Source organism: Bubalus bubalis, chromosome 15, assembly GCF_019923935.1.
Source record: "Bubalus bubalis isolate 160015118507 breed Murrah chromosome 15, NDDB_SH_1, whole genome shotgun sequence".
Taxonomy (NCBI): Eukaryota; Metazoa; Chordata; class Mammalia; order Artiodactyla; family Bovidae; genus Bubalus; species Bubalus bubalis.
This window is the reverse complement of record NC_059171.1, coordinates 1,710,168-1,782,256: the sequence shown is the minus strand read 5'-3', so window position 1 is coordinate 1,782,256 and position 72,089 is coordinate 1,710,168. Positions and strand designations below refer to the sequence as shown.

The following is a 72,089-nucleotide window of genomic DNA, read 5'->3' as shown; positions in this document are numbered from 1 at the left end:
TCCCTCCCAGCATCAGAGTCTTTTCCAATGAGTCAACTCTTCACATGAGGTGGCCAAAGTACTGGAGTTTCAGCTTTAGCATCATTCCTTCCAAAGAACACCCAGGGCTGATCTCCTTTAGAATGGACTGGTTGGATCTCCTTGCAGTCCAAGGGACTCTCAAGAGTCTTCTCCAGTACCACAGTTCAAAAGCATCAATTCTTCAGCACTCAACAAGGAATAAGGAGGTAAATTTAACTGAGAATCTATGACTTTTTCCCACTGGGGCTATTTTTACCTAAACCTTTAAATATACTTAATTGTGCTCTCAAATCTAAATTTCAGTGTACTAAAAATGATCAAATAAAAGATTATTGTGCTGTTTCATGAAAAGAACAAAAGGTAAAGTCTCAAGATGCAAATAGAGTTTGTTGGCAACACCATAGTAGATAGAAGAACATCACAATATCTATCTATCAAAAGCCCTAGACACATATCCAACAACTCCAAGTACAATGCTATTTACTGGCATTCAGATCATTTAACTCACTTCAACTAATATTATTTGAGCATCCATATGGCAGGCAATTTAGCTGTTGCTAGAGATATGAAAATGAATAAATATGACCACTGCCCAATGACAGACTTTATTCATATAATTATCAGGAAATGTATAATTCATCAGACAGTTTTACAACATTCTTTGTTTCTGTTCTGCAAAACTTCCCAGAGAATGTGTACATGCCTGTATGTTTGAGGGGATGGTATATGATCCCCACACATGTGTGATTCCCAGCTCCACGAATTATGACTTGAGACATGTTGCTATGTCTCCCTGAAACTCATTTCATTTTCTCTAAGACAGAATTGTCTTGATTCCTCCTGATTTTTCAGGAAAGCACTCAAGATAATGCATGTGTGTGTTGTCTAGGCCATAGGAAACACTCAATAAATATTAGTTATGATATTTGACTCATTAAATACTTGCTTAGGTGAACAAAATGTTCTGGAATCTTGTAATTTTAGATTTCATGTATTTCAACAGTTTCTTCATAGTGTTCAAATAAATTGGTTTCTCTAGGCAATGAATCATCGACAAATCTAAAAACATAACCCAGTATTCTTTATCCCAAAATCTTTTATTTAAGTTTTCATTTAGTTATTTCACCTAAATCTTACCTCCTTACATCTTCTTTCTCTGGGGTACTTACATATTTTAAAATAAGTTAATTACAACTTAGGCTACCTAAATAACATGCCCAAGTTTTTATAAATGTTTCTAGCAGAAGCAGAAAAGATGTATGACCCTAAGTCTTAATTAACTTCTCTTTTGTACATAGTGTAGGGTTTAAGTAGCTACTTACCTACATACCAATGTAACTAACTTTATAAATATATAAGTATAGCCGATCTTTGCAAATTACGATAGCAGCAAAACTGTGTTGCAGTGTGAGTAGAATTTATATTAAGATTTCTAAATTATGGTTACCAAGGGGGAAAGGGAGAGGGATAAACTGGGAGATTGGGATTGATATATGCTCACTGCTATATATAAAAATAGATAACTAACAAGGATAGCACAGGGAACTCTACTCACTACTCTGTTATGACCAATGTAGGAAAAGAATCTTTAAAAGTAGATAAATATATACGTATAACTGATTCACTTTGCTGTACAGCAGAAACTAACATTGTGGATCAACTATGTTTTAATAAAAATATAAAAATAAAATTTGAATGAAAATAAAAAGATTCTAAAGAAAATATAAACTTTTGTTTCTGAGTTATTGTGACAAATTGAAGGACATACAACATCATTGACAATTAGTGACCTTTACTTCGTACAGGAACATCATGAAAAAATTTACCTTTTCCAGAATAATATTTCACTTTCACTGCCAGGATGGGTTAAATTACCACAACTTCCTTTAGGTGTGACCGTTCTCAGATAATATTTTAACAGTACTACATATTCTTGTAAGATGCGCATTTTAAGTGAAAAAAGTACTATGTCAACAGAGAAAAAGATTGACCTGTGAGTATTAGGTCAAAAAAAGACCAGGATACAGTTTAAGCAACACAGAAGCCAATAATGGTGGACCTGACACTGACCGGGGTTCTTGGCCTTCTGTGATTAATGGAAATTCCCCAGAGGCCAGACCAGAAACTCAGGGAAGGCTTTACGGGGCCCTGCTGCAGGAGCGGGACAGGGAACAAGCCCCTCATCCCTTGTTTCCTCTTTGCTGAGGGAGCAGGTTTGCTCCTTGTGCGGAACGAGAGCAGGACTGTGTTCAGGGCTGGGCCGGGGGCGGCTTCAGCGTTTTGCCCACGCCCCTGCTAGTGTTGTGTGCAGGACGCACGCTCAGCGCCCCGCTTTTGCTCCCGACACCCTGCTTTTGCTCCTGGCTCTTCACAAGTGGCAATAGGCATTTTTGGTCATTTTGTATCTTTTCTCCAGAATTTACCCCAACTGCACATACCTGCACATAAGCCCCATACAGTTTTGGGGCTTCCCAGGTGGCAGCAGCTATGAAATTAAAAGACATTTGCTCCTTGGAAGAAAAGTTATGACCAACCTAGACAGCATATTAAAAGGCAGAGACATTACTTTATCAACAAAGGTCCATCTAGTCAAGGCTATGGTTTTTCCAGTGGTCATGTATGGATGTAAGAGTTGGACTGTGAAGAAAGCTGAGCGCCGAAGAATTGATGCTTTTGAACTGTGGTGTTGGAGAAGACTCTTGAGAGTCCCTTGGACTGCAAGGAGATCCAACCAGTCCATCCTAAAAGAGATCAGTTCTGGGTATTCATTGGAAGGACTGATGCTGAAGCTGAAACTCCAATTCTTTGGCCACCTCATGCGAAGAGCTAACTCTTCTTTGAAAAGACTCTGATGCTGGGAAAGATTGAAGGCAGGAGGAGAACGGGATGACAGAGAATGAGATGTTTGGATGGCATCACTGCCTCAATGGACATAAGTTTGAGTAGGCTCCGGGAGTTGGTGATGGACAGGGAGGCCTGGTGTGCTGCGGTCAATGGGGTCGCAAAGAATCGGACACGACTGAGCAACTGAACTGAACTGAACTGAACTGAAGAGCTTATTCATCAATCATCCTTGCTTTTGCCTCATTCCTTTATTTAGTAAGTGTATAAATAAGAGTAGTAAGATAGAGTTGGAGAAGGGAATGGCAACCCACCCCAGTAGTCTTGCCTGGTCAATCCCATAGACAGAGGAGGCTGGCAGGCTATCGTCCAAGGGGTCACAAGAGTTGGACACGACTTAGTGGCTACAGCACCACCAGCAGTGAGCTACAGTAGCAAGTCGGTAAAAGCTTAGCTTCAAGCTCTGACAACAGGCTGAGGCTTCTATCCCAGTTGCCACCCTCTCACGCACGGTGAGAATGCGATGTGCCATAATTCCAGGGCACAGGGCCATGGCAGGAGGAAGAAAGGGAGCCACATGACCTGAGCATGTTGACTAAGAACGTGAGAAACGAGGAAAAAGACGTCCTAGTCTATAATGTGCAGCATGGCAACACAGTTAATAATCCTGCACTGTATATTTGAAAGTTGCAAAGACAGTATATTTCATAAATTCTTCTCACAGGAAAAAAAATTGCAACTGTGTATATTAAAGGAGGTTAACCAGACATTGTGGTGATCATTTTGCAATGTATCAGTCAGTTCAGTCACTCAGTCGTGTCCGACTCTTTGCGACCCCATGAACCTCAGCATATCAAATATAATTGTTGTATACTTGAAACTGATATAATGTCCTATGTCAATTATATCTCAATTTTTAAAAATTAAAATCAGAAAACAAGAGAGTCCCCAGTCCTTCAAAAAGCATGTGGCTTAATAGGAAAACTGTTATGTAATCAAAGTGATATAAACACACATATATTATATGATATAATAATAATAATGCATAACAGAAATAGTCCTTTGTATGTATTTCTATTTTACGCACATATAAAAACATCAGTCATAACACAGAGAAGTAAATGATTTTTCAGAACACAGAGAAAGAAATAAGATACCATTATTTTGAAGAGGAAAAGAAAAAAAAGATACTGATATTTTGAAATATTTAAATTCACTACGAGAGAACTGATACTCAGTTCTCTGATAGCTGATAGCTCAGACCCTGCCAAACACTTCTGGGATACATGTGTCTCTCTTTCCACCTTTGTTCCTCATTGCAACTTAAGTCCTTCCCACTAACCCAGTTTAGACCTAGATGTATGATTCTATCTCAAAGCAGATAATCTTCCATGTGAGACCAAACTCTGAGCCTTAGACCTGCCAAAAAGTTAACCTAATTTAACTTTCACTAACTTGGCCACCCATTTTAAATAAGTCCTACCAGAATCCACCAAACCACTGCCATAAACTAAGCAAAGTCCCCATAAACCTGCCTTCTCCTGCTACAGTTAGCTTACTGGAAATGCTGAGTCCATTCATTAAACAAATACCTGTAAAGTGCCTGTGATGAATTGGGTTTGGGAAGTGGTACGAAGGGGAGCAAAACAAAGTTCCTATCCTGGATAACTTTACATTCCAATGAAATAGAGTCCCAAAACAGTTCATTTCAGTCGATGATTAAAAACACAAAACATTTATAAAACACAGGGAGAGAAAGGACTACTTAGTTCAAATTGGAAGAGATGAGGAGACAGAAAGACCCGCATCAGTTGGACGGCCGTGAGGCCCAGCTTGCCCCGAGAAGCGTGGGTTTACACTTGCTGTCTGACATGGCCTCCTCATCGTCTCTCATTTCACTGTGACGCATCCTGGCTCAGGTGAAAAGTGATTTCACAAGCACTTACAGTTTAGCCAGTGTTGTAAGGAAAAATGGCGTGAAACCAAGTGAAATCAGAGCAAGATATTCCAAACAGAGTGTGCATCGTGTGTAAATTCTGGAGTGAGAAAGTGTGAAACAAGTAAATGCAAGAAAATCATCATCATCAGGATGTGGCACTTACAGGCTGGCAAGCTGTGAAGCCAGCAGGGGAAAAGGAGCTACAGGAGATGGAGCTTGAACTTGTTCCTTCAAATCATGGGGAGCCACTGAAGGGTTTAAATAGACCAAAGATGAGGGACGATACGATCCTGTTTGCACTTCAAAAAATCAGCCTGCAGGTCCAATGAGGGTTGCAGTGGCCATTTTGAAGGTATATAATGGGAAGTACCCATTAAAGCGCTGGTTTAGAAAGCAGCCCTATCCAGGTCTAAGTCACACTCTGATTAAAGCCCTGACGGGTGGAGGAGGATTGGGTTGGGAGTTTGGTATGAGCAGTTGCAAACTATTCCATGTAGAATGGATGAACCACAAGGCCCCACATATAGCACAGGGAACTATACTCAATGTCTTCCATAAATTGTGATGGAAATGAATATGAAATAGAATATTATAAATTCTTATATGTATGACTCCCTTTAAGGGTTCACTGTCTTCTCGTGTCAAAGGGGCTTGCATGGTTCATCGAAGCTATGAGCCATTCCACGTAGGGCCACCCAAGATGCATGGTCACAGCAGAGAGTTCCAACAAACCGTGATCCACTGGAGGAGGGAATGCAAACCACCCTGGGATATGTGCCGTGAGAACCTCATGACCTGTATAAAAGGACAAAAAGGTATGACACCAAAAGACGAGTCCCCCATGTCGGAAGGTGTGCGATATGCTCCTGGGGAAGAGCGGGAAAGAACTACAAGCAGCCCCAGAAAGAAGGCAGCGCCTGGGCCAAAGCAGATGCGGTGCCCGGTTGGTGGGTGTGTCTGGTGAGGAAAGCAGAGTCAGATGCTGCGAAGAACAGCATTTCACAGGAGCCTGGACTGTTAGGTCCATGAATCAAGTAAATTGGATGTGGTCATAAGAATAAACATTGACATCTTAGGAATCAGTGAACTAAAATGGGTGAGAATGGGCAAATTTAACTCAGATGACCATTTAATCTACTACTGTGGGCAAGAATCCCACAGAACAAATGGACCTAGTAGACACTGAAGAGATCAAGAAGAGATGGAAAAAGTACATGGTAGAACTATACAAAAAGATCTTTATGAACTGGATTACTGTGATGCTGCGGTCAGTCACTCAGAGCCACACACTCTGCAGTGTGAAGGCAAGTGGGCCTTAGGAAGCACTGCTCTTAATTAAGCTTGTGGATGCAATGAGATTCCAGTGGAGCCATTCACAACCCTAAAGGATGATGCCATCAGGGGGTTGGCATCCAGCATGTCAGAAAATCTGGAAGACCCAACAGTGGCCACGAGACTGAAAATCATCCCAGTTCACTAAATAATGTGCTACCCACCAGACAAGTCCACTCATCTCCCATGAGAGTAATGTCATGCTGAAAATCTGGCAGGCTAGGCTTCAGCGTAATGTGAACCAAGAACTTCCAGATGTCCAAGCTGGGTTTAGAAAAGGAAGAGGAACCAGGGATCAAATTGTCAACATTCGCTGCATCATAGAGAAAGCAAGGGAATGCCAGAAAAACATCTATCTCTGTTTCATCGACTATACTAAAGCCTTTGTGTAGATCATAACATACTGTGGAAAGCTCTTAGAGAGATGGGAATACCAGACCATCTTACCTGTCTTCTGAGAAACCTATATGAGGGTCAAGTAGCAACAGTTAGAACCCTGCATGGAACAACTGATTGGTTTAAGATCGAGAAAGGCGTATGACAGGGTTGTCTGCTGTTACCCTGTTTGTTTAACCTATACGCTGAGCACATCATGGGAAATGCCAGGCTGGATGAGTTACAAGCTGGAATCAAGACAGGCGGGAGAAACATCAACAACCTCGGATATTCGGATGATACCAATCTAATGGCACAAAGTGAAGAGGAACTTAAGAACCTCTTGATGAGGGTGAAGGAGGACAGAGAAAGAGCTGGCTTAAAACTAAATTTTAAAAAACTAAGATCATGGCATCTGACCCCATTACTTCATGGCAATTAGAGGGGGGAAAGGCGGAAGCAGTGACAGATTCCCTCTTCTTGGCCCTAAACTCACTGCAGATGGTGACTGCAGCCATGAGATCAGAAGACAATTGCTTCTCATCAGGAAAGCTATGACAAACCTAGACAATGTGTTGAAAAGCAAAGACATTACTCTGTGGACAACGGTCTGTATGGTCAAGGCTAAGTCAAGGCTTCAGTCTTCCCAGTGGTCACACATGACTGTGAGAGCTGGACCATAAAGAAGGCAGATCACCAAAGAAATGATGCCTTTGAACTGTGCTGCTGGAGAAGACTCCTGAAAGTCCCTTGGACAGCAAGATCAAACCAGTCAATCTTAAGGGATATCAACCCTGAATACTCCTTGGAAAGACTGATGCTGAAACTGAAGCTCCAGTATTTTGGTCATCTGATGTGAACATCCAACTCATTGGAAAAGACCCTGATGCTGGGAAAGATTGAGGACAGAAGAGAAGAGGGCGGCAGAGGATGACGCAGCTGGATGGCATCACTGATGAAATGAACATGAACTTGGGCAAACTTTGGGAGACGGTGAGGGACAGGGAGACCTGGCACGCTGCAGTCTGTGGGTGGCAAAGAGTCAGGCACAACTGGGCAACTGAACAGCAACATATGTATAACTGAATTTATCTGCTAAAAAGCAGAAATTAGCACAGCATTATAAATCAACTATACTTCAATAAAATAAAATTTAAAAATAAATAAATTCTGATATTACCACTTGCTTTGTTACAAGCACAAGTCTAGGGTCAGACTTCCTGGTCTAAAACCTCATTCAAATATTTACCATCTCTCTGAGCTTTAGGAAGTTCATAGGGACCTTTCTCACTGCGCCTGTTTTGTTCTCTGTTCAATAGAGAAGCAACACCTGTGCCTTCACAGTGCTTTAATTAAGGTTAAATATGTGACTGCAGATCATTTCCTTTGAACAGTGTCTGAAATATACGCAAGTGAAACTTCTGTTCACATATATTTTGCTGAAGACTTACAAAATAGATATTTGTTGAAAAATTTTATAATTTATAACTTACAAGCTTAATGATATCCTCTATAGAGGATTTAAGACACAACTTGAAAATGAAAATTAGTGCTCTTCCAGGGCCCGAGAGGACGACTGCTCTACCTATAAGGGGATGAGAATGGCAAAAATATTCTCCTAGCTGTCAGAAGTCCTTTTTTCCTTTTTGTTAGCATGATCCACTCAAAGAAAAAAAAGAATGACTAGAAAGAACCTCACTGAAACGATGTCTCACAATTACATGAAGCAGAATTATCTCTAGCCAGTTGGTAGTAGCAACAAGTGGATGATAGCATGTATCTAACTAGTGCATTATGACTTTTCAAAAAAATTTTCCAAAATGTTGAAGATTTTTAAATACTAGGTTATTCTCTTTAGGTTATCTCCTACCTCTTAGAGCAATAACATTACCAAAAAATACATCTTTACATATCAAATAGTGCTGGAGAAATCATAAATTAAATGCAAAGGCACATGTGCGCAGGACGTTGCTGGGGGCCCACACCACACTCCCTAGAGCCAGCTTAGGCCACAGTGTGGCAGGAAGAGCTTGTGTGCACTGTGGGCTTCCCTCCCTAAGCTCTCAGAGCCTCTTACTCTAAAGGCACAGCACTTAAGCACAAGGAGATACATACACATAAAGTCTCCAAGAGCGACCTTCAGGCAGTGAGACGAGAGTGTCGATGGGTGATGTCCTAGCCCCGCACTCTTTGGAAGGATAACTCTGAGGTTCATTCCACCTGGTTGCCCAAGGACCCCGCAGCAAGTCTGAGTCCAGTTGCTTAAACTACCTACCAACCAGCTGGAGATCCCACTTTTAATTGGCTTTCCCTCCTTGTCTCTCTCACTTTCCCCATTGCTTCACTGCAGCATTCTGGAATCAAATAAACTACCTGTGCCTAAACCAAATCTAAATCAAATCTGTGCCTAAATCAAACGATTTGCTTTTGGGAGACCCCTACCTATGATAAGAATCTGATTACACTGAATTTTAATCTAATCATCTCTGTAATAAAGCCCAAGGATTCTTAATAAGTTGCAAGTATAATCACATGAGTTGATCTATTGTCAGATCAGATCAGATCAGTCACTCAGTCATGTCTGACTCTTTGCGACCCCATGAATCTCAACACACCAGGCCTCCCTGTCCATCACCAACTCCCGGAGTTCACTGAGACTCACGTCCATCGAGTCAGTGATGCCATCCAGCCATCTCATCCTCTGTCGTCCCCTTCTCCTCCTACCCCCAATCCCTCCCAGCATCAGAGTCTTTTCCAATGAGTCAACTCTTTGCATGAGGTGGCCAAAGTACTGGAGTTTCAGCTTTAGCATCATTCCTTCCAAAGAAATCCCAGGACTGATCTCCTTCAGAATGGACTGGTTGGATCTCTTTGCAGTCCAAGGGACTCTCAAGAGTCTTCTCCAACACCACACTTCAAAAGCATCAATTCTTCGGTGCTCAGCCTTCTTCACAGTCCAACTCTCACATCCATACATGACCACAGGAAAAACCATAGCCTTGACTAGATGAACCTTTGTTGGCAAAGTAATGTCTCTGCTTTTCAATATGCTATCTAGGTGGGTCATAACTTTCCTTCCAAGGAGTAAGCATCTTTTAATTTCATGGCTGCAGTCACCATCTGCAGTGATTTGGGAGCCCAGAAAAATAAAGTCTGCCACTGTTTCCACTGTTTCCCCATCTATTTCCCATGAAGTGATGGGACCAGATGCCATGATCTTCGTTTTCTGAATGTTGAGCTTTAAGCCAACTTTTTCACTCTCCACTTTCACTTTCATCAAGAGGCTTTTGAGTTCCTCTTCACTTTCTGCCATAAGGGTGGTGTCATCTGCGTATCTGAGGTTATTGATATTTCTCCCGGCAATCTTGATTCCAGCTTGTGTTTCTTCCAGTCCAGCGTTTCTCATGATGTACTCTGCATAGAAGTTAAATAAACAGGGTGACAATATACAGCCTTGACGAACTCCTTTTCCTATTTGGAACCAGTCTGTTGTTCCATGTCCAGTTCTAACTGTTGCTTCCTGAGCTGCATACAGATTTCTCAAGAGGCAGGTCAGGTGGTCTGATATTCCCATCTCTTTCAGAATTTTCCACAGTTTATTGTGATCCACACAGTCAAAGGCTTTGGCATAGTCAATAAAGCAGAAATAGATGTTTTTCTGGAACTCTCTTGCTTTTTCCATGATCCAGCGGATGTTGGCAATTTGATCTCCGGTTCCTCTGCCTTTTCTAAAACCAGCTTGAACATCTGGAAGTTCATGGTTCACATATTGCTGAAGCCTGGCTTGGAGAATTTTGAGCATTACTTTACTAGCGTGTGAGATGAGTGCAATTGTGCGGTAGTTTGAGCATTCTTTGGCTTTGCCTTTCTTTGAGATTGGAATGAAAACTGACCTTTTCCAGTCCTGTGGCCACTGCTGACTTTTCCAAATTTGCTGGCATATTGAGTGCAGCACTTTCACAACATCATCTTTCAGGATTTGGAATAGCTCAACTGGAATTCCATCACCTCCAGTAGCTTTGTTCATAGTGATGCTTTCTAAGGCCCACTTGACTTCACATTCCAGGATGGCAAGAATACACAGAAGAACTGTACAAAAAAGACCTTCATGACCCAGATAATCATGATCTATTGTCAATAATTCTAATCAATTTTTATTTTCATGACTTCCTCTGTTATCACCAGAGTCAGGTCGCTGATATCAAAATAATTACATGTGCCTTACTATTTCTATCACCATAGCTCAATAGAAAGTCTTCTGTAACATCCATTCAAATATTCTCTTGTGGGAAAGGAATTAATATTCACAACACTAGGATAATTTTCAAATTTCAAAGTGAATGTATCTCAACAAGAAATTATTTATCTAATGTTAGAGATATGGCATCATATTTGCATGGCCATTATTCCAGATCTGTACAATGTACACAATATGTTGCTCAAGATTTATTCAGCAAAATAGATATATCTTTAAAGTTTTATTTCTTCCTCTGTCAGACTGACTGTTGACACTCTAGTGAATTGTTTAGAAAATGAATGCTGCATCTTCCTTTCGGCTGACAGGTTTCTGCAGTTTGCTGCTTATTAGTTTTGTTTGTTGTGACCTAAAATGCAGGATCTATTTTCCCCCGATGTTGTTGAGTATTTTTTCCTTACTGAACTAGAAGAAAATAAACAGAATGTTCTTATTTACAGGTAAGTACTGAGTTGTCCTTCAAATTTACTTTGAATTTCCATTAGCTTCTCCCTCCATGCCTCAAATCTTTAAAATGTAAAAGAATCTAATGCACAATTTGAGAATTTTTTTTTTATCTCTTTGTGTTGGTGTTGTAAAATATAGAAATTTATTTCCAGGATCAGAAAAGTCATGTCATTGAAATCTCTCAAAACTGTTGGCACTGAAATAAGAACAAGACTAATGGTGTATTCAAAGCAATTATTTTTAGAAAGAATCAAATTTTTTGTCATTCATCTCCCTACCCATCCATCTATCCATTCATCAAACTTGTATTAAACGCCTAAAATGCGGGGCATTGAGTTGGATGCCAGAAATAGCAGGCCTGAATATCTCAGGCTCTGACTTGAACAAACTCAACCTAGTTAAATAAACAAACACGTAAAAGATGACTGAATTTTACTTTGACAGGTACTATAATTGAAGTGTCTTCTTGAGGCAGAGGGAATGCAGAGGCTTGAGAAAGAATCCCATTCACTCAGGACACCTTCATGGAGGAGGTTTTACTCAGAACGAGTTTTGAAAGGTGAGCTAGAAAGACAAGAAGAGAAGGTGGGTATATTGGGCACAGGCAGTGATAGCAATAAGTAACGGGCAATTTTCACATTTACTTTGTGCTGTTTTGTTCAGATCTGTTTGGGAAATGCAAGTGCTTTGGTTTTTGTTTTTTTCTGTAGTACACGAAAGAGTAGGAAAGAATTCATGCTGGCCAAGAAAGCAAAGGGCTGGGCTTGAGGGAATTTGGATTTAACACCACAGGCAATTAAAGTCTTTCAATAATTTTAACACAATATCTGTGTCTCAGGCCCTGTGCGGGTTGGAAGGCACTGGGCACGGAGGGGGGATGAGCGCTGGGAGCAGCGTCCCGGGAGAGAAGCTGCGCCAACGGGTCGCCGGGCGCTCCGTCTCCTTCGCTCGCCCTTGGCCGCGCGGAGCGCTTCCTCCGCTCTTCCCCGGAGTAGGTCCCTGGCAGAGCGACAGGCTCATAACTGACTCTCCATAAAGGTTTTCAGAAAACAAGACCAAATATATAGTAATGAAAAGACACCCACTAAAGAATGAACGAGATAACAGAGACTTGGAAAGGTGAGTTCAGAATGAAATGCAAAGAAAGAAAGAAATATGGCGCTAAATCGTGTCTGACTTGCAACCCCATGAACCATGGCCCTCCAGGCTGCTCTGTCCATGGGATCCTCCAGGCGAGAGTACTGGAGGGGGTGCCATGCCCTTCTCCAGGGGAGCTCCCCAACCCAGGGATCAAACCCAGGTTCCCGCATTGCAGGCAGGTGCTTTATGGACTGAGCGACATGGGACGCCCCACAGAGATATCTAAAGAAATGGAATCAGATAGCTAATAAATATTTTCAATCAAAATCAACATGATTTGGTGATAAATTAAATTTGAAGAAAGCAAGTTATGATAGTTCTGAAAATACTTTTAAAGTAATAAAAGTTAAATGGGAAAAAAAGATCAGAAATTGAGAAGACCCTTGATTTACATGCTTGTTGTTTCGGAAACTGGCTTGTTGGTACTACTATTAACTGACAAAGCAGCAGGTTCCGGGGTTGCTGTTGATGTCGTATTCATGCTGTGGGACAGCAGCAGAGAGTACTTTGCGTAGGAAAGGCTGTGGGTGTGCTTGGTTTGTAATGTGATGAGTTTTAGATAGCCCTTGGGATTTTCAGGCAGGACTATCTGGTAAAACATCTAGGAACAGAGATATATAGACAGATGGAAGACAGATAGATGATCCATAGGTAGATGGTAGATAGGTGAGTGGCTAGATAAATAGAGCTGAGATATTAGAGGCAGAGAAACACACCAGTTAGAAAATAAAGGATATACAAACATGGTCGTTATTTGTGCTTTGTAGAGTTTGCAGCTGAGTGACTATGGTGATTGTCCCTCCCCCTCCTCCCAAAAAAGGATATAGATTTAGAAGAAAATCAGAGAGTATAAGAAGATCAAGCAATATAGACAATAAAAAAGTAGTAAAGTAACCAAAACTGGGAGTTCAAAACAGACGTTCTAAAAAAAGTGTTGTCAAATGTGACAAACCAAGTAAGTTTGTCCAATGTTATATTTTCAGTTTATAAATTCATATATTGTATCTGTGGATAAATTGTGAATATGTCCACACTCTCTAGACAAAAGCTAAAAGTTCTCAAAGTCAGTAACGTTAAACACAAAGTGATTGCACAGACGATAATATTTCACAATAAAGTCAGAGTTCACGTAAATGGAGATAACAACAGAGTTGGTTTTGATAGAGAAAATGGAAACCGAATGATCGACTGGCAACTGCTCACAATTCCCTTTTTTTCCTAACCAGAACACACTCAGTCTGAACTTCTGCGGGGTTTTTTTGTTGTTTGTTTTTTGTTTTTTAGTTTAACGTACGACATCTCAGAGTTGTCCCAACCACATAATGATAAATGACTTAAATTTTCAAAGTGAAGCAAAGTTCTTATTCTCAAAGCTAATAATCATCCACCAGCCCAATAATTAGAATTAATATTTGGCTGAATAATGGAGAAGAAACATAGTGACCAACAAGGCCTTTTGCATAGGAGATATATATGAGATAGATATAGAGACACACACACACACACACACACACACACACACATGCTGTGCTGTGCTTAGTTGCTCAGTTGTGTCTGACTCTTTGTGACCCCATGGACTGTAGCCTTCCAGGCTCCTCTGTCCATGAGGATTCTCCAGGCAAGAATATTGGAGTAGGTTACCATGCCCTTCTCCAGGGGATCTTTCCAACCCAGGGATCAAACCCCGATCTCCCACATTGCAGGCAGATTCTTTACCATCTGAGCCACCAGGGAAGCCCAAGAATACTGGCATGGGTAGCCTATCCCTTCTCCAGGGGATCTTCCCAATCCAAGTATTGAACTAGGGTCTCCTGCATTGCAGGTGGATCCTTTATCATCTGAACTACCAGGGAAATCCATATACATGCACACACACACACACACACACACACACATATATAAATGGAGCAGGGCAACCCACTCCAGTATTCTTGCCTAGAGAATCCCATGGACAGAGGAGCCTGGTGGGCTACAGTCCATGGGGTCGCAAAGAGTTGGACAAACTGATGTGACTTAACACACACACATGCACACACACACACACACGCACATACACACATATATTAGATAATTATATATATATTGCAATTAGATTACATAATATATACTATATATTTAAATATACAATACATATTAGAAAATATTGAATATATTATAAAATTTATATACTAAAAGATAATTATGTAAACTGAAAACTACTTTTGTGTTTCAGATATATGTTATATTCAGCAGTGTTTCCTTTAAAATAACTATATAAATAAGAAACATATCTACTTACCCATAGGAAAAAAACACAGAACCTGAGAATATCTGATTAAAATAATTTGTAAATAAAAATCGGAAATATTTCCTCGAAAAAAATCTTATCCTCATTGTAACATAAAAATACTACATACATGTTACAAGAAGCAACTATTTTTAATTACAATTATAGGAAAACAATTTTTATCAGCATATCTTTGTATTCTTATTGCCCATGACATTGAAAGCTTCTTCGATCAGCATTTGATGATGTTAATGATCATGCCAACACTACAGATCAAATAACCCATCTTTTCTGGTAACTGTCAGCATTTACTGTTCCCATCCCCCAAGAAAAGCTGCAGTTACCGCCCACTAAGCGCTCGCACGGGATGTACTCTGTGATGAACGTCCGTCTTATGTTGCCTCAGTTGGTTTCAACCACTGTATTCTTAGGGTAACTGGTTAAGTATTCAGTTAAACAGGGGTGTAGCTGGTATATAGTAAAAATGGTACATCTAGTTTTAGGCTGAAATTTAAGTTTCTGTCCTTAACTACTATGCTGAAATCAGCAAACTCAAAAAATACACAACCCATCGATTTATCTGTTTAAAAAAGACCCATAATTTTCACTTGCAGTGTAAGATGGTAGGCTGGAAATATATATTTGTGTGTTATCCATCCCTCCGACTACTCTGAAAAGATTCTGAAGTATAAAATAAATAACTTCCTACTAGAGACAATAATGACAGGTACATCAAGGAATAAAAGATATTTCAACAAACTTTTCAAAGATTAAGGGATATGTGAGCAGATTGACAGATGAAAGAGAAGAGCTAAAACTACAGGCCAGAACATGCCATAAAAATAGTGCTAAATAGCTGTGGAAGTATTCACTTGATGGTAATCTGGAAAGGATTTGGTCTCGAAGTCAACCAGTACAACAAAGAACCAAAGTGAGAAATAATATTAAAAACAGGAAGATGGATTTAAAATGCTTACGACAAATAAATTTGCCAATCAGCAACATAATTTCTCTTCTAATATCTCTGCACTGACAGCCAGACTTTCCCCTGGGGCATAACATTTGATAGCATACTCCAAAAAAAGAAAAAAGAAATAATCTGTTTGGAGAAAGCCAAAGTATGAGTCTAAAGCAAGCAGCCTCCAAAAGTCCTTGTTCTTATATTTGTGTGGCCCACATTTTATCAGACCGCTTCCAGGTCTATCAACACACATAAACCATCTAGTCTCATCCTCACTTCTAGTTAAATCCTCAGTCACCTAAGAAAATAAACCTACTTCAAAAAAGTCAAAGAAACCCACCAAGTCCTCTCAGTAATACTGTCTCAAATATGAACATATAACTAAGAATCATATAAAATATTAAATACAGAAAAGTTAAAAATTTAGGTAAAAACAGTAGAAGTGATCAACAGAGAAGACAGAAACAATTCAAAACACAGAAAGCAACTTCTAAAAACTTTAATTATGTAACTAGTGAGTTCAAAATTATGTTAATATTACATCATAAACCAACAAAACAATAACAAAATGCCATTTCTTAAAAGATAAAGAGAAAAGCTCTTAGAAAAAAAAAGTTTCTCCAAAAGAGAGTGAAATGGAAAGTACAGTAGAAGGAATCTCCTAAAATATAGAAGAAAAAGGCAGAAACATGGAAAATATAGAAAAAATATAAATAACACAGAGGACCAGTCAAAGAAACACAACACACATCAGTGAAAGAAACAGAAAGTACAGAGTGGCTGTGGTAGAAATAATTTTAAAAGTGACCTTAAAATGGTATATATGACAAGATATTGAACCTGTAGTCACAGGTTCAATACCTGTGTATTACATTACCTGGCAAAGGGGATTTTGCAGATGTAAAAAGGTAGTCAGTCAGTTGCCTTTAATCAAGAGAGCATTGTCTAGGTGGATTCAGTTTAATCAGGTGAGCCTTTTAATAGCATAGAATTTGGCTGATAAAGATAAGGAAGTAGGAGACTGGAAGCATCAGTGAGGTCATGCCGGCTTTTAAGATGGAGCGGGGCCGTGTGCCAGGGAATGCACACAGCCTGTAGGAACTGCGAGCGGACCCTGGGTGACAGTCAGCAAGGCAACAGGGACCTCAATTATTTTTAAAAACTGATTTGTACTGGCATACAGTTGCGTTCTAATGTTGTGTTAGTTTCCACTGTATGGCAAAGTGAACCAGCTGTCCAAACCCTCTTTACTGGATTTCCTTCCCGTTTAGGTCACCGCAGGGTGCTGAGCAGGCTTCCCTGAGCTGTACAGTGGACTCTGGTTAGTGAACTATTTTATACAGAGCATCACTGGTGTGTCTGTGTCCGTCTCAACCTCCCAGTTCTTCCCACTCTTCGCTCCCCACCCCGCACCCTCCCTTGGTGTTCATACATCATTCTCTGCATCTCTGGCTCTGTTTCTGTAGTCGCAAGGAACTCAATTCTGCCAACAAACTGAATGAGCAAGTAAACGGATTCTTCCATGAACCCCCAAGAAGAACACACAGCCCTACTAACACCTTAATTTCAACTTTGTGAGACTCTAACTGAAGAAGCCAGCCAAACCCACCTGAACTTCTCACCTAAAGAACTATGAAATAATAAATAGATACGAGTTTGTAACAAATTACATAGCAATAGAAAACAAATACAGGAGGAAAACGATGATGGTGATGATCATAACGATGATGATCAAAAGTAGTAGGAAGAATCCCGCAGATCTGAACAGGCCATCAGTATTTACTTCAAAGGTCCTTCCCAGTGTGCAACAAAAAGACCCACAACTGGAAGAAGCACTGCAAAACTGCAGGACCAGTTATTAGTATAAAGAGAAGATGCAAAAACATCCCAGGGGGAGGGAGGAGCAAACGCTATTTAACAGAAAAAGTAACCATTAAGGCAAAGCATTCAATATCACGGTAATCGAAGCCTATGCCCCAACCAGTAATGCTGAAGAAGCTGAAGTTGAACGGTTCTATGAAGACCTACAAGATCTTCTAAAACTAACCCAAAAAAGATGTCCTTTTCATTATAGGGGACCGGAATGCAAAAGTAGGAAGTCAAGAAACACCTGGGGTAACAGGGAAATTCGGCCTCAGAATACGGAATGAAGCAGGGCAAAGGCTAATAGAGTTCTGCCAAGAAAATGCACTGGTCACAGCAAACACCCTTTTCCAACAACATAAGAGAAGAGTCTACACGTGGACATCACCAGATGGTCAATACTGAAATCAGATTGATTATATTCTTTGCAGCCAAAGATGGAAAATCTCTATACAGTCAGCAAAAACAAAACCAGGAGCTGACTGTGGTTCAGATCATGAACTCCTTATTGCCAAATTCAGACTTAAATTGAAGAAAAGCAGGGAAAACCACTAAACCATTCAGGTATGACCTAAATCAAATGCTTTACAGATATACGGTGGAAGTGACAAATAGATTCAAGGTATTAGATCTGAAAGACAGAGTGCCTGAAGAACTATGGACAGAGGTTCATGACATTGTACAAAAGGCAGGGATCAAGACCATCTCCAAGAAAAAGAAATTCGAAAAGGCAAAATGGTTGTCTGAGGAGGCCTTAGAAATAGCTGTGAATAGAAGAGAAGCAAAACACAAAGGAGAAAAGGAAAGATATACCCATTTGAATGTGGAGTTCCAAAGAATAGCAAGGAGAGATAAGAAAGCCTTCCTCTGTGATCAATGCAAAGAAATAGAAGAAAACAATAGAATGGGAAAGACTAGAGATCTCTTCAAGAAATTTAGAGATACCAAGGAAACATTTCATGCAAAGATGGGCTCGATAAAGGACAGAAGTGGTATGGACCTAACAGAAGCAGAAGATATTATGAAGAGGTGGCAAAAATACACAGAAGAACTATAAAAAACAGATCGTCATGACCCACATAACAATGATGGTGTGGTTACTCACCTAGAGCCAGACATCCTGGAATGTGAAGTCAAGTGGGCCTTATGAAGTATCACTATGAACAAAGCTAGTGGAGGTGATGGAGAAGGCAATGGCACCCCACTCCAGTACTCTTGCCTGGAAAATCCTATGGACGGAGGAGCCTGGTAGGCTGCAGTCCATGGGGTCGCTAAGACTTGGATACGACTGAGCGACTTCACTTTTACTTTTCACTTTCATGCATTGGAGAGGGAAATGGCAACCCACTCCAGTACTCTTGCCTGGAGAATCCCAGGGACAGGGGAGCCTGGTGGGCTGCCATCTATGGGGTCCCACAGAGTCGGATACGACTGAAGTGACTTAGCAACAGCAGCAGCAGCAGTGGAAGTAATGGAAGTCCAGTGGAGCTCTTTCAAACCCCAAAAGATGATGCTGTGAAAGTGCTGCACTCAATATGCCAGCAAATTTGGAAAAGCAATGGCCACAGGACTGGAAAAGGTCAGTTTTCATTCCAATACCAAAGAAAGGCAATGCCAAAGAATGCTCAAACTACCGCACAATTGCACGCATCTCACACGCTAGTAAAGTAATGCTCAAAATTCTCCAAGCCAGGCTTCAGCAATATGTGAACCGTGAACTTCCAGATGTTCAAGCTGGTTTTAGAAAAGGCAGAAGAACCAGAGATCAAATTGCCAACATCCATTGGATCATCGAAAAAGCAAGAGGGTTCCAGAAAAACATCTACTTCTGCTTTATTGACTATGCCAAAGCCTTTGACTGTGTGGATCACAATAAACTGTGGAAAATTCTGAAAGAGATGGGAATACCAGACCACCTGACCTGCTTCCTGAGAAATCTGTATGCAGGTCAGGAAGCAACAGTTAGAACTGGACATGGAACAACAGACTGGTTCCAAACAGGAAAAGGAGTATGTCAAGGCTGTATATTGTCACCCTGCTTATTTAACTTATATGCAGAGTACATCATGAGAAATGCTGGGCTGGATGAAGCACAAGCTGGAATCAAGATTGCTGGGAGAAATATCAATAACCTCACATATGCAGATGACACCACCCTTATGGCAGAAAGTGAAGAGGAACTAAAGAGCCTCTTGATGAAAGTGAAAGAGGACAGTGAAAACGTTGGCTAAGCTCAACATTCAGAAAACTAAGATCACGGCATCTGGTCCCATCACTTCATGGCAAATAGATGGAGAAACAATGGAAACTGTGACAGATTTTATTTCCTTGGACTCCAAAATCACTGCAGATGGGGACTGCAGCCATAAAATTAAAAGACACTAGCTCCTTGGAAGAAAAGGTATGACCAACATAGATAGCATATTGAAAAGCAGAGACATTACTTTGTCAACAAAGGTCCATCTAGTCATATCTATGGGTTTTCCAATAGTCATGCATGGATATGCGAGTTGGACTATAAAGAAAGCTGAGCACTGAAGAATTGGTGCTTTTGAACTGTGGTGCTGGAGAAGACTCTTGGGAGTCCCTTGGACTGCAAGGAGTTCCAACCAGTCCATCCTAAAGGAAATAAGTCCTGAATATTCATTGGAAGGACTGATGCTGAAGCTGAAAGTCATACTTTGGCCACCTGATGCGAAGAGCTGACTCATTGGAAAAGACCCTGATGCTGGGAAAGACAAGGCGGGAGGAGAAGGGGATGATAGAGGATGAGATGGTTGGATGGCATCACCATCTCGATGGACAAGAGTTTGAGCCACCTCCCGGAGTTGTTGATAGACAAGGAGGCCTGGTGTGCTGCAGTCCAAGAGGTCGATAGATTCAGACACGACTGAGCAACTGAACTGAACTGCACTGAACAGAAAAGAAAATTACAAATGAACTGGCATAGACCAGAGGCCATAGACCCCAGTGATTAAGTCTTTTTCTTTTTTAATTAGACATTCTGATTTGAATCCTGACACAGCTACTTGCAAGCTTCATGATCTTGAGAATGTTACTTGACTTGTCAGATCCCAAGTTTCCTTTGTGTAGAATGGATGTAATGATGTTATCTTATACGGATACTGTAAGAATTCAATAAATACATACACATAGATTTGATATAGAGATGTAAGTGGGCTTCCCAGCTGGCTCTAGTGTTAAAGATCCTGCCTGCCAATGCGACTTATGAGACCTGGGTTTGATCCCTGGGTAGGGGCGATCCCCTAGAGGAGGGCATGGCAAGCCGCTCTAGTATTCTTGCCTGGAGAATCCCATGGACAGAGGAGCTGGGCAGGCTACAGTCCATAGAGTCACAAAGAGTCAGATACGACTGGAGGGACTTAGCACCCACACATAGACATCAGTATAGACAGAGAGAGAGAATGCTGAGAATAGTTTCTGGCACCATATATTAGCTTTTCTCATATTATTAGATATTTCCTCAGCAACACTAGATGCTCAAAGGTAATGAAAGAATGCCTTCAATTTTCTCAAGGGAAAGATATTTTAAAATTATAATTTCAAACATTAAAAAGCTACTAAGCAGATATGAAAACAAGACATGTTTAGAGATGTTGATACAATGTGCCTGTTAAAAGATTTTGAGGCTATACTCAGTTCAGTTCAGTTGCTCAGTCATGTCTGACTCTTTGCGACCCATGAATTGCAGCATGCCAGGCCTCCCTGTCCATCACCAACTCCTGGAGTTCATTCAGACTCATGTCCATCGAGTCAGTGATGCCATCTCATCCTCTATCGTCCCCTTCTCCTCCTGCCCCCAATCCCTCCCAGCATCAGAGTCTTTTCCAATGAGTCAACTCTTCACATGAGGTGGCCAAAGTACTGGAGTTTCAGCTTTAGCATCATTCCTTCCAAAGAAATCCCAGGGCTGATCTCCTTCAGAATGGACTGGTTGGATCTCCTTGCAGTCCAAGGGACTCTCAGGAGTTTTCTCCAACACCACAGTTCAAAATACAACAAAATGAGGAAAAGAAAGCAAAAAGGATGGTTGTATCTAGTGGACTAACCAGATATTAATGATGGAGAACACCTGAAAGGTGGTTTTCTCCCCCCTGAAAACACCTACCTATCCAAATTGGAGTGAAGGGATAATAGGAGTTACGGTAATGTATGCTATGCATATTGTTTTGAACTTTTAATTTAATCTGTGTCCAAAGCATAGAGGACTTAGCAATATTTTATTCTGACCTCAGGACAAAATATCTAAACTAAGAGCTTGATAACAGGCAAGTAACGTGGGATGTAAAGAAGACAAAAATAAGATGGGGGAACGATTCAGAATGATAAATGTATCGTTTGAAGTTAAAAGGCCAACCAATAGAAACAAATTATAATAAAAATATCAAGGAAAGAGCAGAAAGAATGCAAGGGAACTAACCGCAAAAACCTGTGTATTTCTTCTGATGCTTCAGATGGATGAGCTGTTGTAACACTGAAGCGTCTAAAGCCAGCCCCTCGGCTGTTGCAGCAAACCCCACTCAGGCTTCTGTTCCGGGGGACATGGCTCTGGATCCTTCTTACCTCCCCTGCACGGCTCCATCTTTTCCATTTTCCCAATGACTTACAAACATGTAAGTTCTCTAGTTCTAAAGAAGCAATGATGTTCCCCAGGTGAAACAGTGGTAAAGCATCCGCCTGTCAACGCAGGAGACACAGGAGACGTGAGCCGGATCCCTGGGTGGGGAGGATCCCCTGGAGGAGGAAACGGCAGTCCACTCCAGTGTTCTTGCCTGGAGAATCCCATGGACGGAGGAGCCTGGTGGGCTACAGTCCCTGGGGTCGTACACGCACACAAAGAAAAAAATACAAACACACACCTTTCTTACGGCACATGCCGCTCTGACTATAGGTCCATTTTTCTAGCTCCATTTGGAGCAGTTATTCCGCAGAACTGACTGTGCTTGTTGACTCTGACTCCTTCACACCCATTCTTCTCAAGGCCACCCTCCAATCTAGCTGTGTCCTACAGAAGCATGACTGAAAATAACAGGTGCAATAAAAATGATAATGTACATTAAACAACAGGCAGATAATTTTATTAAGTTAGTAAAGCAAAAAAATAGAGGCGTGGTCACATCATCCAGTTGAGAAATTGGTAATAGAGCAGCCCTTTAAAAAGACTTCCTCTGGGGAGTGGGCAGGGGTTTGGAAAGAAGAGACTAGTAATTTTTACTTTTCATCATAAACACTTCTGATCTATTTGATTGGTTACTATGTAAACAAATGATTTGAGAAAATAAAGTTATGACAGCATAAGTCATTCATTTTCTGTTATTTACTAGCTACAGAAGTTTCATATTTCCATATAGGAACCTATGCTATCTTTAGTGGAAAAACAGTCAGTATTCTTTTTCCATTTCCAAAAATATAGAATTTTATTATAGCTGTATACCTTGATTCGGAAAACACTATTTCTGAGTTTTTAGAGACCTGATTTTTGACATACAGGCCCCTCACAAAATTACAGCCTCATCATTCTAACCTTGTGCGATTCCCAGTTACATCTTACAACCAAACCATTTAAAAAACCATTATCTTCATAATACTAAAATATAATAACTTTGTAATAACAGTATCAACCAAAATTAGCAAGTGGATGCCAGGTGATTAGGCTCTGGCCCAAAAAATGGCCTGAAGGAGAGGTCACACAGGCCCTGATTTACAACCAACCTCGCTGCAGCGGAGCAAAGTGAAGTGAAGTCGCTCAATCGCATCCGACTCTTTGCGACCCCATGGACTGTAGCCCACTGGGCTCCTGCACCCATGGAATTGTCGTTTCCTTCTCCAGCGGATCTTTCTGACCCAGGGATCGAACCCGGGTCTCCCGCATTCCAGGCAAACGCTTTACCGTCTGAGCCACCAGGGAAGCCTAGTGAAGGAAAACGGCAGAGAAGTCTGCACTGTGCATCTTGTTGAGCTGAACTGCACAAAGAGCTGACTACCCGCACAACGACTCCGGAGCAAAGTTCCTTTAGCCTCAATCTGATGTGCACATGTGTGAATACACACGCACCTCCATGCACACGCAGATCTCACACAAATTTCTGATCTGGAAAGATTTCCTGTCTTTTCAAGATGAGGAATGATCAAGTGCAGGATCTATGTAAGAAAGCTACCAGTACATAAAAGGAAAGGAATAAGAACAGAAAAGCAAAAGAAGGAAGTTTTGCTGTGGAGCAGCTGAAAATTGCGGCAAAGGATTTTCCCAGTTACTCAAAAAATAACAAATGTAAGGACCTTTATATAAAATAAGCTCAAAGCAGAAGGGGCCCAGCAAAGAATAACAACAATCAGAACACACAGATGAAATTGACCTGGAAGAGTGGGTTTGCCTTCTAAAGCCACAATTGAGCTCTTGCACACGTAATTCCCACTCTCATCCTGAGCACAGGGGACCTGGGCAAGGCTCCTGCCCTGGGAACAGGCTTCGCAAGTGGCTTCCACGCCCTCATTTAACTTGCTGTAAAATATATAAGAAACAAAATCACAGTTCTCATTTTATAACTGTATCACAAATGGGTCAAGCCAGCAGTCCCTCAAACCTATATTTTTCCTGCCTGCAAGACTGCTTATGAGAACATTTTTTACCTTTTCTAGACAGCCTTTGAGGATGCAATGATCAACACTGGGTGGTTTTAACCTTGGCTGCAGGCGGGGAGACAGGGATCCACAAGGACGGAGACAAGTCTCCAGGGCCCATCACAGCCAGTCGGGTTCCTCTGGGGCTTGGCGCCCTCAGAGCAAGCAGGGTGATAAACGTGAAGCTGTGACTCGCAACGTGACAGTCTTAACTGACTGCTCTTCTCCGGCTTGTCTGCTGCAGTTCTCAGACTGAGAGCAGTGTGCTGGCGAGTCGTCCCCGACTCCAGGACAAAAAGAGCGGGCCCTGCTTTTGGACTTTGCGGTGAAGAAGAGAAGGAAACCAGCTTTACCCACTGACCTGCACCCAGCGGCCTCGCAGGCCTCCTCACTCAGATAGAGCTGACTCCATCCACCCTGCTTTAAGTCTCTGCTGCTACTGCTGCTAAGTCACTTCAGTGACTGAGCTGACCTGCTGCTGCTGCTAAGTCACTTCAGTCGTGTCCGACTCTGTGCGACCCCATAGACGGCAGCCCGCCCGGCTCCCCCGTCCCTGGGATTCTCCAGGCAAGAACACTGGAGTGGGTTGCCATGTCCTTCTCCAATGCATGAAAGTGAAAAGTGAAAGTGAAGTCGCTCAGTCGTGTCCGACTCTTCGCGACCCCATGGACCGCAGCCCACCAGGCTCCCCCGTCCCTGGGACTTTCCAGGCGAGAGCACTGCAGTGGGTGCCATAGTGTACAGGATTTCTAAATCCTCAGGGGAATCAACGTCAGCCTGCACCAATCTCCTACTTTTTCTGGGGAAATGTGCTAAAACTGAAATGTGGATTGAAAACGAAAGAACCCTTCACTGTAAGTACAGTAACCTAAATATCTGGAGGAAAAGACTTCTAAGTGAAACCTTGGTTTGAAACAACTCTGTAGAAATTACTTTCTCTCCACAGCAGTATCTCTATATGCCCCCCAAATTCAAGAAAACACTCACATGTAAATGTGATTCCTCAGTGGCTTTCTGATGTAATATGGGCAGCTCTATGGAGAAGGCAAAGGCAACCCACTCCAGCGTTCTTGCCTGGAGAATCCCAGGGATGGGGAGCCTGGTGGGCTGCCGTCCATGGGGTCGCACAGAGTCAGACACGACTGAAGAGACTTAGCAGCAGCAGCAGGTCAGCTCTAACCCAGAAGACTGGTATTCTCATAATGCCCCATCACCATCGATTCCTATATTGCTCTGATCAATAAAATATGGGAAAAGATAATTTTAAAATTAAGTGCAAATTATAGAAATTTATTTATATATTTAGTTAGCAAAAGAAAAAAGAAAATATGTAAATAAAGGTTAATAAATTCCACTGGACATAATATAAGCACATACTGATACCAATAAAAACACTAGATTTTTTTCTTTTACATTCTTTCTTATTTATGCTAAACAGTAAAATAACAACCATAGTAAATTTTAATAAATATGAGCCACAAAAATATATTTTCAAAATACAGTACAGATAGTAATATCTTAAGGAAGCCTAAATTCTAAAGGATAAGGAGGGATATGACAGATATTTATCTAATATAATATTTTACAATATGCACATCAGGGGTATATTATCCAGATTTTATTCTCAGTTTATTCCATGAATATTTGCAATTGACCAGTTGTGAATGCCTGTATAACTCAGGTACAAAAAAATACAGATTAGAAATGACAACTGACATAAAATAATTTATATGTTATAAAATATGTTTCAGTATATTTTCATACTGTGTATTTCTGGTATTTATATAACTTTTAAAAAGCAAAAAACAAACATAAAAAACAAAACTTAGTTCGATCTACAAAATTATAGGTAATTTATAGCCTCCAGGGGCCTGTGTGTAATATTACACAGATTATCCAATCCTCAAATTCAATAACTATTTATTTAGCTGTAGTTTTGAAAAGCAGTATATGAATCCATTAACTCATGTTAATTCAGGAGAAAAAACATCTGATACCCAATGTTAATTTTCCTGCCCTGAGCATATAACCAGGGCAAAGATATATTCTTGTTTGATTTTTAAATGCCATTTAAATGTGTCTCTGCATCTGAAATTTTTGCTCAAAATTTATACAACTATATTGAATGATAAAACAGTAAGGACTAATATATTTCATGATCTAAGATATAATGCCTCAAAAAATGAAATTTGGAAACGTTTTAGTATATGGAAACTTAAGACCAACCTTTTGAGGGGAACAAAAAACAAAAACTGGGATTTAAAGATTTAAAAGGCTCTTCATTGGGCCGACTGTTTTTATTTGATATTAGATGAAATGTCTACCAAATACCCTAAAACAGATTAATGATAGAAGTCAGTTAACTCATTTTTTCCTTTCCACGTGTGGGAATATTGGAACTTCTATAGCTGGTAATACTATGTTCCATATGTTTAAATATTAAACACATACACCAGTGTAACCTCTAGGCCACAAGATGAAGTGAACCAAATTTATATTTCTCTTTCTAGGTTTTTTTAAAAAATATATCTTCCTCTTTGCCTTGGGAAAATTCATTTCAGGAAAAGTTATGAGTACCTTTGAAAAGTCATTATGTTACCTTTTCCAGAAGAAGGTCCATGTTTTGGTCATCTCTACTTAAGGAATACCAATTAACTGAACTTGAGTAATCATAGAGGTCATGGGATACTGCAAAGACTGAGACACTGTTTATTTCTGCTCCTTACTTAGTGATGCAAATTTAAGCAAGATATATACCTTCTTTGACCCATGATTTCCTAGTATGTACTGAGATCATGATATCATTCTGTTTCTTGGTGGGTTTTTTTTTTTTTTAATTTATTTTTTTGGCTGCATGTGGGATCTTAGTTCCCTGACCAGGGATTGAACCCCTGCCCAGGAAGCACAGAGTCTTAACCACTGGACCATCTGGAAAGTCCCATACCACCACTCTTTTAGGATAACAGGAAAGATTAACCAGGGGAAAGACCCAGAATTGTCAAAGCAATGGTGAGGAAAAGGACAAAGCTGAAGGCGTAGCCCTCCTAGACTCCAAAGTACAATGGTTGACTGGAAAATTTTTCAGTGAACGATTCTGGAGAAAGGCTCTTTAAGGGACACCATTCAAATGCCTAGGATCCATAGTTGTTCCAGAGATCTGACGCAGCTGGTCATTTCATGAATCATTTAAGTGAGAATGGTTGGTAGCTTCATAGAGCTATTCCTGCCAACTCAATTCATAAGCAAGAATATTTCCCTGACTTTATGCATAAGCCTCTTCTGTCCTCCACTCGGTAGTCATATGATGGATGTGACTGGCTATGAAAGACTTCCCATTCCGTATCACTCATTTTCAATATATATTTGGCCAAGTTGCTTCAGTTGTGTCCAACTCTTTGTGACCCTCTGAACTGTAGCCCACCCAGCTCCTCTGTCCATGGATTCTCCAGGGAGGAACACTGGAGTGGGGTGCCATGCCCTCCTTCGGGGGATCGTCCCAACTCAAGGATCGAAGCCGCATCTCTCACATCTCCTGAACTGGCAGGCAGGTTCTTTTCTACTAGGGCCACCTGGGAAGCCCATATTCTAGAATAGCTGACATCCATTTAGCTCCGTGTTTCAGGCACTGAGCTCGTGACTTGACACGCGCTGGTTTGTAAGTGACTGTGAAGTCAGTGGTACACTTCTCTCCATTTTGCAGATGATAAAACAGAAGCCTACGGGTTTCAGCAAACTGCAACTTCTCATGGGGCAGTCCAGGGTGGAGTGAAAACTCTATTCCAGGTGTGTTGACCTGAATGTCCATGTTGCTAATCACAATAAATGGAATAAGAGAGACCATTACTGCAGAAAGTCAAGAGTGGAAAAGGGATGGAGGTGGGGGCTGAGAGTTGGGGAACTGATGCTTCCTTATCCTGAACTTGGGCCTCCCTGTGGCTCAGACAGTAAAGAATCTGCCTGCAATGCTGGAGACCCAGGTTCAATCCCTGGGTCGGGAAGACCCCCTGGAAAAGGGAATGATGGCAACCCAGTCCAATATTCTTGCCTGGAGAATCTCATGAACAGAGGAGCCTGGAAGGCTACAGTCCATGGGGTCGCAGAGTCGAATACGACTGAGTGAGCATGGCAGAGGCATCCCCCGCCTCAGCTTCTATGCTCTCCAAACCACAGATACACGTATCTGGATCTTCATGAGGTTTTCGTGCAGCGCCTCTCAACAGATTTGAAGAATAGGATGAGAATTAGTAAACAGTTCACCATCCCAACACACACATCCACGCTCGTGTGCACACACATACCTTGGGGAGGGGAAGGACACAGCACACCAATTCTGAAGAAATCCTTTATCTTCCACTTACCTTATCGCTCCACTTTAATCTCTTTATCACTTTGGATGCGGACTGAGCACATTACAGCACCAGCTGTCTCCTTTGCAAGCCAGGCCCCTCTGAAGTCTTCCTCACTTTGCTGTGTAGAAACTGTCTTCTTGGAGATTTGGCCAAACCTGAGATCACACGAGCTGTATGTTAACACAGGTTGCTCGAAAGGAAAAGGAACTTTGAACTCTTTCATTCAACAAGAAATCTATCTTCTTTATCTTGTCCCTCTTCAAAAGCTTCCCTTTTTCCACTGCCGGTTGTATAACAGCAGATCTGTGATGAGGGTAATGACTTGCATTGTATAGCTATGCAAATGAATTCCAAGTGCTCCGTCAACGATGAAAGGAAAAATGATGACAATTTTATTCTGCTTGTTCTAGAGTAAACACTGGTAAACTCACTACATGATACACCTTCACTGAGTATCTATGAATGAAGGAAGAGTCTCTGATTACTGGCTTTGTCTTTATTTCTATTTGATAAATTACATTTAATTATGGCATAATTAGATAACACCTTTAGCATTAAAAAAAAATTAGCCATGTAATAAGGTATAATTTCTGAGAACAGCATAAATTCTAATGATTGTAAATAAAGAGACCACATGACAACTCTGCAAACTCATCAGAATGGTTTGGTTTATATTTCTTTAAAAGATTAGTGTGCATAATATGGAACTTTATTCAAAGTGTTAATTCTAGAATTCTTTATGAAAAAGCAATTGAAGAAATCAGTATTACATGGAAATGCATTTTATAATAGATACAATCTACCCACTAAATGAAACTGTGGAAATTAAAAAAAATTACCCACCAAATTCTTCTCTAATTGAGCAACTGCTAATTAAATCAAGTGCTCAACTAGTTAATCACAATTAAGCAGTACACTTCAAAGCCTCTCCCAGTTGACATTTAGCCAAGAATTGCCTGTGTCTCTTCCTGCAGCCTCCCACACCATCCCACTGGTTCCTGCATTTCACATTCAGTTAGCAGGGTGAGATATCTGAAACCACTTTCACAAGGTCCATGTGTCCAAGGACAGTTCAGCATGTCTTTTTGATCAAAATACAAGAAAAAGACAGTGACTACTATTCATAACTGACTTCCATACTCTGTTATGTAAAATGTCAACAAGGAGCAGACAGAATTATGGACAGTAAGCGCAATGACTCCAGACGCTGCTGCACACCACAGCAGAGACCAGGAGTCAGGAAAAGAAAGGCTGTCTTGTGACTTTCACCCCACCATTCACCTATTCTTTTCCAAACAACCCCTGATCTATGAAGAAGTGAAGGAAGCCTTTATGCCATATCACAGTAACACGTGAGGGCCAATGACAAAACTTCTAAATGCATCAGAAATTACGTCTTCTTTAGCAAGTCTTACTGTGAAAGTTCTAACATTGTTCTCTTTGACCCCTTTCCAGTTATAAATCCCTCCTTGCATGCTAACTCTAAAAAGCGTCTAGACTGTATTTTATCCCTTCAATTCTATTGTTCCATAATGATCAGAGAGTCCTACTGAAAATCATACTTAAAATCCATTTGCTACTGCCGTCTGCACTTCTTGCCTCACTCACTGAAGGTTTGGGCTCATGGTCTCAGTCTCCATTCCAGCGCTTTTGTGTGTCTTGCCCGCTAAGATGCTTCAGTCGTATCTGCCTCTTTGTGACCCCGTGGACTGCAGCCCTCCAGGCTCCTCTGCCCATGGGATTCTCCAGGCAAGAACACTGGAGTGGGTGGCCGTGCCCTCCTGCAGGGGATCTTCCCGACCCAGTGGTCGCAGCCACGTCTCCTGCATTGCAGGCGGATTCTTTACTGCTGAGCCACCGGGGAAGCCTGAGGTCTTAGATGATTCCGAGTCAACGTTGAGGACCCAAACCACACAGCAGTCTTGCCACAGGGGAGTAAGCGTGCTGTTTGCAAGAGCGTCATTCTGCCTCAGCTGACAACTCCTTTGGGCACACTCTGGATACTATCACCCACAGAATTTCCCTGGCTTTGCAATACTAAACTCAGACCTCATCCTCCCTGAACACGCCTTCCAATCCTTTCAGGAAACAAGGTGGATGACCTGCCTCCCTTGTGCAAGCTGTGGAGTTGATGGAAACACACACATGTGAGGAGACTAAAACCATTATAAGCTAAAATTGGGCCTCAGTCTGGCTCAGGAATCCTACGAGGCTTCTCTTATTTCTCTTGTTGACTCTCATACCTCCTGTTATTTCTCTTTCTCTTTCTCTCAAGAGTTTATATATTTCACAGAGAATATAAAAGTCTTTAGAAAATAATCAGCTCAACTTTGCCCCATCATATTCATGATTCCCTGGTGGCTCAGACAGTATAGAATCTTCCTGCAATGCAGGAGACCAGGATTTGACCCCTGGGTCAGGAAAAACCCCTGGAGGAGGGCATGGCAACCCACTCCAGTGTTCTTGCCTGGAGAAACCCATGGACAGAGGAGCCTGGGGGGGCTACAGTCCATGGGGTTGCAAAGAGTCGGACACGACTAAGGGACTAACGTTTTCACTTTCTCTTCATTCATAAATCTACTGAAAATGGCTTCCTTCTTTCCTCGCCTCTTTCCTGTTACACAGACGTGGTATTTTGGAGGGCATCGCAGAGAGGACGTGACCGCTGGCTGGCCCAGGAGCTGGAGCCCCGCCCCGGCACGTGCTGTCTCTCCACCGTTGCCCAACTGAGTGCTTTCAAGGACGCAAGCCTTCAGAGAATAACCTGGTGTTGAGACTATCGGGGAAGCGTATGTGACTGAGCCCCAGGAAAGCCTCTATACAAACTGTTAAGATTCTGACAGGCAGAGATCTCCGCTCGTGTACATTCCCTGCTTATTGAAACTTACTGCCACCTACCAATCTGGAGTGGTCCGCCTCTTCCCTTAGTTCCTCTTATCCTTCTTTTAAGGGAGTCAGTGTTTAATTTCATCTCCAGACTTCTCAGGGTTGCAAACCGACAGACAGCCTCATCCCTTGAGAAAATAAATGCTTCTAAAAAGAGATCCCAAATACTAACCTAGTGTCTTTTTCTCTTTATAGGCAAGCAATCCTTTTAAAAAAAAAATTTAATTTTAATTGAAGGATAATTGCTTTACAGTATTGCGCTGGTTTCTGCCAAACATCAACATGAATCAGCCATGTCCTCTTTAAGGAGTTGTCTGTTCTTAATCACTCCAGTGCTTTACTTTTTCATGCCTTCTGTATCTGCTCTAACCTGAAAATCTTTCCCATCACACACACAATCGACAACCTCCCTCAGATGCTTTCGAACTGTGATTTTGGAGAAGACTCTTGAGAGTCCCTTAGACTGCAAGGAGATCCAACCAGTCCATCCTAAAGGAAATTAGTCCTGAATATTCATTGGAAGAACTGATGCTGAAGCTGAAACTCCAATACTTTGGCCACCTGATGTGAAGAGCCAACTCATTAGAAAAGGCCCTGATGCTGGGAGGGATTGAAGGCGGGAGGAGAAGGAGAGGACAGAGGATGAGATGGTTGGATGGCATCACTGACTTGACGGACATAAGTTTGAGTAAACTCCGGGAGTTGGTGATGGATGGGGAGACCTGGCGTGCTGCAGTCCATGGGGTCGCAGAGTCAGACACAACTGAGCGACTGAACAACAGATCCACATAGAGGCATCCAAAGTCCATGACATTCAAACCAAACTCATCAACCCCTCATTTCCACTCTAAAGAACAAGCATCTCCACTATTCCTTATTTTCGTTTATAGCACTAAAGTGAAAGTGAAAGTGAAGTCGCTCAGTTGTGTCTGACTCTTTGTGACCCCCATGGACACCAGGCTCCTCTGTCCATGGGATTCTCCAGACAAGAATACTGGAGTGGGTTGCCATTTCCTTCTCCAGGGAATCTTCCCGACCCGGGGATTGAACCCAGGTCTCCCGCATTGTAGACAGATGCTTTACCGTCTGAGCCACCAGGGAAGTAACTTTACATGACTACACTTTCACAGTACTAGCCTTTACCCAGTTAAGTGAAAAACCTGAGAGGTGCTGCTTCACAGATAAACGTGTGTGAACAACAACAGAAAATACTGAATGCAGATTACATTCAGAAGGATGTTTGAAAGTCAAATTTAGCACAAATATTGCTTTAAAAGTATCTGACATAGTCTAAAATGCTAACAATTATTATAACCATTATAGCCATGTTTCTTCTTCACTTCCCCTCCACCACCAGTTCATCACTAAATCATCTTGTTTTTATTTCCTAAATATACTTTTATATCGCCTACTTTCCTCCAGCTCTCCTTGACTGGCCTGTTCTAAAGTATGTCCCACCCAGCCCCACCCAGACCACGGGCACAGCTTCCATATGGTTCTCCTGACGTCCAGTCCTGTCCCTCTTAGCTTTCCCCACCTTGACCTCCATACAATCTATTAAGTCAGCACTACTCCCTCCTCCAGCAGCACCCCCCAAATTTCACTGTGAATGCAGCCTGCGCGTGTGCACGCTCGGCCGATCCGCCATGTCCAGGCGACCCCATGGGTAGTTCTGAGTAACATGCGTACGTGTCACATATATGACTACTTTCCCCCTCTGCCAACTCACGCCAGCTACCCTGTCCCTCCTCTCGGTTTCCTGAGCTAACCAAACCCCTTTCCACTTCTGGCTGGCACGCCTCCTGTTGTCTCTGCCTGGAGCACAAGTCTGCACCGCCTCCTCTTCCCTGCGTTTGGCCTAGTGGCCTTCGACTTATTTTCTTAGTCTAAGGTTACAGTTTAAATTCTCTAGGAACCCTTGCGAGCCTGTGTGTGTGAGTTGCTCAGTCGTGTCCGACTCTTTGTGACCCCATGGACTATACCCCGCCAGGCTCCTCTGTCCATGGGATTCTCCAGGCAGGAATACTGAAGTGGGGTGCCATGCCCTCCTCCAGGGGATCTTCCTGACCCAGGGATGAAACCCAGGTCACCCACATTGCAGGCGGATTCTTTACCATCTGAGCTAAGAGGGAAGCCCCCTAGGAAACTTTACCTGATACCTTTCAATCAGTAATTTCCAAACTATAAATCATGGCCCATGGTGTGTTACAAACTCATTTCAGTGTGTCTATAACTAGTATTTTTTTTTAATGGTAGACTATTATACCATAGCATGAACTAGGATGAGATGGAATATGTACCACATTACTTGTAACTCCGGTAAAGTGCTACTTGACACATTTCTGTGTGTGTGTTGATGGTGAAAGAAAGTATATTTTTCTTACTATGAGTCATATCAAAAAATAAGTTGGAAACATAAGTTTGCAAACCACTGTTGTAAGTGATGTTCACCATTTGTGTGTTTTCCTAACACCAGGATTTTTCGTTTAGCCAGAAGAACACACTCAGGCTGTTATCTGTATATCTGCAACTGAAGTGTTGTCCTACATAAGATTCAGGAAACGAAGCGAAGACTTGTTCGCTTTCTGCCCAAGTCACTGAATGTTTATTCAGCCGCTATCAGGAGGCCACAAAACGAGGAACATTCTTACGGCTCTTTCGCTACAGGTGCTGCTGCTGCTGCTGCTAATTTCAAGCTCAGCAACCGCTGTGAACACGGGCCCAGCAGGCAGACGTGCCTCAGTTCAGATGCCTTCTCTGCTGGGCACCAGTTTAAGCCATTTTGCAAATCGCATAACTTCTGTAAGTTTCTTTTTTCTCATCTGTCAGTTGGAGATGACACTCTCTGCCTTACTGGGTTATAAAGTTAAATGAGATAACACGCCCTTAGAACAGTGTCTAAGAAGTGGAAGACATCTAATAAACATCGGTCTTCTTTATTCTCTTTCTTTCTCCAGTCTCCACGTGTACAGTAAGCATTGAGAGAATCCAGGCTTGGTCTTCTGACAAAGGCCTTTCTCAGATACTAATTTTATATTTATTTTATAATGCAATCATAAGATAATCAAATCAATTTCAAGTATGATATAAACAAAACTAATGACATCATTATTTTCTTAATTTTTCCATCCCACGTCTATTTTCCTCTATTCTCCTACTCGTGACTGAGCAGGCCACATGTTTGGATCAGTCTCTTTCAGTAATTCAAGAATAACATACAAATTTCCAAGTCAGTTTTGGACATCTGGAATCTCTTCCATATAAATGGGGTGATTTGCGATCCAATAGAGGTATCTGTCAGTTTCTACTAGATTATGTCCATAGGTGGAAGGAAAATAAAGTCTTAAGACCCTATTATGGCTCTGCCTTAATGTGCTTTATGAAATAACTGAAAAGACTTATGATTTAGTTGACCTAACAAAAATTTACTATTTTACTCTACCTCAATTCAAGTCTAAAGAGCTTTTCCATCATCATTTCTTAGAATGGTCATGAAATTCTATACAGATAATCTATTAAAAATATAGGAAAGTAAAAGCCGTGTCTGACTCTTCGCAACCCCATGGATTATACAGTCCACGGAATTCTCCACGCCAAAATACTGGAGTGGGTAGCCTATCCCTTCTCCAGGGGATCTTCCCAACCCAGGGATCGAACCCAGGTCTCCCTTAATGCAGGCAGATTCTTTACCTGCTGAGCCCCAAGGGAAGCCCAAGAATACCGAAATGGGTAGCCTATCCCTTCTCCAGCGGATCTTCCCAACCCAGGAACTGAACTGGGGTGTCCTGCATTGCAGGCAGATTCTTTACCAACTGAGCTACCAGGGAAGCCCCCAATGGGAAGAAGGAAGTAAGTAAAAATACAACAACTCAATGGAGGGTATAAAACAAGAAGAATCCTCAATACCAATAAAAGTCTCCTTATTAAAATATAGATAACGGTAGTTAGCAATTTAAGGGAGATGGGGTTTATACAGCCTGATCCTGTATGTACGTCTAGTTCCACTAATTTCATATGTCCCTCAAAGTGGAATAAATCTAGAAGAAACGAGCAAAGCTGAATTAGACACAACTAATTTCCAAAATATCCCCAGAAATGCGTATTAAATCATCAAGCATCTATACTAATTCTTTAAAGGGTTTTCTCTTACCTTTTAAATAAAACTCTTTTCATCCAGACATGCCTATTTCTGGATGTCAAAAAGAAAAAGAAAATTGAGCATAATAGTCTTAAGAGGCATAACTTTGAAAACAGCAACACCTTCTGAGCAATCTAGTCCTCAAATTGTAACAGCCTTGATTTTCTAAATTCACTTATTTCATAACATGTTGAGACATTTCTGAAACCTGGTAACAATATTTACTTGAGTCTAGTCTTTATTTTAACAAGTGTTAGGCAGACAGTTTGCTCTTGAACAAGGTCACACATTATAAAAGCTGCTATATAGAGGATTCATATTAAGCATAATTACATTTCTCTTTATGTTGGACATATTCATAAATAGCTTAGTTTTCACAATTTGAAGTAACGTTATTTTCTTGTCTTGACCGTTACATGGTGCCATCAGCGAGCTCACACGGAGTCTGGAGTTCTCACTTTCCATATCAAGAACATAAAGACGTCTTCCCTGGCTGATTTTCCAAGAGGTAAGATAAATCCTGGCCTGACTTTAGAGTCTATAATAAATGAGTGGGTGTCTGCTTTGTGAACTGAATACAGAATTCAGGTTTATATAAGCAACAAGTTTGGTTTGAATTAGAAAAAAATGGTGGTACTTTTCAACTGGCTTGCTAAATCATTGTCAACTGAGTTCTATTAAATTCTATTATCTAATAGCAGAAATCAGGATCATAATTTTAGATATAAATTTAATAAAATTTTCTTTTGTAAAGATATTGGGTTTAAATATATTTCTTCTATGATTTTCCTCTAATCCTAAGAACTAGAAATTCACCGAGAGACCTCATAATTGGTGAGAGATTGCATTCCCAATTGACACAAAAGAAAATATCAGTTTTGCTAAGTTTTGAATTAAATTTTCCTGAAGAACTAATTAAAAGATTCTCTTATGATTTCTGCCACACCTACTTATTTGGGGATAAAAATGAGATCTGTAAAATTTTGCTTAACATAACATATAGTATGTTTGAAAACTAATTATCATACAATATATTTTTGTTTCCTAGACATCCAATAGATAACTTTGATTTTTTCCCTCTTGCAATCAAAATTCTCACCTACTCCTTATTAATCAATTATTAAGGATAGTAAAACAATGAGGAAAAACTAATGTTATAGGACTTTATAACTAAGATACAGGCATTATGCTTCACATGGATTATAAAAATAAATCAAGTCATATGGAATAAGGGCAGTTTTAAGTCATTTGCAAATAATTATATTTCACCCTAAATTTATAAACTGTGGCCTCTCTCAATATCATTTTCATCACTGCTTAAATATTCTGGTATTTCACTAGAATCATGTAATATAAGTCATTTTCCTTTCTTTTCCTTAGTAGCATTAAAATGTGTATATATTAAATTAATTATATTTCAATTAATTTTCATTTGCAGTTTCTTTTCAATCACAATGAATTTAGAAATTAATTAACTTGATGACACACTACAAAAACAGAATTAAATGGAGGCTCATCTCTAAAACCACATAAGAAATAAAATGTCGTCTGTCATTTGAAGTTATTGTCCCTTATCACTTAACTATCAAATAATATAGTTCTGACATTTAGAAGAAATACAATGTGCATAATAAATGTCAAGGCTTTTTTTCTTCCTCCAATACAACTTTATTTTCAAAAAGCATAACAATAAAAATGCAGGTATCATGTAATTTGTTCTTTTCACACTATAATCTTTGCCTAGAACACGCATCAGCCAAACCTGATATCTGTTGCCTAGCAACCATCTGACAATTGTATGACTTAGATGACCTGGATATATTTCTGACTGTTAACCCTTCTACAACTGAGTTAATTAAACACTTAGAAGCTCTTAGGAATCCTAGGTAAATAATATTGAAATGGAATTTGATTTTAACCTTCAATGATTTAATTAGATTGATTATTTTATTAAAAGAATTAAAGAATCAGAATAAAAATGGCAAGGTTTCACAAACAGCAATAAACTATTTTATAAACATATAACGACAGCTTCAATGTTCTCATCTAGTAAGCTTAAGAAAAATAATACACTGAGAAACTCTTGCAATTGAAGCTTCAGTTTCTACCCTTATCATCTAATTTATATGTGTACATGATTTTCCAAAATTTCAGTGTCACAGAAGAACTCTTAAAAAATAGAGTCATTGACATTAGCTCAGTTTTGTCAATGACAGACTTCTCTAGTGCTTAAAAAAATCATAAAGATAAACAAAGAAATGTTAATCTGCCAAGCATTCAAGAAAATATATTAATCTCTAATGTAAATATGAAGCAATAAAAGTAAAGATTGCATCTGTTAAAAAATAGTTATACTTCAAAAAATACACTTACTGGATATATTATGCAAGCACTTGCAAATGAAGGATAAAGAGACAAAGAAACAAGAGACTGAAGTCTTTCTTTGCAAAGCAGTGACATTTAAATAACTACAATTTTCCCACTTCTTGAGGCTAAAAAATAACCAAGTGCTTTGCTGAACTCTGACAACGCTGTATCCTTAAAATGTTAATTTCTACTTTAGGAACAAAATGTGCAAGGTTTTTCAAAATTTTCAGTAGCTATAAATAGAATAATTTTCCCCATCGCATTAGTCAAACTATTATTAAATTTTCTATGGGTAGAAACAGGCAACAGAAGACTGTACCTGTGCATCTGTATACCTAAAGTAATTCAGAACAAAACCAACCAGCTACTCACATATTTAATTTTCAAATTACTAATATTATTAACTATATTTTCCGATTATGCTTGAATACATTTATTATTAAAATCAATTTATTAAACCCTGAGTGGAAAAGGGCAGTGATTTGTAAATTAGCTAAATGTTTGCAATATAGAAAAATGGTCCCTACTAATTGAAGAGAATATCTTTGATTCTTCAGGGATAAAATATTATACTGTTAACTGTAAATAAAGGCTTTTTTAAATACTTGAAGTATGAGCTTTAAAACAATGAAATCAATAAGCTAATTTACATCATTCAGTTAATTATTAAGTTGTAAATATAGTTCAACTGATGGTTTTAAATTCAATAAAATATCTTACTAGAGTTCTTTTAGCAAATTTTAAGTTGTATTTTTTGGAAGATAATAGGAGAAAAGTTAAGATTACCATACATTCCAAGAGTTTTCTATCAAATGGAAAAAGAAAGAATGGTAACTAAAGAAAAGAATCAGAGCAATTCAGGATGCTTGTTGTTATTCATATTCTTGACAGTAGACTGGAAGAGTAAGGGCAATAAGAACAGAAGAAAAAGATACCATTGACAGACCAGGAGGATGACTATTGTGGAAGGAAATCTGAGACGAGGAGAGAAGGGAAAATCTCCAGAACACAGGTGGCAGAGCATCACCGGGTGCTGGATTAAGCAGTGACGGGTAACGCAGGGACTCAGTGTACATGCTGAGTTGAACGCTGCAGACAGAGGACTACAGAGACACAAGTTTCACCTTTGCTTTTCCCTTTACTTGGATGCAGCCAGGTGGGACTTTCACTTTGTCAAAGATGAAAGACAAACCATCTTTCCATCACAAATTTTCCAGTGTAGTCTGACCAAAGCCCATCCATGGGAGGTTTCATCTGCGCAATCATAGCTGAGTCAGCTGCGCCCGGTAACACCCCCCGGGGTTGAGGGAGAAGGCAGCATAGCTGGGAGGAGCCGAGAACAGCTGGAGCAAACGCCTTCACACGCTCTGCTGGAAATGCCTTCCACGGAACAATGTCAGAGGCTCTCTGCTTATGCAAACGCAAAGGATACAGAACAACAGGGCACTGATCCTACAGGACAAGAAGGGAAAAGAAATTAACTTATGAACACAGACTTCATTCCAGGTGTTTTAAAATTGAGCTGTCGCTCAGTCGTGTCCCACTCTTTGCGACCCCACGGAAGGTAGCCTAACAGGCTCCGCAGTCCATGGGATTTTCCAGGCAAGAATACTGGAGTGGGCTGCCATTTCCTTCTCCAGCAGACCTTCCCAACCGAGGGTTCAAACCCGGGTCTCCTGCATTGCAGACAGACGCTTTACCATCTGAGCCACCAGGGAAGCCCAAAATTGAGCACAATTATCACCAATGAATGTTTTGATCTTTTTATTTTGCATTGCGGTATAGTCGATAAACAACGCTGTGATGGTTTCAGGTGAACAGCAAAGGGATTCAGTCTTACGTGCACATGAATCCATTCTCCCCCTAACTTCCTTTCCATCCCAGCTGCCTCACAGCATCGAGTGAGTTCCATGTGCTTGCTCTACACAGCGGGTCCTTCTTGGTTATCCATTTTAAGTATAACAGTGTGCACACATCCATCCCAAACTCCCTCACTCTCCCTTCCCCTCTCTTCCCCCAGCAACCGTATGTTACAGAGTGTCATTCTGAGTGAGGTAAGTCAGACAAAGGAGAAATATCATATGACATCGCTTATATGTGGACTCTAAAAAGAAATGATACAAATGATGCTTACTTATAAAACAGAAGCAGACTCACAGACCTAGAGAATGAACTTGCCATTGAATTTTGGTATAATTTCCGGTGCCAGTTTAGGCTTGTGAACTTGCAAAGTTATTCAGTCTTTATGAAACCAGATTTTCTCTGTTAACTGAGAAGAACAATACCGTTATTAAAATGAAATGAAATGATGACATATGTAAAGCACTTAGGTAGTACCTGGCACATGTAAGTACTTAAAAATAGAGGGAAAATGTATGTAATTGGAGGTTACAGGATGGAAAATTTTGCACTTATAAACACATTCGCAGATACTCCAATAGTATGAAAACAACAAATATAAACAGAGTTTCATTTGGCATATTCTTTGCACTCAATGTGAGCACATTAACTCATTTATAGTCGCAAATATCTTTGTGAAATGGATACAATTACTGTCACCAAGTGAGAAGCCTGGGACTAAAATAACTTTTGTAAATTATCAAAGTATCTAACAATTTTTAAAACCTAATTTCTGCCAAGCACTTTCCTATATGCTCAGTCTGCAGAAGTCAATAAGACAGAATGAAGATCAGAAGAGCTAGTCTCCTACCCTGGGCTGTATTCCAAAGCCTCTGCCCCCTTCACATGCCAGTTTCTAACTTGGAACAGCGAAACGGAATGCCCTTTTCCCTGGTGGTGATCAACCAAGAGAATTCTAACAAGGAAGCCACACTTTTAATCGGTACAGAGTATCTAGACCACAGAGTGAGCAAGCTTAGTGTATAAATCGCAGGGGAAAGTTAATGAAACCAGAATGTTGAATATGGTTACATATATATTCAGCCATAATTGGGCAGGAGTAAATGTTGGTTTTATATCAGCGATCAAGCCAAAATAACTTAATGTTCATGAGGATTCAAGCTAAAGGTTAATAGAATAACTCATGCATTCAATGCATATTTACTGAACACCTAAGTGCCAAAGTATACTTTCTAACTCCTAAAGTAGGAATCACAAAGGGAAGGAGGAGCAGGAACTAGGGTTTTTAAGGACGTGTGTAAGCAGGCGAGGGAGACGTGTGTGAGTGCTGGCGTGGGAACAGACAGAGCTACAGAAGGAGGTAGGAGAGTAAGAAGAATCTCATCAGGACCTGGGTCACAGCAGTGTGTCTTGAGAAAAGAGGTGGCCAGAATGATTCTAGAAGGTTGTGGTGGCCACTGTTGTGTGCTAACTTAATTGGGCCACACGGTCCCTAGATAATTGGTTAAACATTATTTGGGGTGTGTCTATGAGGGTGTATCTGGATAAGATTAATATCTGAATCTGTAGCAGAATAAAGCAGAATGCTCTCCCCAGGTGAATGAGCTTCACCTAATCCACTGAATTCCTGAAGAGAACAAAAATTTGGAGGCAGGACTGGGGAGGGTGAGGGACGGGGAGGCCTGGCATGCTGCAGTCCATGGAGCTGCAGAGAATCAGACACGACTCAGCGACTGAACATCACCACAACAGAACTCATTTTCTCCACCTGCCTTTGAGCTTGGACACTGGGTCTCTGCCTTTGAACTTAGACTGTGACTGGTACTCAGACTATCACTGCTCTTGGGTCCCCAGCTTATTAACTATAGATCTTGGGACCTCGAGTCTCCATAATCATGTGAGCCAATTCCTTATAATAAATAATCTTGGTTCTGCTTCTCTAGTGAACCTTAATTAAGATTCACTAAGAGTGAATCATAAAAACAAAGTAGAGAGAGAAGTGCTTCAGACTGAATAAAGCAGGCAAGTCTCTGATGCAGGATGATGAATAAGGAACCGGAAGAAGTTCAGTGGACCTGTAGCAAGCATCCTAGGGAGGAAAAGCACAAAGATGAAGCTGTGTTGGAGAAGACTCTTGAGAGTCCCTTGGACTGCAAGATCCAACCAGTCCATCCTAAAGGAGACCAGTCCTGGGTGTTCATTGGAAGGTGAATGAAGCTTCAATATTCACTGAAGCTGGATGGGAAGAGCTGACTCACTGGAGAAGACCCCAGTGCTGGGAAAGATTGAGGGCAGGAGGAGAAGGGGACGACAGAGGATGGTTGGTTGGATGGCATCACCGACTCGATGGACATGAGTTTGATCGAGCTCCAGGAGTTGGTGAAGGACAGGGAGGCCTGGAGTGCTGCAGTTTATGGGGTGGCAAAGAGCTGGACAGGACCTGGCACCTGAACAAGGCAGCTTGAATGCATCATGCAGGAAACTGTAACCCGTGCTCGGGAGTTTTAGCTTCAATCTTTGGGCAGAGGGAGTGTCTGGTGAATGACATGATGCAAACAGTTCTGTGCCTGCATTGGTGTCTAGCGAGAGGTGGCTAACTGAACTGGAGGCTGCTGCAGTAAGACGGGTGGATGATGCTGATGGCCTAAGATGGTTAAAGCTGTGGAGGTGCAGAGAAGGAAACAGATTCAACTGGGGTGGTAGGATTCAAAAGATATATTTATTGATTGAACACAGAGGTTGTCTACAGAGAAGGAGGCATTTGGACTACCCTCTGTCTTCTCAAAACATAAGCAAAGCTAACATCTGGGTGGTGGTTTCATTAAGAGTTGTGAGAAGGGACGTTAACGAGTTCAGCGCTTCCTAACTGTAGTTGAACGTCGGTAGTAATGAACAGGAGGCAGTACAGAATGTAGGCATGGAATTCAAAAGAAAGACCTGGCTTGATTGAGTAGATTCAGACGTCTTTGGAACATTAGACTTGTAGCCCTTGGAAAGAATAAGACCCTCCCATTGAGAGCACTCACACACCATCTTACACAGTAAACTGCTAAACATTTAAAATACGTAGAAGAGTAGAGGCACTTCACATATTTGCTTTCTATTTTTAATATAACATTTCTGCCGGGGAGGAGCTTTATAGGAAACGAGCATCAGATGCTAAAAGTCATTCTGTGACAATAGCCCATATAGGACGAAACAATTAGGGAAGGTAACGGCCGGCATTGATAGGAGGGTGTGAACCAGTTATAACTAGCGGTACCTAGAGCCGGCATTCAAGAAGGCTGATACCAAATAAGATGCGTTTTCAAAGGAAGTATCAACCCATTAACTTCATATGTTTAATGAGCACACAAGTGGTCGTGGTTTATTCCATTTTCTACAAAACGTATTTGAACAATATATCTAACCACATGTCATGAAATCTTGTGAGCTTTATCTCAAGGTGAAATCTGAAGTTCCTTTTCCAAAAAGATTTCATATCATTCATGAAATAAAACTCTATCTTGATAGTAATCACACAGCAGATTCCATGCATCATGTCACGTTCAATTCCTGTTCTATTGGTCAAACATCAGTATGCATTAGTAATACAATGGGTCAATCAAAGGCTACATAGTGAATCTAAAACTATCAATATCTTAACAATTCTTTATAGAGTACACATGACTCTTTAAAATTGTCTTTCGTAAATACTATCCAAATAAGACAAGCATAGACTCATTCTTTTCCCTTTCCAACTTTTCTATATCATTTAATGCTGTAATTATTCTTCCACTTTACCTGTTTCTCTTCCTTTCTTTTCTTAAAAATTAATTAATTTATTTTAATTGTAGAATACTTACTTTATAATATCGTGATGATTTTTTCCATACGTCAACATGAATCGGCCACAGGTATACATGTGACGCCCCCATGCCGAACCCTTCTCCCACCCTGGTTTCCCCACAGCACCAGCCTTGGGTGCCCTGCTTCATGCATCAACCTTGCACTGATCCTCTATTTTAGACGGTAATGTACACATTTCAAGGGCGTTCTCTCGTATCATCCCACCCTCGCCCTCTCCCACAGAGTCCAAAACTCCATTCTTTACATCTCTGTCTCTTCTGCTGCCCTGCATGTAGGGTCACTGGTACCGTCTTTCTAGATTCCATATATATATGCATTAATATACAGTATTTGTCTTTCTCTTTCTGACTTACTTCACTCCGTATAATAGGCTCCAGGTTCTTCCACCTCATTAAAACTGATTCAAATGCATTCCTTTTCATAGCTGAGTAATAGTCCATTGTGTATATATACCACAGCTCTCTTATCCATTCATCTGCTGATGGACATCTAGGTTGCTTCCATGTCCTGGCTATTGTAAACAGTGCTGCGATGAACATGTCTCTTCCAATTCTGGTTTGCTCGGTGTGTATGCCCAGCAGTGGGATCGCTGGGTTGCATGGCAGTTCTATTTCCAGTTTTTTAAGGAATCTCCACACTGTTCTCCATAGTGGCTGTACCAGTTTGCATTCCCACCAACAGTGTAAAGGGTTCCCTTTTCTCTACACCCTCTCCAGCATTTATTGTTTGTAGAATTTTTGATGGTGGCCATTCTGACCAGTGGCCACTCTGTCTGGTCTGACCAATTTAAAAAGCAGAGACATTACTTTGCTGACAAAGGTCTGTATAGTCAAAGCTATGGTTTTTCCAGTAGTCATGTATGGATGTGAGAGCTGGACTATAAGAAAGCTGAGTGCTAAAGAATTGGTGCTTTCGAGCTGTGGTGTTGGAGAAAACTCTTGAGAGTCCCTTGGACTGCAAGGAGATCCAACCAGTCCATCCTAAAGGAAATCAGTCCTGAATATTCATTGGAAGGACTGGTGCTGAAACTGAAGCTTCGATACTCTGGCTACCTGATGTGAAGAACTGACTCATTGGAAAAGACCCTGATGCTGGGAAAGACTGAAGGCAGGAGGAGAAGGGGACAACAGAGGATGAGATGGTTGGATGGCATCACTGATTCAATGGACATGAGTCTGAGCAAGCTCCAGGAGTTGGTGATGGAGAAGGAGGCCTGGTGTGCTGCAGTCCATGGGGTCGCAAAGAGTCAGACCCGACTGAGCGACTGAACTGAACTGATTCTGACTGGTGCGAGATGATACCTCATTTCAGTTTTGATTTGCATTTCACTAATAATGAATGATGCTGAACATCTTTTCCTGTGTTTATTGGCCACCTGTACGTCTCCCTTGGAAAATGTCTGTTTAGGTCTTTTCCCACTTTTTGATTGGGTTGTTCCTTTTTCTGGTATTGAGTCGCATGGGCTGCTTATATATTTTGATGATTAATTCTTTGTTGTTTCATTTGCTACTATTTCCTCCCATTCTGAGGGCTCTCTTTTCACCTTGCTTATAGTTTCCTTCATTGTGCAAAAGCTTTAAGTTTAATTGGGTCCCATTTGTTTATTTTTGTTTTTATTTCCATTACTCTGGCAGGTGGGTCATAGAGGGTCTTGCTGTGATTTATTTCAGAGGGTGTTCTGCCTATGTTTTCCTCTAAGAATTTCATAGTTTCTGGTCTTACATTTAGGCCTTTAATCAATTTTGAGTTTATTTTTGTGTATAGTGTTAGAAAGTGTTCTTCTCTTTTCACCTTTAGGTACTCAGCCTCCTGAAAGGACATCAAAAGAGCTAGTTTCAAGACAAAATATTCTCAGCCTACATTTAGAGGAGGACAATAAATATGTTTGATATTGAAAACATAAAGAACTTCACAGGAAATTTAGTCATGAAAAGTTGGGGTGGAAAGACAATCAGATCAGATCAGATCAGTCGCTCAGTTGTGTCCGACTCTTTGCGACCCCATGAATCACAGCACGCCAGGCCTCCCTGTCCATCACCAACTCCTGGAGTTCACTCAGACTCACATCCATCGAGTCAGTGATGCCATCCAGCCATCTCATCCTCTGTCATCCCCTTCTCCTCCTGCCCCCGATCCCTCCCAGCATCAGAGTCTTTTCCAATGAGTCAACTCTTCGCATGAGGTAGCCAATCTACTGGAGTTTCAGCTTTAGCATCATTCCTTCCAAAGAAATCCCAGGGCTGATCTCCTTCACAATGGACTGGTTGGATCTCCTTGCAGTTCAAGGAACTCTCAAGAGTCTTCTCCAACACCACACTTCAAAAGCATCAATTCTTCAGCGCTCAGCCTTCTTCACAGTCCAACTCTCACATCCATACAGGACCACAGGAAAAACCATAGCCTTGACTAGATGAACCTTTGTTGGCAAAGTAATGTCTCTGTGTTTGAATATGCTGTCTAGGTTGGTCATAACTTTCCTTCCAAGGAGTAAGCGTCTTTTAATTTCATGCCTGCAGTCACCATCTGCAGTGACTTTGGAGCCCAGAAAAATAAAGTCTGACACTGTTTTCACTGTTTCCCCATCTATTTCCCATGAAGTGGTGGGACCAGATGCCATGATCTTTGTTTTCTGAATGTTGAGCTTTAAGCCAACTTTTTCACTCTCCACTTTCACTTTCATCAAGAGGCTTTTGAGTTCCTCTTCACTTTCTGCCATAAGGGTGGTATAATGGTAATGACTTTAATAATGACTAATATTTGTTGAGCAATGCTTTATGACAGGTACTATGGATCACAATAAACTGTGGAAAATTCTGAAAGAGATGGGAATACCAGACCACCTGATCTGCCTCTTGAGAAATTTGTATGAAGGTCAGGAAGCAACAGTTAGAATTGGACATGGAACAACAGACTGGTTCCAAATAGGAAAAGGAGTTCATCAAGGCTGTATATTGTCACCCTGCTTATTTAACTCATATGCAGAGTACATCATGAGAAACGCTGGACTGGGAGAAACACAAGCTGGAATCAAGATTGCCAGGAGAAATATCAATAACCTCAGATATGCAGATGACACCACCCTTATGGCAGAAAGTGAAGAGCAACTAAAAAGCCTCTTGGTGAAAGTGAAAGTGGAGAGTGAAAAAGTAGGCTTAAAGCTCAACATTCAGAAAATGAAGATCATGGCATCCGGTCCCACCACTTCATGGGAAATAGATGGGGAAACAGTGGCAGACTTTATTTTTTGGGGCTCCAAAATCACTGCAGATGGTGAGTGCAGGCATGAAATTAAAAGACGCTTACTCCTTGGAAGGAAAGTTATGACCAACCTAGACAGCATATTCAAAAGCAGAGACATTACTTTGCCAACAAAGGTTCGTCTAGTCAAGGCTATGGTTTTTCCTGTGGTCATGTATGGATGTGAGAGTTGGACTGTGAAGAAGGCTGAGCGCCGAAGAATTGATGCTTTTGAAGTGTGGTGTTGGAGAAGACTCTTGAGAGTCCCTTGAACTGCAAGGAGATCCAACCAGTCCATTCTGAAGGAGATCAGCCCTGGGATTTCTTTGGAGGGAATGATGCTGAAGCTGAAACTCCAATACTTTCGCCACCTCATGCAAAGAGTTGACTCACTGGAAAAGACTCTGATGCTGGGAGGGATTGGGGGCAGGAGGAGAAGGGGACGACAGGATGAGATGGCTGGATGGCATCACTGACTCGGTGGATGTGAGTCTGAGTGAACTCCGGGAGTTGGTGGTGGACAGGGAGGCCTGGTGTGCTGCGATTCTTGGGGTCACAAAGAGTCGGACACGACTGGGCGAGTGATCTGATCTGATCTGATGCAAATATTTTAGGTGCTAATTAAACTAAAAATATAAATTAGAAATCCTGTGGGACCAAAGAAATAAAGGAAAGGAAATAACATTTGTTGAACATCAGCATTGTGTCAGATCTTTGTATATATTATTAAACTTATTTTTCTCAGAAAGCTTATCAGATGACACTTAGATTCAAACCCAGATATTTTTGGCCAACAAATGCTCTTGCTTTCTTGTATGAGGCTTTGACCTGTATCAGGTAGCCTCCTGGGGAAGGGAGAGGCCCTGATCCTAATGCAACTCAAAACCATGCTGCTGGCGACAGTATCAAGAGACAAAAAAAAAAGTAAGCCCTGGGCTCCTGAATAAAGGGAAAAACAGAGGCAGTGCTTAGGCGATGCATGCCCAAAGTAAGAAAAAGGAGGAATTTTCAGTAATGAAAGGTGAGATGCTGCTGCTTTGAACAGGATGGTGAGTGTATCCCACACGTTGGGACGTGGAAAGTCACCATTTTTTACAAACGAGGGTCTTAGAAGGGGCGTGCCTGGAAGCCACATTCCTAGCTAGGTCCTTTCAATAGAATCATTTTAAATGATCTAGTGATGGTTTGAAATATGATACATAAACGTGGTTATTTTTAGTTGCATGTAAAGACTAAATAAGGAAACATATCAGGACTTCTCTGATGGCTCAAATGGTAAAGAATCTGCCTGGCAATGCAGGGGATGTGGGTTTGATCCCTGGGTCAGGAAGATACCCTGGAGGAGGAAACGACAACTCACTCCAGTACTCTTGTCTGGAGAATCCCATGGACAGAGGAGCCTGGCGGGCTGTATAGTCCATGGGGTCACAGAGAGTCGGACACAACTGGGCAACTACCAGTCCTAACACCAGGAAACACATCAGCGAAAGGCCGGAGCTAGTCTTAACACACTCGTAGGAATAGATCACACAGCTTTAACTCCAGGATGCTGGGGAAGCAGGCAAAATCAGAGGGTCACTAAGACCCAACTTCTGCTCCATGGACGAAGAAAGACTGGAACTGCGATCTGCTATGTCATGGAAGAATCTTTAAAGAGAAGACATGACTCGAATTCTCACAACTGTCCCTGAATTTTTAGACATGATTCTAATTCTCATTATTGTCTTTCAATTTTTAAAAGATGTTCTATGAAATAAAAGTAGAGGCCAAGACTTGTCCAATAGGGGATGTACACAGAGAAATGACAATGAATATTAGGGCTAGGAAAAGTTATAATCTATATTTCCCATTAATGTCAGATATCACTGAAATGATATCTAGAAGAAGGAAGGCACTTTAATGAGTCCTTATTCTTTCATTTGCGTGGGGGTTGGGGGACAGAGGGATAAAATTTTAGTCCTAAACTGCTCGTCTCTCACTGGCGTTACAATAGGATTGTCATCGGAATTTCATTTTAAAGGGCTAAAAATTGACAGATCAGAGGATGAGATGAAAACTTTGCTTGACTCTGCTAGTACAACGATCTGGAGTACAATGGTAAAAAAGCACAAAACAGAACCAGCTGGAGCTCGTTCCCTTCACTGACTTATTAACGAATATGAAAATCATATCTGCACTGCAATCTGTTTCCCCAAATATATCTAAATGAAGAAAAGGAGGTTGCTAATGGTGATACCATTAAATTGCAAAATTTTTTTCCACTATTATTTTCTCTTAAGTCTGAAGGAGTATAATTTTGCTAACCTTAAATTTATGGTCTTAATTAGTATTAAAGATATTTTAAAATGCAGAAACAAAATTTATCATTTTTTTTCAAAGTTGCTATACTTTTTTCTTTAAAGAAACACAAAGGAGAAAGTTACTTAAAGATCAGCATTTAAACAGTCATAATATATACATATACAAATATCTTGAACTGCATGTATTTTATATAACGAATTGATATTCATCCTAGCTTTTCCTTGTTTTAATGCATCCCTTGTTCCTTCCCCATCAGCTAACTCAAATGCCTAGAGCTTTACTGTTTTTCTAGAAAAGACCTCTTGCCATTGTGCCTTTGAGTGAATAACATGCACGGCTCACACCCACGCCCATTCCAAAAAAAAAAGGATGTAAAAAAATGACATGAGGGATGGTACGGGGAGGGAGGAGGGAGGTGGGTTCAGGATGGGGAGCACATGTATACTTGTGGCGGATTCATGTTGATATATGGCAAAACCAATACAATATTGTAAAGTTAAAAAATAAATAAATAAATAAATAAATGAAAAAAAATAGAAAAAAATGACATTAAAATCTAATGAAGTTTAACATCTTTTTGATAATTTCAAAATTTCAAACTCCATGGTGTTTGTTGCACCTCTGACAGTTTTTTAAATTAATTTATTTATTTTAATTGGAGGCCAATTACTTTACAATATTGTAGTGGTTTTGCCATACACTGACATGAATCAGCCACAGGTGTACATGTGTTCCCCATCCTGAACCCCCCTCCCACCTCCCTCCCCGTCCCATCCCCTGGGTCATCCCCGTGCACCGGCCCTGAGCACCCTGTCTCGTGCATGGAACCTGGACTGGTGATCTGTTTCACACATGATAATACACACGTTTCAATGCTATTCTCTCAAACCATTCCACCCTTGCCTTCTCCCACAGAGTCCAAAAGACTGTTCTTTATATCTGTGCCTCTTTCGCTGTCTTGCATATACAGTTGTTGTTACCATCTTTCTAAATTCCATATATATGCATTAATGTACTGCATTGGTGTTTTTCTTTCTGACTTACTTCACTCTGTATAATAGGCTCCAGTTTCCTTATGAACTACAGCATGTTCTTTTTTTTAATTATGGAAATTTTCAAACATATAGAAATTTAAGAAAATAGTATAATAAAGATATTTTATCTACTTTTATCTTAATAGTGATTAACATTTACCAATCTCAGCATATCTCTGGAAAAAAAAAAAAAAGAGTTGTGTGCCCTTATATAGGAAAATAAACTTTGAACCACAAAGTAATAAACTTGCCATCATATTTACATTATAATTATTTTAAACTGGGTCCCATAAACCCATAAGTTTAAAATATTGTCCTTTCATTAAACTCTTGGGTTTATGGGATCCACTTTAAATCTACATTTTACATATAAAGATATAAGTATATCTATATGTAACTCCTCTACCGTCTGTCTTAAAGAATGAAATATTTACTGGATACTGATTTCAACTGGAAAACATAATACTGGAGGTCAGATTCTGTGTCTGCCACAACAGACCAGACAACCCTTTGCCAGTCACTTACATTCTACATTTTCTGGCAACAGTTTCCTCTGTTCCAAGTTTAAGAGGTTAACATCACTTCTGACTTTAAGATTCTGTGATTTCCAGAGAGTATAGTTCAGTAGTGTGGCTACCAAAATTATCACTATTATTTGAGATATGGCTCTCATTTACATGGCTTTCCCACAAGTTTTTTATTTTCTTTTTTTAAAAGACATAATTTAAGTTGTTCAAATGTTCAGAACATATGTGAACTATGGACTTCCCTGGTGGCTCAGACGATAAAGAATCTGCCTGCAATGCAGGAGAGATCTGGGTTCGATCCCAGGGTGGGGAAGATCCCCTGGAGAAGGGAATGGCTACCCACTCCAGTATTCTGGCCTGGACCATGGACAGAGAAGCATAGCAGGCGACAGTCCATGGGGACAAAGAGTCAGACATGACTGAGCAACTTTCACTTCACTTTTCAAAGGCAAAGTTTAAGGGATAACCAGAAAATGTGTCATACACCCCATCAGAGAACAAATCTTTTTCAAATAATGTCATAATAAGAGTCCTTGAAGAGTGTGGTAGAAATTTCTGCAAAGCCATCAGTAGCATGAGACTGCAAAGGAACATAGAAATGAGTAAAACTGAAATTCACAGCATGAACTAAACCATTGAGTGTTCCCAAATCCAAGGACAGAGAATATTCTCCCCAGATTGAAAGAAAAGACTAACTTGGAAGATCCCATAACAAAACTGAAAATTGTACTAATTTTCTTGTTGCAGTAGCCGCAGATTTGATGGCTTAAACAATACAAAACTGTTACGTTTCATGATTTATTATCTGTAATCAGAAGCCTAGCACTGATCTCACAGGGTTAATAGCAAGGTGCCCATGGGCCTGTCTTCCTTTCTGCAGGATCTGGGGGAAATCCATTTCCTGGTCATCTGCGTACTCACAGAATTCAGGCCCTTGCAGCTGTAAGACTGAAGACTTTACAGGGGATCTTCCTGGCTGTCAACACATGGGAGCACTCTAAGCTCCCAGAGGCCTTTCTCCAGTCCTCACACACGGAACGCTACATCTCTGAACCAACGATGGGGCGCCAAGTCCTTTCCACATGGCCATCTCTCTCTCTTTCACAGTCAGGAAAGAGTATCTGAATTTAAGGACTCATGTAATGAGATCAGGCACATCTGGATAATCCAGAATATTCTCTCAATCTCAGGGTCCATAACCTTTATCACATCCGCAGGGTAAGGTAACAGAGTCATAGGTTCTGGGGATTAGAGCATCAAAAATACAAAAATTTATTCAAAATGGATCACAGAGCTGAATGCGAGAGGTAAAACATTAAAACTCCTAGGAAAAATTATAGGAGGAAATCTTTGTGATTTCTGGATTAGGTTATGGATTCTTAGAAATGCAAGCAGGCAAACCAAAAGTAGATAAATTAATTTTATAAAAATGAAAAACATTTGTTTTTTAAGGAATACCATTGAAAAAATAAAACAACAACCCAAAGGAAAAAATATTTTTAAATCATATGTGTCATAAAGGAAATGCATTCAGAATATATAAAGAACTTTTACAAGTTAATAATAAAAAGATAAAGCAATTAAAAACAGACAAGGAATTTGAGTAGGTATTTCTTCACAAACCATATTCAAAGAGCTAATTAAACACATGAAAATATGTGCAATCAACATTAGCCAGGTACCGCTTCATACCTGCAAGACTGGCTATGGCCAAAAGACAGCCAAAACACGAGTGTTTGGTGAGGATGCAGGGAAGTTGGGAACCTTATATCCTGCAGGAGGTATGGAAAACAGTCCAGCAGTTCCTCAAACGGTTAAATACAGAATTACCATATGATCTAGTAATTCCTCCCAATCAAGAGAAGTAAAAACATTCATCCACATAGAAACTTGTACATAACAGCCAACATGTGGAGACAGCCCAGATGTTTATTAACTGATGAATGGACATATCTATTTATTAATAAATAATAAAATCTGACCTATGTAGATAATAGAATACTCTTTGTCAATAAAACATAAAAAGTAATGGATGAAGGTCAAAAGCAGGACACTCTAGTGAAAGAAGTCAGTCACAATAGACCATATATTGTATGATTTCATGTAGGAAACAATGGTGGTCAAATTTTGAAGACAAATATGTTGATGGTCGCCTAAGGCTAGGGTATCTGGAATGCTGGTACAAGGATTTTACTTTGTAAATTAATGCTAGATTTTTGATTGATGAAAATGGAGTAAAATTAGATTACGATTGTAGCTAACTGCGGATATCCTAAAATTAACATTAAAAATATTGAATTTTACACTTTATTATTTATGGTACTAAATGAAAACTATTTCAAAAAGTATCTACTTTAGATTTGTGATCAGCAGCCTGGCTCTTTTGTATATTGCTTTCAAATTCTCAATCCTTTATTAGCTTTTCTCTTAATACATTTATGAGGATGATTAGCCTAATGTTAAATAGAAAAAAAATCACAATGGTCATACATATCTCATTTCTCATTTCAGGGAAAGTTTCTAATGCTTAATCATGACTCATTGTTTGCCATAGATTTTGAGAGCTACCCAACTCATATTTTGCATTCTCCATAAAGAATTTTCAGACTACTCCAGCCTTGAATCACATCTTCCTCTTTGAGTGTCTTTGATATTTACTGTCTGCCTCATGCATGTAAAGACAATAATCTTTGGGTTCTGATATTGCTTAATACTAAAGAACTTTCAGAGTAAAATGAATGTCATAACTTCCCAGGCTATACCAGCACAGAATGAGCTACTTCACCCTGACATACCCATGGCAGCCATTTAACATGTAGTGCCAAACAGATTTAAAACAGTTTTCCATGGTTATCAATTAATTTTATGTATCTTTTATGACTGCATCTCATTTCTCCTATTAAGCTCCTAGTGGGCAATAACTGTATTTATTCGTATTTCCATGAAGTTTAAATATAAGTTCTCAGTAAATGATGGTCAAATTGCTATAAACACAGTCCTGGAAAGGCCTGGCCTAGCACTAAACTCCGGTGTTTATACTGGATTCAGCATTTCTTCCATGTCTCTGTAGGACACACATTTTTTCAAAGGTGTTGTGTTGTGTGTGTGTGCTCAGTTGTATCCAGCTCTTTGCAACTTGGTGAACTATAGCCCGCCAGACTCCTCTGTCCATGGAATGTTCCAGGAAAGAACACTGGAGTGGTTGCCATGCCTCCTCCAGGGACCTTCTCAACCCAGGGATTGAAGCTGCGCCTCCTGCGCCTCCTGCATGGGCAGGCAGATTCTTTACCGCTAGTGCCACCTGGGAAGATTTTTTTCAAAGAGGAGGGAATACACATTTCAAGACCTGGGTTAACCAGGGTGAGTCTGGGCTGGGAGACTTTGCTGTACTCAACAGTTAGTACAGCTTCATGCTGCTGCTGCTGCTAAGTCGCTTCAGTTGTGTCCGACTCTGTGCGACCCCTGAGACGGCAGCCCACCAGGCTCCTCCGTCCCTGGGATTCTCCAGGCAAGAATACTGGAGTGGGTTGCCATTTCCTTCTTCATAGTTAGCAGCAAATTCGTCTTGGAGACCAGGACCTATGCAATGTCAGTCCATCTGGGAACCAGGTACATTCTTGTTTTCCTTTCCTTTCCTTAATTTTTTTTTTTTAATTTGAACATTCTGTTTTAATGGTCGACTGTTTTAGCTCCAATTTTGTGCAACCTCAGAATCAAAGCGATTTAAAGAAACTATTTTCGAGGTAAGTCAGGCCTATGTTTCCCATCTGGAATATGAACAAAGAAAAGGCTGAATCATCCGCCAACCTCGTGTCGTGAACTGATATTAGCACTGTGGTTAAACCTCCCCGACTGTGTTCTATTGATTGAGCAACGAAACTCTGCTCGAACTTCTTTGCTCTTCCCTTTTCACACAGGCTTTCACTTCATGAACTGGCTCCTGACATGTGAACTGTTGTCATTCCTTGAGCCGCTGAGTTAAAAATACCCAGACTTCATCAATAAGAATTATAGAGTTAGGTTTTTTCCAGTCTGCCAGTATCACCATAAAAATGTGAATAACATCTTTAGATCAAATAGTACATAAAAGAAACTTTAGCAATAAAAATTAATAGGGTATCCATTTACTGCCTTACGGTCTGTTGCTTATTGAATTAGTCCAGTTGCTGGGGATAAAATCATAAAGCTTACTAAAGAAAAATAACATAAAAATGTATTTGTTTATGATCTTTCAATACCAAGAGAGGAATCAAATCCCTGATTTGAAAATCATTTTTCAAAAATATAACAGAATACAGAATAAAAAAGCAATTTACCTCTACCCAGTAGGATATGTTCCGACTGCAGGAACCAGGCAAAGGAGCTCTCCTCCATGTGCAGTTTTTCAAGGTGAAAGAAAATCCTTGTCAAATCCCAGCAGTGGAAGGAAATGAGGAACGGTGATTAATAACAGTGTTGGCAGGACAAAACAAACCTTGAGATCTAAGCAATCTTCCATCATACAGAAGGCACATGAATCTATTATCTCTCTGCGTTTTTTAATTGTTGGCTTGTTATTTCTAAAATACTGTGGAATTCAGTTTAAATGTCTGCAAATATTTCTCATCCTTAAAGTAGAATTATAGAAAGTATTAGTCAGCCACATACATACCCAAATGCTCCTATTATTTTGAAGGACATAAAATACTTACGCTTTTCCAAGAGTTATTTAGTAGTTTGAAACCAGCATTGCTCATCCACTGTCTCATACAGCTTCCAGCTACATAAACTGAACACCACTGAGGCTGGGACTGCCCCATTTCAGAGCATGACTAGGATTATTATGCCTCTCCTTAAATAAGAAAATATCATCACAAATATCCTCCCTTGGAATATTTCGTCTGATTAACAAACTCATACATTTGTTTTTCTTTTTTACCTTTGATCCATAGGTTTAAGGGATCATAAATGGTGTCCTCTCTGGAATAGGATACTTCTGTTCCATTTGGGATTCCTCAAATTTGAACATTCATCCTTCCTAGTAAGAAAATGATAGCACATAAGAGAGAGTGCTCGCCTGTCACACTGTGCACATCAGGGTGGCACCAGCTGCTGTTGGAGGCGGGCGCGGCCACCCATCCGGTGCCCTTGCCTGGAAAATCCCACGGGCGGACGAGCCTGGTGGGCTACAGCTCATGGGGTCACAAAGGGGATACGACTGAAGCAACTTAGCACACGGCTGTTGTTAACAAATGTATCTCAAAAAGATCCAAACAATTTAGATTATTTTGCATTTCACAATATTACTGGAAAGGCAAATGTTTTGGTGGGATAACTCTCATCCACGTAATAACTCAGGGACGCAGGTTCAAGCGCCTCTGCAATGGGTAAGACCACCACTGATGGGTGACCGTCATCCCCGCCAGCCTGAGGGGATGAAACAGGGCCCGCATACAAGAGCACCGGAAGAGGCTTGCAGCACCTCCTCACGGCGACTCTGCTACAGTTAGAATAACTCGCCATTCTAATCACCAGCTGAGAAATAAGCGCATGCTATGTACCCAGAAAGCAAAGGGAATACATACTTTGATGAGCAACTAGTTGCTTCTCTCACAGTTAAAGAACTTAAATTATACTTTGTGAAAAATTAATGTTTATACTTCATAAAAATCTGAGTAATTAGGTCATTTATAAACTTGGTATAAGTTCAGAATACTTTATATGATGTATTTTATGACGCAATGTATCCATTTCCTAAAAATACTTGGACTCAAAGGAGTTGTGTGACTTGATCTGAAGTCACAGATTTATGTCGTTTTAACTACATTCCTGCATTGCATTGCAAGCAGATTCTTTACCGCTGAGTCACCTGGGAAGCCGACTCATTGGAAAGGTCCCTTTAGTTAGGAAAGAGTGAAGACAGAAGGAGGAGAGGGTGTCAGAGGATGAGATGGCTGGATGGCATCACCGATGCAATGGTATGAACTTGGGCAAACTCTGGGAGATGGTGAGGGACAGGGAAGCCTGGTGCTCTGCAGTCCACAGGGTCGCAAAGAGTCAGACACGACAGGGGAACTGAACAATAACAGCCACAATCCTAGCTTATTTTTTTTGCCCTGCAACTTATGGAATCTTGGTCCCTGAATGGGGATCAGCTCAAGCCCCCTGAAGTGAAGGCCCACAGCCATGACCACTAGAACACCAGGGAAGTCCCAAGCCTAGCTTTTCTACCAGGCATTTTCAGTGTCCTCAATAAAATGCCAAGAGCACTAATAAAATTGTGTCTGCTTTGCATTCAATCTACTTATTGATCTTTTCTTCCAACAATACCTCATGCTAACATAAGCCAAAACTTGCTGTACAGGTAATAATCATAGAAATTGAGAAAAGATGTGATAAAGTGACCACTATTTCAGACACCTAACAGGTGCTCATTGCATTTTCAAACTATCTGACATTTTATCAGAGACAAATCCTGCTCCAGGTGGCTTCAGTGGTGAATTCTTCCAGACATTGTAGAGAGAAAGAAGACAATTGCATGCAATCTATTCCAAAAACAGATGAGGACAGAGTGCTTTCCACCTCGTTCTGTGACGCCAGCATCTTATCAACACCAAAAGAAGACAAAGACATTACAAGAAAGCTACAGCAAAATACCCTCCATGAAAATAAATGCAAAACTAATCAACAAAACATACCAAACTAATTATAGTAATATGTGAAAAAGAAACAAGCGGATGTACCCTGCAGATGCATGGCTGGTCAAACATTTAAAACTCACCTGACCTTATAAACAGGCAAAGTGGAAAACCCATGGAAGCTTTTCAAACAACGAGCATTTTATACAAGTCCACACCTGTTAATAGAAAATAAACCTCTCAGCAGACTAGAAATGTGTAGAAACTTCCATTAGTCTAATAAGTAGCATTAAAAAAACTACAGCAAACATATTTAATAGTAAAAGACTGAATTTTTCCCCAAACTGAGGAAAAGCAATGATGCTCACTTTCTCCTCTTCAACATCATACTGATAACACAAGGGAAATAAGCATGCATACAAAGTGGAAGGGAATCAAATTACCAATGGTATTTTTCACAGAACTAGAACAAAAAAATTCACAATTTGTATGGAAACACAAAAGACCCTGAATAGCTTGAGAAAGAAAAATGGAGCTGGAGGAATCAACCTTCCTGACTTCAGACTATACTACAAAGTTACACTCATCAAGAAAGTATGGCACTTACATAAAAACAGCAATACAGACCAACGGAGCGAGACAGAAAGCCAGAGAGAAACTCATGCACCTGTGGGCGCTTCATCTTTGACAAAGGAGGTGCAAATATACAACAGAAATACAATATTGAAAGCCTCTGCAATAAGTGGTAGTGAGAAAACTGGACATGCAAAAGAAGAAACTAGAACACCTCCTAACACAATACAAAAATAAATTCAATATGGATTAAAGACTTAAATGGAAGGCCAGACTCTATAAAGTTCTTAGAGAAAAACATAGGCAGTATGCTCTCTAACGTAAATCACAGCAAGATCTTCTTTGACCCACCTCCTAGAGTAATGAAAATAAAAACAAAAATAAACAAACAAGATTTAATTAAACTTAATAATAAACAAAATTAAATATAAAGCCTCAGAACCAGAGAAAATAACTACAAAGGAAGTAACTAACAAAGGATTAGTCTCCAGAATATTTAAGCAGCTCATACCACTCAAAATCAGAAAGAAAACAGCCCAATCAAAAAATGGGCAGAAGACCTAAACAGATGTTTCTCCAAAGACATACAGATGGTCAATAAACACATGAAAAGATGCTCAACATCACTAATTATTAGAGAAATGAAAATCAAAACTAACACGAGGTATCACCTCACACCAGTCAGAATGGCCATCATCAAAAAATCTACAAACAGTAAATGCTAGAGAGAATATGGGGAAAAGGGAACAGTCTTGTACTGCGGGTAGAAATGTAAACTGATGCAATCATTGTGAAGAACAGAATGCAGATTCCTTAAAAATCTAGGAACAAATCTACCACATGACCCAGCAATCCCAGTGCTGGGCATATGCCCTGAGACAGCCACAATTCTAAAAGACACACACACGCAGTGTTCATTGCAACACTATTTACAATAGTCAGGGCTGGAAGCAACCTAGATGTCCACAACGGATGAAGGGATAAAGAGGATGCGGTACATATACACAATGGAATGTCACTCAGAAAGGAACAGATTTGAGTCAGTGATAGTTAGGTGGATGAACCTTGACCCCATTAAACAGAGTGAAGTAAGTCAGAAAGAGAAAAACAAATATCACATATTAACACATTTATACGGAATCTAGAAAAATGGTATTCATGAGCCTATTTGCAGGGAAGGAATGGAGATACAGATGTAGAGAATTGTTTCGTGGACTCAGTGGGGGAAGGATAGGGTGGGACGATTGGAAAAAGAAGCACTGGCATATGTACGCTGTCATATGTGAAATAGATGGCTTCTGGGAAGCTGCTCTATAACAGGGAGCCCAGCCCAGCACCCTGTGATGACCTAGAGCAGTGGAGTCGGGGAGCGGAGGAAGGACCCAGAGGGAAGGGACGTATGTGTAATCATGACCGATTCGAACTGTCGTACGGCAGAAACCAGCACAACAGTGTAAAGCAATCTTCCTACAATTACAAAATAAATTAAAAAACAGAAGGGAAATAATAAAAGTATTACTCTTCATAAACACTACACAATTACCTACTTAGAAAGTCTTTACAGAATATAAAAAGGAGCTGGGAGACTTCTAGAACCATCAGTGAGTTAACAGAGTCACACAGTATGGAGCTAATATACAAAATTCAATTATTTTTCTATATACTAGCAATAAACAATTGGAAATTAAAGTTTAAAAGGCAATATTATTTATAATAGCACTAAATAATGAAATACACAGTTATAAATTTAACAAAACATATGCATGCTATGTATGCCTGAAACACAAAACACTGATGAGAAAAGTCAAAGAGAATCTCAATCTTAAGAGAAATAAATCAACTATGGGTTAAAAGACTTTACATTATAAACATGTCCATTAATCCCAAATATATACACAGATTCAATACAATCTCAGTCAAAAATCTAAGCAAAATTTTTTCAACAAGCTAACCCTAAAATTAATATGGAAAGACTAATTCGAATTTCAAAAACAATTTTGAAGAAAAGAACAAAGTTGGAGGACTAACAATACATAATTTCAAAGCTTAGTATAAAACTGCACTAATGAAACAGTGTGGTATTAGAGAAAAGACTGCCTTACAGATCAAGCGAGCAGTAAAGTGAGAGTGAAAGTCCCCCAGGCGTGTCTGACTCTTGGGACCCCTTGGACTATACAGCCCATGGGATTCTTTAGGCCAGAATACTGGAGTGGGTAGCCTTTCCCTTCTCTAGGGGATCTTCCCGACCCAGGAATCAAACCAGGAAGCCCAGTGAAACAGAAAAAAATCCAAAAATAGATCTACATATATATGGTCAATTTATATTTTCTCAAGGACTTCCCTGGTGGCTGAGACGGTAATGTGTCTGCCTGCAATGCAGGAGACCAGGGTTTGATCCCTGGGTCGGGAAGATACTCTGGACAAGAAAACGGCAACCCACTCCAGTATTCTTGCCTGGAGAATCCCATGGATGGAGGAGCCTGGTGGGCTACAATTATGGGTTAAAGAATTAACCATGGGGTTAATTATTAGTCCATGGGGTCGCAAAGAGTCAGACACAGCTGAGTGACTTTCACTTTCACTCAAGGACAAATCTATAGAGAAATGATAGTCTTTCAACAAACGATTCTAAGACAAATAGACAGTTCCTATCTAGCTATACTTCAAATTATATTTCACATCCCATCTTGAAAAATTGATTCAACATGAATCACAGACCTAAATGTAAATGTAAAACTATAAAATTTCTAGAAGAAAGGATAAGATAAAATTTGCATTACTTTATGTTAGACAAAAATATGTTCGATCCTATGATCTATGAAGGAAGAAATTAACTTCATCAAAGTCTAAAACATTTGCTTTTCCAAAGATACTTTTGAAAGAATGGGGAAGAGAGAGAGAAAATAAAGTCTCTCCTGTAAATCTCCTTCATCGTTATTAAAAGGGTAGTTTCCTACAGAGAAGCAGGGCTGACTCTGAGTTCTGGGTTCACGTTTACATACACATGGCTGCCAGAAGAAATTTATCTGAAATTTCCTAAGCCTCTGATGAGAATTTTCCTCCATTCAAACTGTATTAACTCACTCTAAACTTTCTGATATTTACTGTAGCCTTTTCTACACACATCCAGGAGACACATACTGGGTCTCTAATTAATGAGAGACCTAGGGCTTCAAAATTTGCAAGACAGCCAATGTATTGGCTTTTTAAAAATCTCTCTCAACCCATTTCCTTATTTTTATTCCCATTGCCACAGCCTTGGTCTAGGTCATTTGTACTTCATTCTTCGGCTATTGAATTTCCTCTAAATCAGTATTATTTCAATCCCCATCACACCCCATTTTACCAAAGGCATTCCTAATAAATAGAAGGGATTTAGTTTTTAACTTACTAAAAGCTTCCGGCAACTTACTAGACAATGCTCAATTAAAAAATTGTGAAATAAAAAAATATGCTTGAAATGACTATTATGGCACTTGCATATGAGAACAATACTTAGAATAAATTTTCTAACACATGCTAAGTTTTAATATATCTTCAGTTCAGTTCAGTCGCTCAGTCCTGTCCGATTCTTTGTGACCCCATGAATCGCAGCATGCCAGGCCTCCCTGTCCATCACCAACTCCCGGAGTTCACTCAGACTCATGTCCATCGAGTCAGTGATGCCATCCTGCCATCTCATCCTCTGTTGTCCCCTTCTCCTCCTGCCCCCAATCCCTCCCAGCATCAGAGTCTTTTCCAATGAGTCAACTCTTCGCATGAGGTGGCCAAAGTACTGGAGTTTCAGCTTTAGCATCAGTCCTTCCAAAGAAATCCCAGGGCTGATCTCCTTCAGAATGGACTGGTTGGATCTCCTTGCAGTCCAAGGGACTCTCAAGTCTTCTACAACACCACAGTTCAAAAGCATCAATTCTTCGGCACTCAGCCTTCTTCACAGTCCAACTCTCACATCCATACATGACCACAGGAAAAAACCACAGCCTTGACTAGACGAACCTTTGTTGGCAAAGTAATGTCTCTGCTTTTGAATATGCTATCTAGGTTGGTCATAACTTTCCTTCCAAGGAGTAAGCGTCTTTTAATGTCATGCCTGCAGTCACCAACTGCAGTGATTTTGGAGCCCCCAAAAATAAAGTCTGACACTGTTTCCACTGTTTCCACATCTATTTCCCATGAAGTGATGGGACCGGATGCCATGATCTTCGTTTTCTGAATGTTGAGCTTTAAGCCAACTTTTTCACTCTCCACTTTCACTTTCATCAAGAGGTTTGATGGTCACTTCAAGTCACATCAAAGTCACTTTCATCAAGACACCGCCATAAGGGTGGTGTCATCTTCATATCTGAGGTTACTGATATTTCTCCTGGCAATCTTGTATCCAGCTTGTGCTTCTTCCGGTCCAGCGTTTCTCATGATGTACTCGGCATATAAGTTAAATAAGCAGGGTGACAATATACAGCCTTGACGTACTCCTTTTCCTATTTGGAACCAGTCTGTTGTTCCATGTCCAGTTCTAACTGTTGCTTCCTGAGCTGCATATAGGTTTCTCAAGAAGCAGGTCAGGTGGTCTGGTATTCCCATCTCTTTCAGAATTGTCCACAGTTTATTGTGATCCACACAGTCAAAGGCTTTGGCATAGTCAATAAAGCAGAAATAGATGTTTTTCTGGAACTCTCTTGCTTTTTCCATGATCCAGTGGATGTTGGCAATTTGATCTCTGGTTCCTCTGCCTTTTCTAAAACCAGCTTGAACATCAGGAAGTTCATGGTTCACATATTGCTGAAGCCTGGCTTGGAGAATTTTGAGCATTACTTTACCAGCGTGTGAGATGAGTGCAATTGTGCGGTAGTTTGAGCATTCTTTGGCATTGCCTTTCTTTGGGATTGGAATGAAAACTGACCTTTTCCAGTCCTGTGGCCACTGCTGAGTTTTCCACATTTGCTGGCATATTGAGTGCAGCACTTTCACAGCATCATCTTTCAGGATTTGGAATAGCTCAACTGGAATTCCATCACCTCCACTAGCTTTGTTCATGGTGATGCTTTCTAAGGCCCACTTGACTTCACATTCCAGGATGTCTGGCTCTAGGTCAGTGATCACACCATCGTGATTATCTGGGTCGTGAAGATCTTTTTTGTACAGTTCTTCTGTGTATTCTTGCCACCTCTTCTTAATATCTTCTGCTTGTGTTAGGTCCATACCATTTCTGTCCTTTATCGAGCCAATCTTTGCATGAAATGTTCGCTTAGTATCTCTAATTTTCTTGAAGTGATATCTAGTCTTTCCCATTCTGTTGTTTTCCTCTATTTCTTTGCACTGATTGCTGAAGAAGGCTTTCTTATCTCTTCTTGCTATTCTTGGAACTCTGCATTCAGATGTTTATATCTTTCCTGTTCTCCTTTGCTTTTTGATTCTCTTCTATCTGAAATCATAGAAATCTAAATATTTTCTTATAAATAATGTAATGAAAATCAGCTCCTAAAATATATCTGAACAATATTCCAGCAATGCTCCTGGATCTTTAAAATGATCTATCTTGCAACTTTAGTTCTAACTTTATCATTTTCCATGAGTTCACTGTTTGTTTGGTTTCATGTAAGGTTTTTCCACAAAATTAAATGTTTTCTATAGGTTCAAATGCTTCCTCAGACTCCTGCCTTTTTTCTGTGATATTTCAGATATGTCACTATCCTAGGTCTTGTCAAATACAATGACAAACACACACATACATTTAACAAATGGATTAATTTTAAAAACATAAAATAATGTATTGTACTTATTGTAATATTTCATTTCTTAAGTAAGCACTCCTTAAAATTCAAAATTAAAGTACATTTACTTATTTTGGGGGTAAATTAGAACAACTGCAATCCCTCATTAGAATTCTAAATGCCTAAAAGTCAAAACACATAAAAATGACATTAAACAACTCAATATATTAGGCAGTTTAATAATTCCCAAGGGAAATTAGATAGGCAATTACTTGGGTAATAAAAATCCTCAAAAAGCTGCTCTCAAACACAAAAACGGAGGAAAGAATAATTCTACTTAGCAAGGAGAGAAAGTTATTTTGTAGAAATCCCTTTTCTTCCATTTTCCTGGTTCAGTTTATGAGAGCTGTGTATGATAGTTAAGTAATTTTCTCTCTCCAACCAGCAATGACCATTTCTGTAGTGGACAATGAGTTCTGTACAAGGTCAGAGCAGTGTGAATGGTTCTATAAGGAAAAGTTTTTTGAACAAAGTTCATTTGAGACCATTTACTACCACAACAGCGGAAAACTGTTTCCATTATCCACATGAACCAGCTTTACTGCTCCAAGTCCAAAGCACAGTTGCCAAGAGTGATGTGAGTCATTAAGCTTCAAGCAGATGCTAAGACTCAGAAGGTCCTGGGCGTGGCTCGCCGTTCCAGCACAGTGCGCCCGCAACGTCTAGGCAATCAGAGGTCAAGTGAGGAGTGCACAGTCTACTATTACGGAAGATTATTTGGCACACACTCTCAGTTTTTACTGTCCTCCCTGGTGATCGATAGCATTAACCTGAAATGCAAGGCATTTCACACAGAACTTGCCATAAAGCTAAGCTTGAAAAAGCAAGAGAGTTCCAGAAAAACATCTATTTCTGCTTTATTGACTATGCCAAAGCCTTTGACTGTGTGGATCACAATAAACTGTGGACAATTCTGAAAGAGATGGGAATACCAGACCACCTGACCTGCTTCTTGAGAAACCTATATGCAGCTCAGGAAGCAACAGTTAGAACTGGACATGGAACATCAGACTGGTTCCAAATAGGAAAAGGAGTACGTCAAGGCTGTATATTGTCACCCTGCTTATTTAACTTATATGCAGAATACATCATGAGAAACGCTGGGCTGGAAGAAGCACAAGCTGGAATCAAGATTGCCAGGAGAAATATCAATAACCTCAGATATGCAGATGACACCACCCTTATGGCAGAAAGTGAAGAGGAACTAAAAAGCCTCTTGATGAAAGTGAAAGTGGAGAGTGAAAAAGTTGGCTTAAAGCTCAACATTCAGAAAACGAAGATCATGGCATCTGGTCCCATCACTTCATGGGAAATAGAAGGGGAAACGATGGAAACAGTGGCTGACTTTATTTTGGGGGCTCCAAAGTCACTGAAGATGGTGATTGCAGCCATGAAATTAAAAGACGCTTACTCCTTGGAAGGAAAGTTATGACCAACCTAGATAGCATATTCAAAAGCAGAGACATTACTTTGCCAACAAAGGTCCGTCTAGTCAAGGCCAGGGTTTTTCCAGTGGTCATGTATGGATTTGAGAGTTGGACTGTGAAGAAAGCTGAGGGCCAAAGAATTGATGCTTTTGAACTGTGGTGTTGGAGAAGACTCTTGAGAGTCCCTTGGACTGCAAGGAGGTCCAACCAGTCCATTCTAAGGGAGATCAATCCTGGGTGTTCATTGGAAGGACTGATGCTAAAGCTGAAACTCCAGTACTTGGGCCACCTCATGCGAAGAGTTGACTCATTGGAAAAGACTCTGATGCTGGGAGGGATCGGGGGCAGGAGGAGAAGGGGATGGCAGAGGATGAGATGGCTGGATGGCATCACCGACTCATTGGATGTGAGTTTGAGTGAACTCTGGGAGTTGGTGATGGACAGGGAGGCCTGGTGTGCTGCAATTCATGGGGTCGCAAAGAGTCGAACACGACTGAGCGACTGAACTGAACTGATCTGAACTGAAAGCTTAAAAGCGAACGGCCTATAACATAAAAAATTTGTTATGCATGCCGATTTACTCTTGGGGGATGACTGTGGGTGCTTTATTTTTAGTGAAAAGAGACCTGATAATTTCACTAGTTCCAATCTTCACATCACCAAACTCTGTACAGTCAACATGAACACGAAGACCGTCTAGACAGAAAGCAGCTAGTACCTGGTATTGCCTGCGGACACACACAGCCTGAAGGGAAGGGACGTGAAAGGGAGGCCCATAGACTCTCTTTGCAAGCTGAACCCTAGATACCAGCTGAAGAAATAAATGTGTATCATAGGGACTGCAAAAGAAAAGGTTTAAAATTTAAGAAGTCATGACACAGAAACTGACCAACAAACATACTAAAATCCGCCCAATAGTCTAATGATTTCTCAGTATCCTAGGTCTCTCCCGCTATAAATTTTCCCTTTCTGCCTTCTATCATACTAATTACTAACTTAGTAAAAAAAAAAAAAAAAAAAAAGTCAGCTGATGATACCAGTGGTCCTACCTACTGTTTTCTCTTTCTAACAGTCAAATCCCACCTTCTCTTACAAAAGCCTCCGTCCTTCACCATTCTGAGAACTCCGTGTCACAGCCAGAGCTGACTGGGGCCAGTTTCTCAATGGTGGCCAGTCTCGTGTTGCAAGTGATGCTCCACACTTGAAAACTTTTCCATGTTCACCGTCACGTCTTAACTGATCCAGATCTAGTCACTTCATCTTCCAGATCTATCGTGACCATTCGGTTAGGTCCACACCATCGGCCTCCTTCTCCAGGGGAGTCTTCCCAACCCAGGATTGAACACCGCCTCTCCCACATTCAGGCGGAGTCTTTGCCGTCTGAGCCACAAGGAGAGCCCAGCTCCCTCCGTTTCCTTTATGTCCTGCTCTTAGTCCTTCATCACTGTTCATGCGATATTTTACTTATATTATTTGACAAATTATTTGACCAAAGACTGTATCCTCTGTGTGTCTTTTATCTCTTGATTCCTGAACTAAGCACAGCCCCCCAGCACTCAACGGGCACAGAATACTTATTGAGTAAATAAGTACAAATAGTAAAATGTATTTAAAACAATGACTTCACTGTGCTCTTGATGCTGAAATTCAGCCTCTAGGAATTCTATCTGAAGTAGTCAGTCAGATAATGATATAAAGATGTCAGTACATCTAGGGGCTCAGTTCTCTGGGCCCCCATCTTGGGGTCTTATATCTTGAGTTCAGTAGTGCATATAGAGACGTCCACTGCCTTTTCCTCTATATTTTTTGTATGTCTGAAATATATCTTAATAAAATTTTTAAATTAAAATAAAAATGTAGAGATAAACAAAAATGTCACACATGAATATATTATTTTAACAGTGGACAACTAGGAAAAACTAAAATAAACTTTTAATAGGAAACAGATAAAAGTAATTGTGGTATGTGACTACATAATAAATTGAAATAGATATAGCATTGAAAATGATGGCTTAGATTTTCTCTTCTGTGGGAAAATGACAATGATATATTACTCAATGGGAAAAACAGATTACAAAATACAAATTATATTGTGACCCCATTTATTTTAAACTCTTTGTTAATACAAAAGACATTTAATTTTTTCTTTCTAAAGATATACTGTGGTTCATTCTGGGTGGCAAGATTTTAGGACATATACATATTCTCCTCCAAGTAAAATTTAAATGTTTTAAATGTTTTTTTTTTACATAATTTATTATTTTAATATTTTTTTAAATGATGTTTCTATTTGGAAAACAATTTCCTAAAAGTAGTAATTCACTTCTTGTATTTCTTTCTAAGGTCAAAAGAAATCCAAAGGGTGCTTGTTGATCTTTCTGTTGGTTTTATCTTTATTTATTTGCTTTAAAATAACTAAAGAGATACAGCTAAATAAAATAAACCAAGGACCACATAACAAAACAACTTTATGCCTTTAAAGGCATATAAAATTTCTCACTTTTTTCTCCTTTATGGTATAATCAGAAAGCAAAGTTTTTCTCTGTTCATAAAGACATATTTCCTCCTCAGGTAGGTTGTTCTGATTATATTACCCAAGGTAATCTATAGATTCAATGCAATCCCTATCAAATTCCCAATGACATTTTTGTCACAGAGCTAGAATAAAAATTTTTTAATGTGTATAAAACACAAAAGACCCTGAAGAGTAAAAGCAATCTTGAGAAAGAAAAGTGAAGCTGGAGGTATCAGGTTCCCTGATTTCAAAGCTGAAGTAATCAAAACAGTATAGTACCAGTGCACACACACACACACACGTGCGTGCGTGCACACATGCACACGCACACACACGCACACACACGCACACGCACACACATACACACGCGTGCGCGCGCACACACGCACATACACACACACACACATACACACACTCATGCACGCACACACACACACACATACATGCACATGCACACACATACACACACACACGCACACACACACACGCACACGCACACAACTGAAACATAGATCAATGGAGCCAGATGGGAAGCCCAGAAATAACCCCACACAGCTGTGGTCAATTCGTCTATGACAAAAGAGGCAAGAATATACAATCGGAAAAGACACTCTCTTCAATAAGTAGTGCTGGGGAAACTGGACAACCACACGCAAAAAAATGAAATAAGAACATTCTCTAACACCGTACACAAAAATAAATTCAAAATGGGTTAAAAACTTGAATGGAGGACTGGATACTATGAAGCTCTTAGAGGAAAACACAACTAGAACACTCTTTGACATAAATCACATCATATCTTTTTGTATCCATCTCCTGCTACTGCTACTGCTAAGTCGCTTCAGTCATGTCCAACTCTGTGCGACTCCATAGACGGCAGCCCACCAGGTTCCCCCGTTCCTGGGATTCTCCAGGCAAGAACACTGGAGTGGGTTGCCATTTCCTTCTCCAATGCATTAAAGTGAAGAGTGAAAGTGAAGTCACTCAGTCGTGTCCAACTCTTAGTGACCCCATGGACTGCAGCCTACCAGGCTCCTCCATCCATGGGATTTTCCAGGCAAGAGTACTGGAGTGGGGTGCCACTGCCTTCTCCGAAGAGTCGTGTCCAACTCTTTGCGACCCCATGAATCGCAGCACACCAGGCCTCCCTGTCCATCACCAACTCCCAGAGTTCACTCAGACTCACATCCATCAAGTCAGTGATGCCATCCAGCCATCTCATCCTCTGTCATCCCCTTCTCCTCCTGCCCCCAATCCCTCCCAGCATCAGAGTCTTTTCCAATGAGTCAACTCTTCACATGAGGTGGCCAAAGTAGTGGAGTTTCAGCTTTAGCATCAGTCCTTCCAATGAACCACCCAGGGCTGATTTCCTTTAGGATGGACTGGTTGGAACTCCTTGCAGTCCAAGGGACTCTCAAGAGTCTTCTCCAACACCACACTTCAAAAGCATCAATTCTTCGGCGCTCAGCCTTCTTCATAGTCCAACTCTCACATCCATACATGACCACTGGAAAAACCATAGCCTTGACTAGACGGACTTTTGTTGGCAAAGTGATGTCTCTGCTTTTCAATATGCTATCTAGGTTGGTCATAACTTTCCTTCCAAGGAGTAAGTGTCTTTTAATTTCATGGCTGCAATCACCATCTGCAGTGACTTTGGAGCCCAAAAAAAAGCAAGTCTGCCACTGTTTCCACTGTTTCCCCATCTATTTTCCATGAAGTGATGGGACCAGATGCCATGATCTTCGTTTTCTGAATGTTGAGCTTTAAGCCAACCTTTTCCACTCTCCTCTTTCACTTTCATCAAGAGGCTTTTGAGTTCCTCTTCACTTTCTGCCATGAGGGTGGTGTCATCCATAGCTTATTATTTTTCCTATAACAAACTTTGTCTTCCTACTCTGTCCCTCCTTGTCTGTGTTGAGTAAATAGTTTAAAGTTTAGCCTGATATCAAGAAAGGGCCCTTCGGGATATGTTCCATCTTACAGATTAAAAAGTCTTAGTCTCAAAGATAACTTCCTTCCAGCTGCTTCTCTCCTTAAGACAAAGCAGTCGGACAGAGGCAGAGGGGAACACTTTATGATTCTTAAATGAAGATTGCTTACCAACCTCTAAGGCCCCTTTAGGATGTCAACCCTTGGTCAACTTTTAGCCTGTCCTTCTTTGGTTGGATCTATGTCTCTTTCTCTTTTTTTGGAGTTGATTTCGTGCTGTGTTAGTCTCAGCTGTAGAGCAAAGTGATTCAGTTACACGTCTGCGTGCACTCATTCTTTCTCAGGTTCTTTTCTCATGTAAACTATTCCAGAACATCGAGTAGAGTTCGCTGTGCTATACAGCAGGTCTTCTGGTTCTCTCTTACATACAGCAGTGTGTGTGTGTGTTAATCCCAAACTTCTGAGTTATCCCTCCCTGTCTTGTTCCCCTTTGGTAACCAGAAATTTGTTCTCGATATCCGTAAATCTGCTCCTGCTTTGTGAGTCAGGTCACTTGCACCGTTTTTGGACCCTTGCTTCTGCCCAGGGTTCACTTCATCTCCCGCCGCTGCTGCAGGCAGTGCCAGAGTCTAACTTTGATCCACTACTTTCGAGAACAGACACCTGATCCTACAGCCACCGCCGCAGGGCCGGGCTGGCTGGCCCAGGTTTCTGTCGAGACTTCTTTCCCTGCCATGTGTTCAGGGGCATGGCCTTAGTCAGTCTGCCAAGTGCAAGCATAGCATGAGGGCCTGACCCTGTGTGCTTGGCGATGCCCGGACTTATCTGACACGTGGACCACTCTGGGTTGAAACCTGAAGAGTCGAAAGCGGGGCCCTGCAGCTGACACCTTCACATGCCATCTGCCTCTCATCTGTCTCCTTTCCATCCATCGAGACTGGGAAAGCGAGTTCTCCCCTTTTCTTCCTCCTCTTCTTCTTAACAACACTTCCCCTGTTTAAACACAGGGATGTAGGTTACCAAACAAGATTTCTTCCATGCCTAAAGGGATATGAACCATAAACAACTCATCTAACAACAACCTGGCTTTCAAGGCAAAGTATAGATGCAAAAAACTTCCTAGTGGATTAGACGTGCAATCTCTTCCTGGCTGCATAGCTATACAGGTAGACACTAGTGGAGGAAGCTCAGAAGGTCAAAAGGGAACCAAACAAAAGATTTTAAGCTATTAACACGATAGCCCACGCCAACTCTCCCTCATCTCTCTGCACAATTTAATTAAGCAGCCTTTAATAGCAAAAGCTAACTTACAGGAAGCAGTAACAAAAAGTAATAGGAGTGATACGGGCACCTGCCGTCTTGTCTGCTTTCCCAGCTCTGGGCCCAGGGCGCTGCGCCGGGCGGGCAGGGACAGCCAGACCTTCACCCCTCCTGCAATCCAGTTCAGCTTCCAGAACTCTCAGTTCTGGGGGGAGATTCAGGGGAATTGTGTTGAGTCTCGGGTATCACCATGACAGGAAGTTCTGCTTCCAGCAATTAATACTATTTGAATTAGCCTCAGTTGATGTACCGAATTATACAGTCCCTCTCCCAATGTCCGTCCATCAGAGTGGAACCTGTTTTTAGAGTTCTCTCTCCCCCAAGGCTCATGCCGCACAATTATTTCCTTCTGAGACTTAGGAAGAAAAGGTTTGAATTGTCTATTAGCTCAACTACTTTATCTTACTTAGAAAGACAAGTTTAATAAATCAGAACATTCTTATATTTGAATCCTGTCTACCATTACTACATTATCTTTAATTCGTGAGGGGATGTACTATCTGAACTGTGAACAGTAGCATGACCTTGACTGTTTCTCATCTCTAGGGGAAGATTTCAAAACAGAAATTGAAATCTTGTTTCACCTTTTCATACCAGCTCCCAAGTTGATATATCCACATCCAGAATCTTCAGAAATTAAACGATGGTAAAAGAGATTAATACAGGGCTTCCCCAATGGCTCAGCAATAAAGAATCCGCCTGCAATGCACGAGCTGCAGGAGATGCGGGTTTGATCCCTGGGTCGGGAAGATCCCCTGGAGGAGGCATGGCAACCCACTCCAGTGTTCTTGCCTGGAGAATCCCATGGACAGAGGAGCCTGGCGGGCTACAGTCCAAGGGGCTGCAAAGAGTCAGACAGGACTGAAGCAACTTAGCGTGCACAAAAGAGGTTAACAGTGGGAAGCAAAGGAAAGCAGGGAAAAGTTCAAGTCTACTTTCCTAATCAACCTAGAAAATCCAGATGTTTTGGGAAGGGTGACATTTGAAAACAGTGAGAATAAAATCACAGTTTGCAAGTATTAGAGATTGAAGCTGGGAGATGACTTTATACACAGTTAACAGTAAATGGGGAGAATAAAAATTTATTCCTGGTCAAGATATGCTGGAAAACACTTTCAAGGGGTATATCTTAGTTTGAGTTGCTATAAGAAAATACTATAGACTTGGAAGTTTCTAAACGACAAAAAATTATTTCTGAAGGCTGGGAAATCTAAGATCAAGGATCTGGCAAATTCGGTGTCTGGTGAGAACCCAGCTCCTCATTTGTCTAACTTTTTGCTACAATCTTCCATGAAGGAAGGTCC

The 72,089-nt window shown here is 40.6% G+C and overlaps 1 long non-coding RNA gene across 1 annotated transcript; it reads right to left on the bottom strand.

Annotated features, from left to right (window-relative positions):
- Nucleotides 1-37,105: 37,105 nt before the first annotated feature.
- Nucleotides 37,106-55,659, bottom strand: LOC112579114. Its single transcript, XR_003103513.3, has 4 exons — nucleotides 55,549-55,659; nucleotides 54,947-55,032; nucleotides 39,957-40,091; nucleotides 37,106-39,274 (listed from the first exon to the last, which is right to left on the bottom strand). It is a non-coding gene; the product is annotated as an uncharacterized LOC112579114 (long non-coding RNA).
- Between the last annotated feature and the right edge of the window lie 16,430 nt (nucleotides 55,660-72,089).